This window comes from Cololabis saira, chromosome 5 (assembly GCF_033807715.1).
Source record: "Cololabis saira isolate AMF1-May2022 chromosome 5, fColSai1.1, whole genome shotgun sequence".
NCBI lineage: Eukaryota > Metazoa > Chordata > Actinopteri > Beloniformes > Belonidae > Cololabis > Cololabis saira.
The window spans coordinates 20,296,176-20,368,264 of record NC_084591.1 but is presented as its reverse complement, the minus strand read 5'-3'; the positions used below and the strand labels follow the sequence as shown (position 1 = coordinate 20,368,264).

General features: G+C 40.3%; 1 protein-coding gene across 2 annotated transcripts; it reads left to right on the top strand.

The window, feature by feature from the left end:
• The first annotated feature begins 38,964 nt into the window (after positions 1-38,964).
• Positions 38,965-69,694, top strand: wt1a (WT1 transcription factor a). Of its 2 annotated transcripts, none has more exons than XM_061722512.1 (8): positions 38,965-39,788; positions 42,782-42,904; positions 44,836-44,938; positions 63,992-64,091; positions 66,204-66,348; positions 67,279-67,368; positions 67,773-67,856; positions 68,088-69,694. In XM_061722512.1, exons 1-8 carry the CDS (start codon positions 39,320-39,322, stop codon positions 68,207-68,209), a joined length of 1,236 nt encoding a protein of 411 aa, XP_061578496.1. In that variant the 5' UTR covers positions 38,965-39,319; the 3' UTR covers positions 68,210-69,694. The 2 variants fall into 2 exon arrangements, with proteins under 2 accessions (XP_061578496.1, XP_061578495.1); XM_061722511.1 differs by having other exon boundaries at positions 67,773-67,865.
• The last annotated feature ends 2,395 nt before the right edge of the window (positions 69,695-72,089 follow it).

Here is a 72,089-nt window from a genome sequence, read left to right as displayed (position 1 = left end):
CTGGGGGGTTCTTGTTGTTTTTTTCCTGCCAGGGAGGGTGGGCGAACCGTCACCCTAACACAACAGATCTGCTCCTTGACTCACATCTGCATGATGCAGCATAGTGTTTTATTCTGCTGCTGGAGTCTCTAGTGAATAGTGACTAGTGTGACTGATCAACAGATGACGCTAATGACTAAGCAAAGCAACTACAAAAACAGTGAATTGTAAGTAAATAAATGGCTTGGAAGATTTAACCAAATTCAATTCATTTTAATAATGCTTTGTTCATTCCAGAAAATATGTGTTGCACTGGTGTGCAAATCAGTCAGTCAGCATTGTAGCTGTGGGCCTGAGGGACCTCCTGTGGAGGTCTATATTGCAGCAAACCTGAAGAAGCCTCTGACAGAAGAGGTTCACTGTGTAATGGAGAGGAGGTGTTGTGCTGTCTGATTTGTTTTGGAGCTTATGTAGCATTTCTCTTTTCACAATCATCTCTAAAGGCTCTACAGCTGCCCCAGCATAGCGCCAGCCTTCGTTCTAAAATAAATGAAGTTTATCATCTGTTCAGTCTTTAAAACAGTGACCCTTGTGCTCCTACCTCAACAAACGACTGCAGATAAAGTTGCTCTCGCTTCCAAAGACGTATAGAAGATCTGCAGCTTTTTACTGCAAACGCTGAAGGACCTAATCTCCCAGAAGAAGTACAGCCTAATCTTCCCGCAGCGTTGCCTCATCGCTCCAGTATATTATCTAGATGAACAACCAGGTATCCATAGATCTCCACCATCTTTAGTCCTGAGATCCACACTCGCCTCCTTTATCTTGTTCCGTGATTGCCACAAAACGTAAACACAAAAAACATTACTGTAGGCAACCACTGACCTGCCCACCTGAATGAAGACGTGTTATCCACTACACTGTTAGGATTTGCTGCAGTCACTACCCATCACCATGGATACAACCAAAGAGGATGGATTGTAGGTCTTTAACTTGCTGTTTGACCTTCCAGTGTATAAACATATTAACTCTTTCTATCAGCTGTGAGTTAAAGGAGCTGTATGTAAGAGCAATAATAAAACGAATCATAAAATGACCCCGATATGTCAACAGACATTTAAAAATCATGTTAATTTCAAATACTTATATCACTGACAACAGCACTCAAGCCAGGATATTCCAGTTTAAAAAGAGGAGTTGCAGCCCTCAACTGATGTTTATGTTGTCATTTTTTGTTTTGGCCTGAAGCTCCACCCTCCACCTATCTCCCAATCACAAAGTCAGTATTGTTTCGGCATCCGGGTTGCCAGCTCGGCTCTAATTATCGCAGCCATGGCAGCCTACGTTCCTGCTGCATTCTGCAGCCTACCTGGCAACCTCTGGTCGGGGGGAGGAGGGGGAGGGTACACGCCGCTCAACAATATTTTGAAAGTGACTGCAGTACCAGTTTTGGCCATTTCTTAGAGACAGCTCCTTTAAATACTTTTGTGACTAACTCAGAGTAATGCGAGTTTCTTCTTTGAACCAGGTGCAGCAGAGCTCCGTCCTCGGCTGCTGGTCTCAGCTCAGAGCTGACCTGGGGACCTTCCTCCTCTCAGGAGAGGGACGAAGAGCAGGCGTCATTCAGAGTACAGATCTCCAAAATTCAACAATTCCTCAACACTGACAGGCTCCGTCTACCCAAAAGACCAAAAATCGACAACTGAACTACAAGATACTGGTATCCTTTTCACACGTGTGGTTCCACTAGTGCCTGTTTAAATATGGTGATAGGTTACAGGTTTATCGTATGCCTGCATGATGTCTGAGCTACATGGCCAACCTTCAGGTTACAGTTCAGTCTCTGTTAGTAAGAACATCTTAGTTCTTGCCCTTAAACGTTCCCCTTTCATTAAACGGTTATATAAGTACTTATATGTTTTATCTTAGTGTTTTTCTACTGTTGTTTTGTTGTGACATTTTTTATTGTTGTCTTACATTTATAATATTTCAAATTAGGACATACTTTTTTTTCTCTTTGAGGTTGTTTAAAAATTCAATTTATTACTATTATATTCAACCTTTGGCTGAGTCACACATGTAATAAATGTAGCAAATGTTTTATTTAAGAAAAAAATAAAACCAAAGCAATAAACTACAACTGTCTGATCAGTTGCAAGCATCCAGCCCTTGAACTACACAGTCCGTACAGTTCAATATTCCTTTTAAAACGTGCACTCTGTTTCATGTCTGAGCCGACAGCCATATTAGCATAGAGCAGGAGCTCTGTGACCAAGTTAAAGGCCCAGGAACAATTCAAATGCTAATTGAAGCACTAATTAACGTTAACTGGATGCTCGGCCGCTCGGCCCTGCGTGTTAATTGTGGAGGCACCTGTGGTCGGCGTCGTGTTGTTCCTGCTGCACCTGCTGCTGCTGTTGAGGGCAGATGCAAGTTGAAACCCAACCGGTTCCCCTGTGTCAACATCTATTAATGTTCATTAAGAGAGATAACAATTAAGAACACAATCAGCACTAAATACCGTAACCCTAATTAACATAAATCAAGAAGTGAACGTGGAGTCCAATTAACACGTTGTAACAAGCATCTCGTTAACTTTATGCTCCCTGTGTGGAACATAAAGAGCATGAAACACAGACCGCAGGGGCCTGGATTCTTGTTAGTCTGATGGATATTTACAGTATGGATCAGTCTGGAGATTCACTTTATGTTTGTTGTCCCTCATTAGAGTTCTTTAGGATGAGACACCTGATCTCATGTAACGCTGATCAGATTTGTCTTGCAAACTGTGCCAAAAAAATGCATTTATACCGTATGTATGTGTGTGTGTGCGTGCGCGCGTGTGTGTGTGTGTGTGTGCGTATATATGTATATATGTATATATATATGTATGTATATGTATGTATGTATATATATATATATATATATATATATATATATATATATATATGTATATGTATATGTATGAAAAGTGAGACAGAGAGTAAAAATACTGGTCTGTTCCTTCCTGCTGGTGAGTTATTATATATGGCATCATTAGATTATGAATATTTAAGTGTCCGTCTGTAAACAACATGTTCTAGTGGTACCTATTTGCTGGTACCTATTTGAGACTATTTGCTGAAAAATACCAGAAACATGGTAATCTGTAAGAATGTGATTATCTTAAAATCCCACGCCAGTATAGTTATTATTTCCCTAAAAACTAATATGTGTTCCTCAAAATGATTTATTTCTAACATTTCAACACAAAATATTTCTCGTGCCCTCAAGGTGGCTTTCAGTGAGGTTTCACAGTTTTATCCCGATCCAGGGAATTGGGATCAGTGAATATGCTAATCCTTGGCCAGCGGACGGCTGTCTGCAGGCCCGTCCCTCCTCATCAGGCTGCAGCAGGTTCTGGTGTTGGAGAGAATCCACTGTACTTGTCGCTTTCTAATAAAGCAGTGCGTTTACTTTGTAACTTTCCAGCACGGGTCACAAAACTGTTTTAATATATGACGTTTCAAGTATTTGTCTGATAATTAAATGTACCGCACAGAGCTTTTAAAGTCAAAGAGCAGTTCACAGATGGCTGCTTATCAGTAAAATAAAAATAAGTTTCTTAAGAAACCAGATGACACAATGTTTTCAGAACTCACTGGACTGCATGTTTTTGTTGTTGGACCGGGGTATGAAAATAAACTTTACTCGCCAAACATTTCTGGTAGCGGATCCACAGCTGTCCCTATTAACTCGAGGAAGAAAAGACACCTTTACTCCTTTAAGCTTGCACAAATATTCCTCTTGCACTCTAATTTTAAGGGCGCTTACTTTAATGGTAGCACAGGGCCTGCACTTGATCCATCTTACTACACTTACTGATAATGAATACGCCAGGATGTTAATGCCCTCATAAAGAAATCTGGAGCGTTTGACGGCCGAGCCCACCACAGCTGACCCTTATCCTTCCTGGGAAGGGAGCGGAGGGGAGGAGCAGCGGGGGAGTGGAGAATATAAAGGACTTAATTTCAATACACTCACGTACGCAAACACATACACATTCTGTATTTCTCTCGGTTTCAGTTTCTCCTCTGGTTTTACTACAGGCACACACACAGACTCCTCAGTTATGAAGTGTTAGCACTTTGAAACAGTCAATTACCTTCTGGCTGGGGAGGATACCTGCTGTTAATTACTGCTCATGGTTTTATATGGGAGAGTAAATAAAGGGACCGCTGACATTCACATTCCATCAATGCGTCCCCCAGCACCTACTGTAGTGTGTGTGTGTGTGTGTGTGTGTGTGTGTGTGTGTGTGTGTGTGTGTGTGTGTGTGTGTGTGTGTGTGTGTGTGTGTGTGTGTGTGTGTGTGTGTGTGTGTGTGTGTGTGTGTGTGTGTGTGTGTGTGTGTGTGTGTGTGTGTGCGTGCGTGCGTGTGTTTTATATGATGTAAAAATAACCCCAAAGATGTAGGAAAAACATTTTGTAGAGGATCTGTTTCCAACAAGTTCTCCAGCTTGGAGTGCCTTTGGGGGGGTTCTTGCTTGTTTAACCACCAATTCCAGTAGAAGGAGCATTTTTACAGATGCACTGTTGCTGCATCCAGGACTTATTATGTTCCATGTTAATTGTAATTAGTAAAAATAGAGACAAAACAAAGCATCGCTTTTTGTACCTGGTGGTGCAGCCAGGCCCCTCTGAGGCAACGCAGAACTACGGAGGGAGGTCTGGCAACACAGGACTAAAACCTGCTGCTGTCCTCTGGTACTGCTGCGCTGATCTGAATGATGAAGTAGAGGTGGGGAAGTGAAGAAAACAGTCTTTTTGTTCCCTTCATTTTTTTTATCTTCAAATTGTAGTTAGATGGTTAGCTTTGGCTATCATGTTCACTCGCTGGGATTTGGCCAACACAGTTTCCTGGTGGAGTGGGAATCTGCTTAATCAACTTTAGGGATAGATGAGGTGTTTGTGAAGGTAGCAGTTGTAAAGGTTTACTGAGGGCGGTTACGTCTCGGGACCTTCTCCCTTTACTTTTCCAGAGCAGATGGGAAAGCTGAAGTGATGGAACAGTCAGTGGCTGATAAGAGTTGATTGTAATCCATATATACTTTTTTCAACTGGCTCTCCCAATTCATGATCATGTTAAAAATAGTTGAATAGAAAGCATCTATGTTAAACTGTGCCATTTAAATAGACCCTTTACTTCCTGCCCATATACTCAGACTCTCCCTCGAGGTGGTTATACACCTGCTTTCTGCTTGTTAGTGTCTGGCACTTCCAGTTGACCTATTACACCAAAGCAACAGATAAATCACAGGTTTAGCTGTTTGGGTAGAACTGGAACATTAATTAATAGTGAAATGGACAGAATTAGAGCTCTGCGCAGTTTGCAGTTTCTTCTTCCCTGCATCAGCGTCTTCTGGGTGAAAATGTTGGGCATGCATGAGGCATACAGACCAGTTTTGGTCCAGCTCAATGTAAACATGCAGGATTAGTTGAACCTGGAACCGCATTATCCAGGTTTGTGTCCAAGCACTGACACGTTCATATGTACTATAAAAATACAGTTTGCAGTTTTGGAGTAATGCAGAATGTTTTTTTTCTTTTTTAATGTCCTCTAATGCACCGACTGATTCATATGAACAAAACAGCCAATATTTTGACAATACCAACATTCCCCAATGTCCCTGAGGACTACATGAGTTAAATATCTTAAATGAGTCCAAATCAGCAAAAACACTTTGATGGATAGATTGTCTCCATCTTTTGTGTGACTGTGCTGCTTCCCCGTGTTCGTGCTGCACCACATGGACAGAGGGAATCATTTTAAAAGAATCTGAACTGACAAAACTCTCCAAGCACACATGAAGAAATGAAGAGAGCTTAGGCTCCCACCCATGTGAAGCTCCTTCCTCGTATGCAGAGGCCCGTGCAGTGGAGACAAATAGAAGTAGTCACAAGTTTGAATTCAACTCTGATTTACTGCCCAATTTTATTGAAATTCTGTACATGAGAAGGGAGGAAAGCAATATATTTGCCAATCCTCCAGTTAAATGGGTCTCACCACCTCTAAACATTGTTGAATATCCTGAGGTTATGGGGGCCATGTTTTGTCATATTATACCTCTTTGCTTCAAAAGCCATCACAGTAAATCTAGCTGGGAAGTCGTATTAAATGGTGCAGTAGATGTTTGCTGAAACGGAGGCTGAGTGCAATCCTGGCACTCTAAGTGTACTCTGCTGTATTAAAGTGAAGAAGTGCAGCTGCTCCTTGAGCCCTTGTAAAAATACTTAAATGAGCAGATGATTATGGAGAAAATGGGTTTTGCTCCTCTCAGCTGACATTGCACTTTTGTATTTTCTCTTACAGAAAATGTTTTGGACCTCAGTAGTTGTATTGAGAGAAGAAAAAAAACAACCTTTATTTCCTCTGGCCACCCAAAGCTCCAGCTCTGGTTGTGTGGGATTTAACTTCTCTCCACAGCCATTCCTGCACAGTCAACACATTTTAGCTCACTTATTTTGGTATTCTTTAATATTAAGATTTTTTTTTTCTCCTAAAAAATACATGCATGAGTTTTCTCAATAAGATCAACCAGTTTATTGCACTCAATAAGAAAATAGTTCTACAATGTAAGAATAACAGTTTCGTTCATTTGCACTTTAATTCATTATCCTTGTTTGGGTCGCTGGTGTTGAAGTTTGACCTCGCTGTCATCAGACGCGCGGCCGGATTCAACCCCGGACACGTTGACAGTCCATCACAGGATAAGAGAATGTTATTTCGTAAAAAAATTGTACAAAAACATTTGTGGATTATTTATCATGTGTGTCATTTACAAAATTAAGAGACGTTTCTGTTCACAACTGTAAAAACAACATATAATGCATAACAATGATTCAGCCTTTCTGCGTTTGTACTTTCTTCCTCTGCATGGATTTTCACCGGGTTTCCCCTTTAACAGTCCAAAAACATGCATGCTAGGTTAGTTTTGATCCTAAATGAACTAAACTGCAGGGGTGAGCATGTGTGGTTGTCTCTTGTTTAGTCTCTGTGTCTGAAAGGACTGCTGAACAGGGCTGAAGCGGTGATGGAAAATTGATAAATGATTAAAAATTCTACTTTGAAATCATGAATGAGACATCCTCCAGCTAATGAAGACAGAGACTACAGGACTTATGAGCCCATAGCAGGATCTGTGAAAGTACCAGGAACCATTAGTACACATGGTATATGTCATGTGCACATCTGTGAAGGCAGCTGAAATACTGACCACACATTCGGGTTTTAGAATAAGAAACGCCGCCAACTAGATGACAAATTTTGCACAGAAGCTCTTAATTATTCCAACAAGACAAATAACATTCTGCTTGTGTTATAGCCTCATAGCTCTACAGTGTGAGTCCAGACTTGTCAGCCCTTGGAAATGTGGACATTTTTTATGATGCGAAAAATACGTCAGAGACCTCAAACTGTCGAGCAGCTGAAAAGCTACATCAAGGAAGAATGAGGGGGGGAAAAAACAAAAAAAAAACAATCACCTTCACAACTACAGCAATGTCTCTCTTCCCAGATGTTAGCGGAGCTCTGATAAAAGCAGAACCAATGAAACTCCCAACTTGGGCCACATATTGCAAAAATAAAACTCAAAATGTACAGACTCTATATGTGTGACTCGACCAAATAAGCATTTGCCTCTGTTTTTTCATTTGTGGTGATGTTTTGGTATTATTTTCATTAATGTTATGAGATTTCTGTGATTTTCAAGCACTTCCATCCTGCATTCTTGTAAAGTTTTTGTTAATAAACTTTAGGGGCCCTATTTTTATGCATAATGCCCTGAAACAATCCAATTAGTGCTGTGAAGACATTCAAAAAATTGAGCGATTAATTAATTAAGATCTATAACTAATTAATCTTATTAATCGTTTTTTTAATCTCACCTAAAAATTGCTGAGAAAAGCCCTCAACTTGTTTTCCTTTAAATTCATTACATTATTGTGGCAGATCAAAAGATTGATATATAAAAACAAAAAAGTGGCTTCATAAAGTCATTTATTTATGTTTTTAACAGACTTGATGCAGTCCTAGCCATTTACATCCACTTGGCAAGAACATTCGCCAGCCTCTCGGCCAGAGATGTGCGCATGCGCCGTGCTCTCCTCCAGTCTAGTTTGGGGAAGAGCGTTGCTGTGGCAACATCATTGCTGCTAACGTTAGCTGCGGCTGCGCTCCCGACCGGGTGCTTTGCGTTTATGCAGCTAAACTTGAGCTGCTTCGGGTGTGAGCAAAGTCCTTTCCACAAAGACACATATAAATCTACCTTCATCAATGCTGCCATCGGGGGATTTTAGAAATGTAAATTCCCCATTCACTGGACCGACAACTTTCCCATGCTCCTCCATTTTCTCCCCCCCCGCCTGTCCAGCGTAGCTAACCCCGCCCACACAGGGACAGCCAATCAGTGTCCACTTCAAGGTGGGACTGCCTACCTCACAAACACAGATTCCATAATAACGGCAACTCGCAAACAGAAAACCGGAGTCAAGTTCTCTCGTCTGATTTATGTCTGACCTAGCAATAAAGCTTTTCTGATTCTGAAAAAGTAAAGTTAGAGATTAAAAAATAGATTAAGCGATTAAAAAACATAACACACTAAATATACCTGTAATTATTTAATCGCAATTAACGTGTTAATTTGACACCCCAAAATCTAATACAAAATAAAATAATAGCCTACTCCTCTGTAGAAATGTGTTTGCTTTTTCCTTTTTCTGTTTTTACATCAATTTGAAATGAAGTTGCATGGAATAGCTGCCAAAAGCTGCAGTTTCATGTGCGTTTGTATGTATTAAGCAAGGGAAATATCCTTCAGTCATTAAACACACTGGTAGAAAGGAAAGGAAAGCGCACATTTAAACTTTAACTTCAGTGTGTTACTCTTTCACATTGTGTGTCTTATTCTTTGGTTTGAAATATAGTTTCTCCTCTATGGTTTCTGTCTCAGCACAGTTTTACTGCCCTGAAATCTCACGACGATGATAAATAACAGACTTCACCTTTCCTTCGCAGGGTTTAGCATGACTGACTGCGCTGCTAGTCTCTCTGAGAGTGTGTCCTCAGCTGTGAATCACTTGTGTTGAACTCACGAGCACACACACACACGCATGCATGCACGCGCGCTCCTTCAAGCTTTCACCCGCGTCGAGTGAGAAGAGGAGATAATCTCTGAAACGCTGCCCTGCTGTCAAAGGTCAGCAGAGTTGAGAGGTCGCCCTGCGCATCATTTATAGACTCTTAAATAAGCCTTGGCCTTGTGTCGCAGCCAACTCTCCCTTTCAAACAGTTATCAGACTCCACGAGTTAAGAGTTATCTTTCACATGCATGAGTCTGCGTGTTGAGAAATGAGACCAACAGGGAAGGAGAAAGAGAACATTGTGTGAAGAAGAAGAAGAGATGAAGTATAGGTGGAAGACTGACAGAATACCGCGAATGAAGGAGTTGAAACAGGAGGTGCAGACTGTTGTCTTTTAAATCAGTATATGTTTACTCCCAAAAGTCTGGGCCTTGTTCTTGTGTTTGCGCTAAATTTCATAATGTTGATCTAACATTTAAAACATCCATCACAAGTGTTTGATCGAAACAATGACATTCCTTTGAATAATAAAGGGATTGCAGGTAGTGGACGTGTACCCGTGTGTCCACTCTATGAAATAACTTCAAATAACATGGGTTATTAACCAGCAAATAAAGATTTATAGACAGGAATCTGCTGCTCCAACGCTTGCACTCCTCAAACGTAAAAAAAACCTCAACAATGTCTGGATAGACCCACCGACCAAGACAATGACTAATCATTTACATCAGGTCGGTATGCAAATGAACTACTTCCTACCGCAGCTCGTGTCTTCCAAGGTCAGATCCAATTCTGGTATAAATACTGATGAAAACGGGCCGCTCGGTGGCGCAGTGGGTTAAGCAGCGGGCCATATACTGAGGCTACAGTCCTCCTGCAGCGGTCGTGGGTTCGAATCCAGCCCGCGCACCTTTGCTGCATGTCTTCCCCGTTCTCTCTCTCTACCCCTTTCCAGTCTGCATCTTCAATAAAGGGCCACTAGAGCCCAAAAAAACCTTAAAAAAATAAAAAAAATAAATACTGATGAAAACTGCACACTCTACCTATTTGCAACATTTTGCGTCTTTCGGCATGTCTAAGTTCATTTAACCACGTCCCATTTTTATCCGGGGTCATGGGAATGGGTGGGAGGTGAGGTTTTACCCAGCTGTCATCTGCTAAGAGGCAGGGCTCACCTCGGACAGGTTGTCAAAGGCCACGTAGAGACAAATAACCGTGCTCACTCTCACTCGCACCTGAGGTCACGGCAGACTCACCAATCAACTTAACAGAGCGTGTTTTTGGAATGGCTGGGGGAGAAAAGTCAGAGTATCCAGCTGAGAGCTGGAGCCCAACCGCCAGAGATTCAACTGACGTAGCCTTCGCCTGCTTCGCTTTTCTGACCTTCATTGATTATGATCCTTTGAAATATAGTAGCGTGGTTTGGTGTTGTGACAGCAAACAGATCATTTTTAAGCTGCTTGGTTGGATCGGACGAGATGATGGCTTTTGCAAACTAGTCGAAGATCTCGACGGCTCAGGGACGCGCCGCCAAACCATTTCCAACTCCATATCCAAGTCAGAGCCAATGAAAGAGTGAGGCATGGTGAGGTCACTGCGGGACAGGGAAGCTTGTGTGGCACTTGGGAGATGCTGCACAACATTCATGGAGGAAACAACGGAGCAGACGCACACCAGCGAAATGGCAAAAAGCAATACTGGTGCAGATGGCTTGCCCCGAGTGGCATTCTTAAATAATTCCTGTTTCTGGCGTGGCTTGGCGTCATCATCCATGTCAGCTCTGGCATGCGTCTCGTTGACAAACCGTGGTTTGGCATCTGGTTGTGTTACTGCATGAATCTGGATGTTGACCGTTGACTCGTATGAAGTTGCATATCATCAACCCAAGTCCCTTGTAGCCCCTGAGGGATTTTTAATTAATTTAATGTTTTTTCTTCCCCTCAACTACTCAGGCAGTGTTTCAGAAATTATCATTGCTTTTCTCAGAAAGACACCTGCCCCTGACATAGACCTAGTACTTTAAGACTGTACTGCAGCCCCGTCAACAATATGTGACACGTTTAAAGCGACTCCGGCCTCTGTGTAGACACAGGCATAAATACTGAACCAAACAGAGGTAAAGATCAGATAAAGTGATAGATAAAGAGGCCGGTCATGTATGTGATACTCGGCGGACTCTGGCTGTAACTGAATTATCCTCCACGGAGGACCACCATGGTGGCAGACATACGTTTCTGATTTCCTGGGAAGGCTTTAACTTCTTATGGGTACATGGTCCTCCCACGGACCGACACTGTCACTGATGCCCATATATCTACAAGAGCGTGTGTGTGTGTGTGTGTGTGTCTGCACAGGCACTCCGCTCCAGAAGATGAAGCCACTCTGTTATTGATGGAGTAAAGGCCTAAATCCCGGGTCTGGTTCACACATACGCACATGCTAGAAGGCACACACACTCACGCTGGGCTAGGTGTTGGCCTGCGAGTGCCTCCCTCGTGGTCGGACCGGTGGAGAGCTCTTTTTCATTCCAGCAGATTCCATAAACCTGCCACAGCCGCGATCTCTGAATCTCTGTCTCTGTAGCTGTTCCTCTGTCCTGTTCCCTGTCTCCCGTCTCTAAATCCAGGTTTCAGTGTATTTATGAGTACATTTTAGTTTTCAGATGATTTAGAGATACAAAGGCCCACATATATCAGGCAAACCTCTGAGTTTGATATACACACATCCACCGTCCTCTAAATCACGGCTCAGAGAAAACCTGCCAAGCTGCATTCTGCTACAAATGTATTTTGTTCCCCGATTCAATATGTCAGAGATCGGAGGGCCCCAGTAACCCAACTGTGTTCATCTTCTTTTGATATGGGGCCATCGTTTTTGGGCAAACATAACGGCTGCAGTGTTTGACCATGTTTTCCAAGATTTTGTTTAAAATAGTCTGGACTGGTGAGGCTATAAACCAAAAGTCTCCAGTAACATGTGATTTGTAGAATGACGTTCTGAGCACATCCACATCGTAGAGACACTCACCGGCCACTTTATTAGGTACACCTGTCCAACTGCTTGTTAACGCAAATTTACAATCAGCCAATCACATGGCAGCAACTCGATGCATGTAGGCATGTAGACATGGTGAAGACGATCTGCTGCAGTTCAAACCAGCATCAAAATTGGGAAGAAAGGTGATTTAAGTGACTTTGAATGTGGCATGGTTGTTGGTCTGAGTATTTCAGAAACTGCTGATCTGCTGGGATTTTCACGCACAACCATCTCTAGGGTTTACAGGGAACTGTCCGAAAGAGAAAATAACCAGTGAGCAGCAGTTCTGTGGGTGTAAATGCCTTGTTGATGCCAGAAGAAAACGGCCAGGCTGGTTGGAGCTGATAGAAAGGCAACAGTAACTCAATTAACCACTCATTACCACCGAGGTCTGCAGAAGAGCATCTCTGAACACGTCCAACATTGAGGTGGATGGGCTACAGCAGCAGAAGACCTCACCGTGTCACTCCTGTCAGCTAAGAACAGGAAACTGAGGCTACAATTCACACAGAATCACCAAAACTGGACAACAGAAGATGGAAAAACATTGCCTGGTCTGATGAGTCTCAATTTCTGCTGAGACATTCGGATGGTCGGGTCAGAGTTTGATGTCAACAACATGAAAGCAAGGATCCATCCTGCCTTGTATGAACGATTCAGGCTGGTGGTGGTGGTGTAATGGTGGGGGGGATATTTTCCTGGCCTACCTGTGTATTGTTGCTGACCATGTCCATCCCTTTATGACCAGAGTTTACCATCTTCTGATGCTACTTCCAGCAGGATAACGCACCATGTCATAAAGAATCATCTCAGACTGGTTTCTTGAACATGACAGTGAGTTCACTACTCAAACAGCCTCCACAGTCACCAGATCTCAGTCCAACAGAGCAGATTTGGGATGTGGTGGAACAGGAGATTTGCATCAGGATGTGTGCTGTGTCAACTGTGTGATGCTTTAATATCAATATGGACCAAACTCTCTGAGGAATGCTTCCAGGACCTTGTTGAGTCTATGCCACGAAGGATTAAGGCAGTAATAAAGAGGCTGTGAGTGTAGATCATTGGAGGGAAACCATTTTTTTTAGAAAAGTATACAAGACCATGTAAAAGTAAATGTTCAACAGACGCTGCTACATTAGTAATTATTATTAATGTCTGGGCTGCCGAGTGGAGTGGTCGTCACCATATCTCTGTGTCCAAATCTTTGCTGGAGCCTTTCTGTGTTGAGTTTCTCTGCCTATTGCCATGAATTTACGAGAGTTACTTCAGCTTCCTTTTTCAACCCGTAAATCTGCACATGTGGTTAATTAGTGACGACAAATTATGACTGTAGTGTATTTGTGAGCATGCAAGGTTGTTCGTCTCATTTGTGTCTGCATGGCCCGTGATGGACTGGGGGCATGTCCACGGTGTCCTCCGCCTCATGCCACATGATGGCTGAGACAGACTCCGACCTCAAGCCTGAGCAGGATGAAGCACAGATCAAAAACACAGGAATGGGGGATGAGGGATGGATATTAAAATTACTTTGGCTCTCTAGTGATTAGGGATGGGCGGTATGGACTAAAAAAATGTATCACGATAATTTCTGGCATTTATCCCGATAACGATAAAAATGACGATAAAAAAAATACCAATTCAACTCCACCTTTTCAACTATAAATCTATCTCGCTCTCAGATCCGCCATGTTTGTTACACAAAAACATCATCAACTTCCTCCTGCTCTCTCCTTCCTTCTTCCCTTCCTCTTTTCTCCCTTCCTTCCTTCCTTCCTTCCTTCCTTCCTTCCTTCCTTCCTTCCTTCCTTCCTTCCTTCCTTCCTTCCTTCCTTCCTTCCTTCCTTCCTTCCTTCCTTCCTTCCTTCTTTTTTCCCTTCCTTCCTTCTTTCCTCCTGCTCTCTCCTTCCTTCTTCCCTTCCTCTTTTCTTTCTTCCTTCCTTCCTTCCTTCCAAAAATCAGCTTTACACAAAAACATCATCAAGGGGAATTTATCGTTTTTACCGAAAGATGACAAATTCTTATTGTGAGGAATTTTTTTGACGGTATATTGTGAACGATAAAATATCACCCATTCCTACTAGTGATGCACTTTACTACTTAACCACGAACCATTCAGACTGCACGCAAGCAGTTCTCACCGATCGCAGTGACTCCATGAAAGCTAGCTTCTGTGAGTGCCTGCATAGATTGTTTATGAAGACAAACCTCTTGCAACATAACCCATAGGTTTTCTAAAGAGTGCTTTTGAAGCCTCTTTTTCCCCATATTGCACAGTTGCAAATGGGTGGGACAAACAGGCCGGGCTGCCACACACCCACCCTATATCAACCACCGTTTGCCATTTTAACTTGGCTGACTTATGCTAACGTACTGTATGATGCTAATGATCATTACTTTACATTATTTCTGAGCAAATCTATCCAAAGATTATCATTTCAAGTCACACAGTGCCATCTGAAACAGACCAGAAAGAAGGACTAGCAGGCCTCTGCCATGTCACATGGCCTCCAGCTAGTGGGGGTTACCCCCATTGTAGATTTGAAGTGATCCGCTGTGACTCGCGGCTCCTTCAGGCGACACATGCAGGGGTGATTGTGCAATTGCAGCCTCCTGTTTCAACTGTCATTTCTGTGGTGAAATCAGAACTGGCCGCTGCGTTCTGGCGACAGTCAGCACAAGCTGCCTGCTGCTTAGCTTAGCTTCATCCTGGGACCCTTCCAGGCAGTACTCGAGTTGAGGGGGGATGAGGGGGGATGGCATCCCCCCTGAAATAAAAACGGTAAAAATCATCCCCCCTGTAAAACTGCCATCTCCCCCTTTCCATCCCTTATGTCATTTCATCAATGAATGTGGTTTTACTGCTATTTCAACATTTAGAGTCATCACCAGAAAAATAACTTATTTGACAATTTTCACTTGTTTCAAGTAAATTTTCACTTGAAATAAGTAGAAAAATCTGCCAGTGGGACAAGATTTATCTTTGCATTACAAGCAAAAAAATCTTGTTCCACTGGCAGATTTTTCTACTTATTTCAACTGAAAATCTACTTGAAACAGGTGAAAATTGTTGTTTTTTCCATTCTTGTTTTAAGTGTAATAAGATTTTTTTTTACTCTTTTACTTTAATCAGCACAAATTATCTGTCCCCATATGATAAAATCCACCATCCCCCCTGATTTTCTTTTCGAGTGCTGCTTCCAGGCCTCGACAGTGGCCGACCCAGAGCCAGTCACATGGTCTACTAGTAGGATTAACAGCAAAACCAAACCATATTTTCTTTAAAGTAGGTTTTAACATGGAAGTCAATAGAAACTGATTCAGTTTGCAGTGAGCCACCAGTGGTCAGTCAAGCTGGCAGTTGGTGCACACACATATACCACAGCACCAGCCTCCTTCTAACCACAAGGCAGACAGAGTCCCACATTTTCTCCTCATTGTTGCTCGATTCTCTCACGGCAAGTTTCTTAATCTTTGAAATCCATCACAGTCGAATCACACTTTTTCATAGATTTCAAAGAAAACTGACTGATTCTATGTAGTAATATAATCTTCATTTTATTCATAGAATGTATCTTTATCAGTCGGTGGACCGATAATCCACTGTTCAGGATGTTGTCAGTGCATCTCTTAGCTTGTTACAAGCTGCTTAAGTGACTCAACCCTAGGGTTGCCACCCGTCCCGTAAAATACGGAATTGTCCTTTATTTGAGAAAAAAATGTTGCGTCCCGTATTGAACTAATACGGGACACGATTTGTACCATATTTTCATTAACTTTTACACCATATTCTAGTTGAATTATTGAAATAAATTAACTTTTACACCATATTCTAGTTGAATTATTGAAATAAATTAACTTTTACACCATATTCTAGTTGAATTATTGAAATAAATTAACCTTTACACCATATTCTAGTTGAATTATTGAAATAAATTAACTTTTACACCATATTCTAGTTGAATTATTGAAATAAGTTAACTTTTACACCATATTCTAGTTGAATTATTGAAATAAATGAACTTTTACACCATATTCTAGTTGAATTATTGAAATAAATTAACTTTTACACCATATTCTAGTTGAATTATTGAAATAAGTTAACTTTTACACCATATTCTAGTTGAATTATTGAAATAAATGAACTTTTACACCATATTCTAGTTGAATTATTGAAATAAATGAACTTTTACACCATATTCTAGTTGAATTATTGAAATAAGTTAACTTTTACACCATATTCTAGTTGAATTATTGAAATAAATTAACTTTTACACCATATTCTAGTTGAATTATTGAAATAAATTAACTTTTACACCATATTCTAGTTGAATTATTGAAATAAATTAACTTTTACACCATATTCTTCACCTGTAGGCTATATTATACATCTGGGCTGATGTGGACATACATAGCATAGGAGGATATTTCAGTTGCTATTATGGTTGGCTGTCTGTACAGTCATGCAAGTTCAAAGCTATTAAAGCACTTTAAACTTTAAATCAAAGCATTTTGTTTTTTCATATAAAATAAACACATTTTAATTCAGTTTAGAAGTTTTGGGGCTTTTTTTTGGCTCCTGCGCTGCTGAAATCAGGGCGTCCCTTATTTCTATTTCTGAAAGGTGGCAACCCTACTCAACCCCTCTTGGATTGTTCTCTGTTAGATACTGTGAATTCAACAGAAATAACCTCACACCGGTTTCATTTCAGTGGTGTTTGTAGAAAAAAAAGCAGAAATCAGGAACGCAGAAAGTGATATGATCATGATTAAACATGGACAAGTAGTTTCCCTGACTGGCCCATTAGGCACTCTGATACATCTCAGCTCTGTTTGTTTTGATAATAAAGCGGCGACACAGATGAATGTTTCTCCGTATTATGATTCCATTAGCAGAGGCAGTGTCATTTTCCCACTCTTTGTCCATGGCCTTTGTAGTTTTCCACGGACCGGTCTTCTTGGAGATTGACTGCCTGCTATCCAGAGACAACCTTCCCAACTGGACACGTCTGGATGACCCCTGGTATGCTGAAGGGGCAGGACCCAGGAGATAAAGAGTGAATAAAAGGACAAAACAAACACAACCAAAATGGAAATTTTTACGACCTCATTGGAGAGTAATATTTTCTCTGTGCTAACTTGCCACAGTTTAAATCCAATCAAGGTCAAAGATATAAATACTAAAATGAACAGGGAAGTAGGCCCTAGGAGAGATTGTTTGAATTCCCTGTGCATGTGACAGCAATGATCTAACGACTGTGACCTTGAGTGTTGTCGAGTGTGGAAATGTCTTGCTTCTCTGAGTACTGATGTTACTGCTGCAGTTTTTGAGATCTGGAGTAAATATGTAGTGAGCAGAGGGTTGTTCAACAGTGCAGAAAGGGACTTATTACTTAGTGTCAAAACACTTAAAGGCTACATTAACCAACAGTGCAGGTTACACTTGTAAATCCAGTCAGTGGGCCAAAGTTGGGACAAAACCAGCAGGTCCATAATCAGGACCAGTGGATCCCATATCAAGCTCCAAAGATCCAACGTTGACCCTTCAGTTCCTGGTTCGACCACAAGTCATGCAAGAATGTCCTGCCCCATGGTCTATATCCTAACTGCTATATGAGAATGACTATGAAGTACAAATTCAAACTCAAAGAAAGCCCAATTATTTAAGTCCCTAATATGAACCAGTGAGTTTCAAATCAAGTCCCATGGCAGGGCTCAGAGGTCCCATGTGCAGCATTCAGCCAAAAAAAAGTCAAGAATGCCAAAATGAAACCAAACATCTGTGAAGAAATGTCCCATCAGGGTTTTCATGAAGCCCCATTTCAGAGAAAAGGCCATTGTATTTTTTTGGAAACTAGACGTGCAACAAAAGATAGTGATTTAAAAATGTCTTTACAGTACAAGCCACATTCACCAGTTTTAACTTTAGACTCTGACAGCTCTTTAATTAACTCATGCAGACTCTGGGAACTGGTGGCCCAACCTTTGACCTGCTTGAACGGTGAACCACCTGTCCTGATGCCTGATCCACGGTGTCTCACCTCTCAGTTTTCTTTCAACTACCTGCACAAGCAAAGACGTGTAGTTGCTGAATTCATCTTGGAGACATTAGTTCTGGCTTCCTGCTTTTGATAATTTTATATTTTTTTTTTCAAATTTCATTTTTGTTCACTCTTTGGTAAGGTTTAGTACCCAAAGCCTATTAGTTAAAGTAGGGAAAAGGTTATGTTTTTGAGTAACATACAGAGCCTTGGAGTGCTCCCTGCACACGTCAGCGTGCTACAAGAGGGCAGTGACATCGCACTCTTTCGGCTGACATATATTTAGGTTACACGTCTTCAAGGCTGAGAAATCTTGACAGAGATTTGTGGTTTCTAATAAACTGGCAAAATGTTCCTTGGCTGCTTTGACTGGCTGGAATATCAAGTCCCAAAGTCATCTCCTTAAATTCCCAGGTCAAACCACCATCAACACCGGCTTTTGTCATAGTATATTCTCTATAAGCGCTTGTAAGGAACAAATGGGATGATGTCAGGCCTTAGGAAGTGAAAACGAGAAGTCCGAGCGAAGCAATGAGACATTTATGTTACAGTCAAGGCTTTTAATTTTATAGCAACTTGTAGAACACCACATGAGAATGGCATGTCAAGGAAAAAAAAACCCTGTTTCTTTAGGAAATATGCCAGTGTGATGGGTTACCTTTGCTTGGATGTCAAAACTATAAATTTGGACAGCGAGAACATTGGAATGAGACAAAGTCATTTACTGTTACAGATATGATGCAGCTTTTTCCTGAGATGCAAAACTCGTTTTTCATTTCATTGTTGCTTTAAATAGTTTGACCCCAGACTCACACTGTGGGTTGTTATGGTTGCATATTACTCACCACAACACTGCACATTTAGCAAGGGGAGCCTCGCAGCGAGTTCTCCATGCTCCTGGCAGGTCGTAGACTCGCACGGCCAAATTTGTGAGTGAATGTGACTTGTTGTTATTTGTCATTGTCTGAGTTGATGGTTTTTGTTTTTTTATGTCAAAGAAACTTTTTTTTGTCATGTCATGTAAACTGCAGAGAAATTCGTCCCACATGGGACAATAAAGACCTCTTGATCTTGATCTTGACAGTAGCTGAATGAAAGAAAAAAATGTTCTCATGCACTAACCCTCACAGACTTCTGGATGCCTTTAAGATGTCACGCTCGCTCTCATTCATCAGCAAATTGGTTGTTTTCAGATTCACAAGTCCTCCTTCACATTATATAATACAAATAAGCTGTAATCCAAACAACTGTGTTTGGTAAATCAATTTGGGAATTGGCCTTTGTGTGCAAGAAATCTGTGGTGCTCTTGCGAAGCCAAGGTTTGTTTTCTTGTTTTTATTTTTGGAGATTAACGTTCAAAATCTGTTGAGCGGTAATTTTAGAAATGCTCCAGCGTCTGGTTTACTGACACAAAGGGGTCAGTGCTTTGATTTACCCACTTCCTGTAGTGCCTATCTGTTATTGGTACCCCTGTTCTTTCCTGCCTTTAATGTTTTTTTTTATAACTGCTGAATATTTTTCATCACAGATAACAGTTGTTGATACATTATGAAAATGACCAGTTATGAACTTTACATTTATTCAGCGGCCACTTAAAAAGAAGTTATCAGGGACAGTTTTTAGTAGGCAACAGTTTTTGATAACTAATTGATAAAATGATGGATAAAGTGCTTTAACCCTCAAATAACTATTTGGAGGGAGTTAATAATGCGAGTCGATGGCAATCTGTTGGTTCCTGATTGATTGTGTTCGGTCCAGCCTGTAATGACCTGTCACATGGTTGGAAAAAATGAGGTCAAATGTCGTTAGATCCTGATCAGCCGAGCTCCTGCCCACTGCCACTGTGATCATCTCTCCCTGTGTGTGATAAAGACGGCCCTTGTTTGTTTATCCGTGTAGTTCTTCATGTCGGAAGTGAGGGCGGGCCGCTGTCCAAGAGAAACATCTGCAACCAGAAATAGAGGACTGAGATCTGCCGGGGAGTTCTGATGGAAAGAAAACAGAAGATAGAGTTGTGAGTAAGAATATGTCCTGCAGGGCTCCGTGAATAACTGCCCCATGTATTTACGAGTGAAAAAGGTACCGCGGCTTCCTGTTTTCAAATATTTGTCGCAGCGTGAGGTGCTTTCAGACTACTAAAATAATCCATTATTACACTTGATGAGTGAACCCACACCCCACCGTCATCATTCCCTGTCAGCCCATTTGTTATTAAAGTGTTGGAATGTGTCTGGTGCTTCATCATGATGAGCGGCGCTGAGCGGTCACTCTGCAGCAGGAGGCCTCATGGCTGGGGTACGTCCTCAGCCCCCCTCAACCCAAACACGCTGCAACAAAAACACAGGACAAGACACAGTGTGAAACAAGACTCTATAATAATGGGAATTGAGAATTTACAGAAAAGGATACTTGTACCCGGCCTTCCTGCAGCCTGCCTGAGTTTTTAGCCTCCATAAGGTTTGGAAACCACTACTTTGATCTTTAACCAGCTGGGATTTAAATGTGGGTAATATGATTCATTGTGTAAAAACAGTAACTAGTATCTGAAGTATCAACTAAATGTTGTGGAATAGAAATATTGTTATTTCCCTCCAAAATGTAGTGGAGTGGATGACCAAAGTACCGTAGGTGGAGATCCAAATGCGCCAAAGAGACTACGTTGATGGAGACGAGCAGGAGTAAAATGGAGAGCAAGAACAAGGACGTTTGAACCATTACCTGACACTGCATGTGACATCATCATATCAGTTGTTTCCAGGCTACAAACACAAGACCACAATGCACTTCTTCAGACCTTCATCCCTTCCTGTTACAGCACGCTCAGTTCCAGCATGGTGGCTGTCTTTCTCGTTGTAGAACAGACTAAAGCGTTAAAGGTTAGTTGCTATGATTTGTTTGGAGGGAACGTGCAGGTCTAGGTCAACGCTCACGCTCCGTTCACGCTTGAGATCAGAGATGACAAAGTACTCACCTGTACTGCTGCATCCCTGCTTGCCTTTTTGTCCAAATAAAAAACTTGACGGGCAGCTCGTCAGTTTGAGGATCAGTTTTTAAATTCTCGTCTCACCAGTGAGGCCCGGCAGTTGATCTCTGAGTTTTTGCAGCTGAACTCTTGTCACTCTCTCAGTCAGTCTCGGAGGGCTTCTGGGCAGGGATTGGTGGCGGCGCCTCGTTCTCATCTGAGAAGGGTGATGGTTCTTTCGTGGTTGCAGCACAAACCTTGGGACTGGAACTTCCAAACACATCATCGTTTTGTCATGGAGATGCTGAAGCTGATGCACGCTTTTATTCATGTCACATTGACTATTGTACCTCCCTGCTTTATAATCTTCCCCCAAAAACGGTTTCACACCTTCATCTACTTTTGAACTTGACTGCTTGTGTGTGGACGAGGGCCAGAGAGGGGGCTCACATCACATCGGTGTTAAAATGATTGCATTGCCTCCCCTTGTCTTTAGAGATACTTGAAATGGTTTTTAAAGGCCTTCTTATCTTACTGATTTGCTTTCACTCATATCTTAATATTTCATATTTGATTTTCTTTCCTTTTCTTATAGTAGTTTGTGTACATGCTGGTATTTTCATGTTTAGTTAGTTGTTAGTTTTTACCTCCCGCTTTTCCTCAGTGGGCGTCTGCTGTCTCTGATTGCTGTGGTGTTGGCCTGTGGTCCACTCTCCCCCGGGTTGCGGTGGGGTTCATGGATCCCCCCATACCAGTGGTGTTTGACACCCTGCCCACCTGGCCACCCCCAGGCGTGGCCTGCTGCCAGGCAGCCTGAGCCCCCGGGTGCAGCAGCCGCCTCCTGATGCTCCCTGTGATAGTTTGATGGTGTTCCCCCTCTGGTTCTTTTGGGCCCAGCAATGTCATCCATGTTATTATCTCTTTTTTATCTTTAATCATGGTTTGTCATTGATAGGGATGAGGGGTGTGAAGCTCTTTGTGCTGCATTTTACTGTACCATAAGTGCTCTATGAACAGTTAGATTGTATTTGCAGTTTCAGATGACTCTTTTAAAGAACCGGATCGTAGATTGTCACCTCCTCTCCTGTCAGTCATCATGTCTCAATTTACAGAGACAGATTCATTAGGATCTACTCACTCAGCTAATTATCATGCCGTACCACCGTACAGGTGCTGGTGTTAACATATGGACTAAAACCACAATAAACAAAAATGGGTTCAAGCCTTAAAATGTCATGGTTGATCTTAAGCAAGTTAAAGCAGTAGAACGTTTGCTCTTGTTAAAGGAGCATGAGGCTCCTTTTAAGAAATGAGACTCTCTAGCGCCACCCTTCACCACGACGGCCGTCGGGGGTACTGCAGCCAACAGTGAAGCCGGCACGGGAGAACGGGGAGAACGTGCATGCAGCGTCATGTGACGTCACGTCCGCAGGACAGCGCCGGAAATTCGGCCCCCGAATTGCAGCTCATTTTGCAGCACACAGCCTGTTCAAGGCAACGGAGAGATACACTAGAGGGCTCATTCTTTTTGGTTTGGAACGCTTCATCAGACATTATTACTAGAAAACTTAAAACGTTTAATTTTTTTTCATAAATCCTGCCTCAATCCTGCCTCAAGCTCCTTCAACATATCAGCTTCAGTCTGTCAGTGGTTGACATTTCCCCCAGTTTGTGTTTCTGTTTCGCCCCGCCTGTCTTCCATCTGCCCTGATTGTTCACACCTGTGTCTCGTTACCCCCTTGTGTATATCTGATCTTGTCTTTCCCTTGCTCCTTGTGGTTCCGTCCTGTTTCTTTCCTCCATGTGTCCTGCCAAGCTTTTGCTCTAGTTTTTTTTTTTATCCCTGGTTCTTTGTGACTTTTGATCCTGCCAAGCAGCGCTTTTAGTTTTTGGTTCTGGCCTTTTTTGTAAAATAAAACCCATTTTTGTTGAACTCCTGCCTCTCGCTCTCCTGCATCTGGGTCCTCACCACACCAGCCCTGACACAGTCTCATTTGAAGGAATATTTGATTACTTGTAGTAAAAGTTGTCTAGCTCCTGTGATCTCTACTTAAGTCACTTTGAACTCCCAGCCCGGTTGTCTCTCGTGACGGCTGTGTATCAGGTTTAGGTCACACGTAAAAAACAATAACACTAGCTCACAGAGCTCATCATAGCCGGGACAACTGAGAGACTCAATGAATGAAGGAAAAGAAAACGATTCTGACCAAGCAAGAGATCAACAGGGTAAACCTTGAACATGTTGTGAACGCTGCTTAATATCCACACCAGTGGTGTGGCCCTCTGGGCTCAATATCGGAAAGGCTTCTTTAAAGGAGCCGTCTGTAAGAAATGGCCAAAACTGGTACTGCAGTCACTTTCAAAATATTGTTGAGCGGCGTGTACCCTCCCCCTCCTCCCCCCGACCAGAGGTTGCCAGGTAGGCTGCAGAATGCAGCAGGAACGTAGGCTGCCATGGCTGCCATAATTAGAGCCGAGCTGGCAACCCGGATGCAGAAACAATACTGACTTGGTGATTGGGAGATAGGTGGAGGGTGGAGCTTCAGGCCAAAACAAAAAATGACAACATAAACATCAGTTGAGGGCTGCAACTCCTCTTTTTAAACTGGAATATCCTGGCTTGAGTGCTGTTGTCAGTGACATAAGTATTTGAAATTAACATGATTTTTAAATGTCTGTTGACATATCGGGGTCATTTTATGATTCGTTTTATTATTGCTCTTACATACAGCTCCTTTAAGTCGATTTAAGTAGTTGGGTTTATAAATTATACAGTTTTTACAGTGTCTTTTTAGTAATTTGTTTTTATTTTGTAAAGCATTCTCTTTTGGCCAACCAGTGAACCCACACAGACACACACACACACACACACACACACACACACACACACACACAGAGCGGCGCGGACACCTGCTTCTCTCTGACTCTGTTTGCTACTTTATTGAGCTGGTTGACTGAATCTGGATTTTATTAACAAGTGTCAAGGACAACGTTACATCTCAGTTGGCCCACTTGTTGCTTTGTTTTCCTTTTTATTTTTTATCCAGTCTTCAATATGTGTTTCCGTTTTCAGCAAATAGACTTCAGATGTCATATAGTTTTAGATCCGGTCAAAGAAACAGTCCTGTTGTAAGTCTGTTATTTAATCTGTAACAAGAGTTTTTGTAGTATTGTTGAATTGAATTGAGTTAAAACCAGAATCTGGCTGCATGGAGAACTGCCTCCCTTCAGTGTGGTCATTAACTGACGGACAAAAGTACATGTAATTAGTACATTCAGTTCAACAAGATACCAATCCAACTTAAACATTTGGACTGATTTATTTAGATAAATGGAGCCACTTAAGTCACTAGTCTACGCCACTCACAAGAGAAAAAATCTTTCACGTAGAACAAAGCCGGAAGCAGTAATGAAAGAACAACTTATCCTTTAAAAGCAGCGTGTGAACGTTGTCCCATGTGCTGCAGAGATTCGCAAAGGCATTTTAAAATGGAAATTGGATATTTTAAAATCAGTGTTTGCTTGGTTTAGTTGTGAAGCTGAATAAACACGAGCCCTGTCCAGTCTGACCACCGGTCTGTACATGTGACACTGGTTGGCATGGCAACGGGTGCTCACAAACACCTAGTATTGTTTCATTTTCAAAACGCACATGAGCATTTGTTTTGAGGGAAAACAAGATACATTTTGTTTTTGTTTTTTTTTTTCTCCAGAAACTTTATTTAATAAAATCAGGTGCTTCTGTTGCAATTGAGTACTTACCAAAATGATCATCTATATTAAGCAAATGATAATATACTATCCGTGTCTGCTTTCAGAGCCCTAAATAACTTAGTGATTCAATCATCTCTTTATGATCATAATGTTCTGCGAACATTGTTGTAATCCAGTTCTTCTCTCAGTGTGTTGTAACCCAGGAAATCAAACAGGCACAGATGCTAATATTTGTATTATTTACAGAATATCTTGACTAAATCGATCAAGATTTACATAGTCATAGTCAACATAGTCATCAGATGTACTGGCATATTATGACTAATATAGTATTGCTTTTTATCATTATTTTCATTATTTTATAGACAGTTTTCCTTTTTCTCTCGTAAAATGTCAATAATGCTTTTTTTTATTATTTTAGTCTCAGCCGCACCTCCGTCACCACGCAGTGCTCAGATCCCACGCTGACCTTCACTCAGTTGCTTTCATGCTCACACTTTGTGTCATTTCAGCTCTGACTTGGCTCGTTTATCTCTTATTGTGTTGCATTTCATGTGGATAGGGATGCTAGTGTGAGCTGTTATCGCCCGTTATATTACCTGGAAACGACAGTCCAGTCAAGTTTTTCCCAGGGGCAAACGGAGGTTGATATCCGTCTGCTTATTTCCCCTTCACTTAGCCAGTGTTTCACCGGTGGACTCTGCTTATCAGGCAATGGTCGATGCTGCTGTTTATGAAAATCTGTTTTTCTATTATATTGCCTGCACGATCTCCGACCTGTAAACTCCAGACATACCTGCATAATTCTTTTTTCATTACCAGTGTGAGTAGAAAACATGAAAAAAATATATCAGGCCATAGTTAACAAAACATTTGGCGAGACGCTGATGAATCACAAAGTCTTTGCAGGCTGTTTGAGCGTCAGACTATTTCTGGCAAGTTAAATCAAAGACATCCCGAGGGGGTCAAATGTTTAGATGTATTTTCAGATTTACATGAACCCACGTCTGCAGCTCCAGATAGTCGGGTGGACTTGGCTCGATGTTATGAAAAGACCATTGATTTGTTTCTCTGCGATTCCACGTACTGATTTGGAAGTTTTACCCCCCCCTCCTAAGACAGAGATAGTGTCTTTGAAGAATTAGCCAGAACATAACTTACCTCACACTTCCAGTCAGTGTTCAGCGATTGTTCACATGTTGAGGTGTCTACTGTTTTCACCCCATTAACCCAATAATTCCAGATGTTTTCTTGATAAATGCATTTCTGGGGGAAGGGGAGCATTATTTAGTAACTGTTTTTTTTTTTAAATCCAACACATGATAAACAAAATTAAAGGTGTTTTTGTGTTATCTCTGTATTATGTAAATGGGACCTATTATGGCATCTAATACTTATTTTAAACAGGCCTTGAATGTCTTAAAAACAAGCTTTTGATTGTTTTTGCTAAATAAATTAGAAATTCAGCCTCTGAGCCATGTCTTTATCTTCCCATTCTCTAACCTCATTATCTATGCGGGATTCTGAGTGGGCGGGAGGTTATGATAATGAGGCACTGTGCTGATTGGCTGCTGAATGATGCGATACACTGCTATGAAAAAATGGTGGAACCTCCGGCCGGCGGAGTTAGTTGTGGGCGTGGTTTCACGCATCGCTCCTGTCGTGACGTCACGACAGGAGCAGAATCTGAACGGCTCGTAGATCCACATCAGACTGGACGGCTCATCCGGGCGGCTGTACAGACACTGCAGAATTTGGTTGCTTTCTTCCTTCTCTGAGTTGGCAGGCTGAGGGGAGACCACTTTATATGTTAAAGCAAGAAAAAACCTGTTTTTCATAATAGGTCCCCTTTAATGTCAGTATTTAAAAAGGGGGAGGGGGGTCAGCTGCAATTTTAAATGTCATCACTCCTTCACATACCATGTAACTGTCTTTGTATTTGGTTATTAATCGTTCAAGTTACAAATATTGAATGTGCATTTGCAAAGACATAAAAATGCATCTAAGCTCATATGTCTCTTATTAACTGTACATCTTTTTAGACATTTTTAAGGTGAAGAAAAAGCAGATGAAATCTCAGCTGATGCAATTCAGTGATGGAAAGCCACCGCTTTGTGAACCACAATCCAGTTGCATCATGGGAGATTTAGCCTCCGCTTTAGCATAGCACTGAAATTGTATTCCTGACTTTAACAACGAGAATCATTTAAACCAGCTCTCCTCAGGCTTAATTTCAAACATGATTTCTGTATTTGTTTGTTTATTTATTTATGCTAATGTTGCCTGCGTAATAATAAATCCATTCAAACACATAAACTGTTTCTGAACATTAACATGTTAAAAGAATCAATTTCCTTATCTTGTGTGCAAACTTGCCATCTTAAGCAAAATCTTTCGTCCTGATCAGTTGGCATCATTTTTTGTTTTTGTTGATTGTTTGTTGAAACTCAACAAACTGCAGGTTGTTGTTGTTACATTTATGAGTTTCACACAGGCTAGTTGCAGTTCAAACTTCCATAAAGCGGATTTACTACCAGAAGCCAGTAGAGGATATTGGTATTTGTACGTAGTAGTAAATCATGATTAAGTGTGATCTCAAGTTCTTTAATTCATCTCTTTAGTTTTTATTAAACATTAAACATTTTAATTAAATTTAAAGTTACATTTTTCAATTTTTCATAAAATGAACTGAAGAAGGTACAAAGTAGTTTGATGGATTGTTTGCAGTTGTTTAAAAAGTTGTTGAAAATATGTGCAGGTAGCGCTGCACTCTCCACCTGTTCCTCTCTTGGATGCAGTCTGGTATCGACATTGATGCTCTTTTTTAAAATTTTATTTCATAGTCAGGGATGGGAATCGAGAACCGGTTCATGTTCAGAACCAGTTCCCATTGTTTCAGTTCCGTGGAATCGTTTGCAAATTTTGCAAATGATTCCCTTTCCGATTCCAGTGAGCGCGAATGACGTCATCACGCATGTTGCGTAACATACGTGCGTAAGCCAGCAGTCAATAGTAGACATGGCACCCAAGCGAGGCAAACGCTCAAAAGTCTGGTTACATTTCAGTAAAAAAGATGACAACAGGGCAAATTGCAATACTTTCCAAGTGGATATTTCCTCAAAGCGAGGAAATACTGACAACATGCAAAAACAATCAAAGATAGTCGTGTTTTTGATCTGCTCCAGAAGACCATCAGTAATTCTCAACCCAGCAGCAGCAGCAGCAGCAGCAGCAGCGTTAGCATGTCCTTGACTAAAAATACTAGAGGTAACTAATTAACTAACCAAAACTGCCTGTCATATTAGCGCCGTTTGTCTCATTGTTGTCCTTTTTTTCCAAATGAGAATCGGTAAAGAACCGAATCGTTAAGCAGAATCGAAAATGGAATTGGAATCGTAAAAATTGTATCAATTCCCGTCTTTACTCATAATATGGCCTGTGTTTACTCAAAGAGACATACAGTATGTAGACTGGTTCAGGTGGTCCCTCCACTCCAGTGAAAAAGAAAATGCCTGAAGATTTCAGAACAGTCCATTTCAACATTGACAGCTTTCTTTTCTTTTTCTTACTTTTCTTCAGATCTCTTGACAGGACAGGGACTCATCCGCCATGTTGGCCTGGATGTGACCAGAGTGTTGTCTCTCCCCTCAACCTCTAATCTGTTAGATATCAACCCCTGAGAGCGTTTTAGCAGAGGCATGTACACTCACTTTAACATGGAAATAGTCCAACTGTGGGATTCAGTTTCGTAATACCAGAAGCTCTTCTTTCTTCATAATCTTCCCTCCCTTCTGATTCCTCTGAATGGTCACTTCATTTTACTTTCCTGTTTTTCTTTTGGGATTTAGACCTAACACAAGACACATATTTCACCCCTCTCTTCTATATATGTGATTTTGTGATTCATTTACCAAAGCTTTGCCTTCTGTGCAATATGACTGAGGCCAAAGGCAGGTAACAGTTTCTGGATTAAAATGAGCTGAGGCTGATTTTCCAACAATTCAGCTTTTGTTTCTTTAAATCCTACAGTTTTACTGGTATGAATACGAGAGTTTGGTAGAAACAAAACAAAACAGAAGATACAGAATATTGACACCAGTTGGCAAGCTGTTGGTGAGCTGTGTACCGCATAGCTCATCCTTCCTCCTTCATATCAGTAAATGGCTCAGACGGGAGGATCCGCGATGGAAACGCACGCACAAGCACGCACGTGCACGCACACACACACACACACACACACACACACACACACACACACACACACACACACACACACACACACACAGACACTCATAGTTAAAGCTTGTGTGTAGGAGAGCAGGAAGGATCCATTTCAGCCCGTGATAACATTACTGACACAACCTGCTGAAACAAAAGACGGCTTCACACACTTACATCTCAGCCTGACACCTGACAAACATGAACACACACACACACACACACACACACACACACACACACACACACACACACACACACACACACACACACACACACACACACACACACACAGAAGGCGCCTTCTGCTCCCACAAAAGCCCAAATTGTTGCACATGTGGCAACTTCAAGACAGTTTTCCCAACAACTGCCTTGCATTTATTGATCTTTGTTAAACATATCTATAAATAAAGCGGTGGATCAGCCAGTTGAGTAGATTATCTCTCAACCAGAGAGGTGGCGGTCTGGTCCACAGGCCTTCCATGTGTGACAACAACCCCACCTCAGCCCCAGATGTGTTGATATGCGTGTGCCGCACACTGAATAATGGTGATTATACCGCGGTCTGTGTGAATACTTGATTCTGATTGGCTGGCAGGTGTAGGTTATAAGTGATAACCTACACCTAGGTGTAGGTTATCACTTATAACCTACACCTAGAAAACAAGTTCGGTCAAATTGCCTGATAACTTTAATATCATTGCGCTGGATCAACTGCCAGGTGGTAACCACGGCAACGGAGATTCAGAGAAGAAGAGCCGGCTACCGCATGAGTTATTATGTATTTTCTTTTAATTTATTTGGTGAATTTAACAATTTTGATGACTGGGATGCAGAAGAGGAGAGAAAAGAAAATACCCGAGCAGAGCTGAGCGGACTAGAATATCTCCCGTTACCAAGGAAACTGAGTTATGTCTTGTTAAAAAACTTTGTAACTTACCAGGTTACAACGTCTGCAGACGAGAGAGGTTAAATAGTCCGCTCAACCGCTCAGCTGTGGCTTGTTATAAAACGAATGATTTCAATTGAAAACACATTAAAGCATGAACAACTTTAATATTTATGTTTTTTGGTATGTGACCGTGGTATAAGTGGGATAATGCCCTTCGAGGTGGACGTTATCAGAAATATATGGATGACGTGGGGGCGTGAAATATGTGTGTGTGTGTGTGTGTGTGTGTGTGTGTGTGTGTGTGTGTGTGTGTGTGTGTGTGTGTGTGTGTGTGTGTGTGTAAAACTAGGTGAATAAAAACACAATGAAAAGCACTCTGCAGAATCTTGACAAATTTAAAAAAAAGAAGAAAAAAAAGCACTATTAGTTTGGACCTTTTATGTTTGTGTTTATTTTATGTTTATGTTTGTTTGTACAAATATTTTGAAATGTTATGGTACATTTATGACAGAATAAAACGAATGTATATTTAGGGTGTTTTGAAAGGATCAAATTTAACCTACTTGCTTAGTCTGTACAGTATCTGTAGATATAGACTGTCGTAAATTTCTTTGAAACGAAGAAAGGAAAAGCTGAGCGGGATATTTGGGATAAGAGGCTCACCAGTCCACTGCGTATGGAAAAACAAAATATTTCCCAGGTCACTGAAATCTCTGTGTTTCCAGAGAAAGCACTGGAGGTAAAGCTTGTCGAATTTTCATTTGAAGATAATTTGTCGTTCGTTGAGCAAGAATGTGTTTCATTGGCCATGGGGGCCATCAATCTCTGCGGCAGATTGGTCAACGCAGAAGCCTGAGCGCTCCTCCGGGATAAGAGGCAGCCACGCTAATATGAAGAGTGAGAGGGTCTCTCTCTTTGCGCAAAGAAAGAAATGAAGTACAAACATGAGAGTGGAGGTGAAGAGGAGCGGCAGACTGAATCCAGCAAGCCGCCGTCCCGTCCCTCCTGGTGCTGCTGGCTTGTTTCTCAGCCTGAGTCCCATCAGAGATCAGAAGGCTTATCATGATGGATCCGAGCACATTTATCAGCAAAACACCAAGAAAAAGAGAGAAATCTGCGTCAGTGTTCAACAGGCAAGCTCATCAAAGCTGATTGTGAGGATAATGTTTGATGCAGCAAAGGTGCAAACGGGTACTGTGTGTGAGCAGGGAGGACCAGACTCTGGATTATCAAATACACAGCACAGAAAAGCTTTGTTTTTAGATTATTGTTATTTTTCCTTTTTTTTTTTCAAAATGAGTACTTACTGTTTTTGTTATAGAAAGTTGTTCAATGATTTATCCCTTTTGAGGCACGATGTTATGTAACCATATTAATAAAAAAAAAGGGATACGTAGCAGGACATTCCTTAATAGCCAACATGCAGACGGAAGTAAATACTGTAAAAGTATCAAATAATACCTCTTAAATCGTCATCATGAAGTTTCCATCTATGAACAAAAGAGGAGGTTCTGATAAGTTGGCAAAAAGGGAGGTCTTTATATAAGTGGCAACATCTGTTTCTTCACTTAATTATATTGATTCATTCACTTCTTCCTCTTCCTTCCCTCGTGGTTGGGTTTAAAGATCACAGCTAATATCATGTTAAAAAGAAACTTTGCTCTCCTTCAGTTCTAATATTTTACCTATCAGGACATAATAAGGAATAATCATTATAATACAATATAATATAAAGACAGAATGTGCTTTGCTCTATGTGTCCTTGTATCTTCTTAACTTTTATAGGGCTCTAGACCTTCTTAGTTTATACCAAACTGTGCAAGTGATCTTGGTTTTTCTTAAATAAACATTGGCAAACTGTGATATGTCATATTTTCTTGGTCATGTGCAGTATCACATTTTAATAGCTGGCAAAATCCAAATCATTTATTCATTACTAGCTTTAGGCAGCAAAGTTTCCTGGTTTGGTTGAGGAATCAGAACTTCATGTGTTACTGTAGGGCCAGAAAAGATTATGATCAATGTTTAAAGCACAACTTTATCATTTAAATTCAGCATCAGAGATTCTTGCGTCGAAATAAAAAGTGTAACTTAACCTACATGCTGTTGAAAACTGATACCAGGACTAGGGAAAATACCAAAGTGTGACTGTGTTCATGTGCGTGTTTGCAATGTTTGTGGGTGACATTACATGTGTGGAGTTGAGCTGTGAAGAGAGATCTGAGCCAGAAGTCAAAGTCGACCAGTGGGTGCATGCTCCCTTACCTGTGGTCATGAACTGTGGTGGGGACCTAAGGACCAACATCGTGGATACAAGTAAGTGGAATTAGTTTCCTCCACACAGTGGTTTGCTTCGTTAGTGTTCCCATTCCCGTCATCTCATAACGTTATGACATCATCAATGTCGCACAATCATCCCGGACACAGACTGGTTACATTAACATCCATATTTGTATCTAGATCAACATCATGCTCTGTGAGGATGTTTAAAAGCTAATGAGTTTCAAAGATGGATTGATAGTGGAATACTAATTTCAGTGGCTGACATTTCCCCCAGTTTGTTTCTGTTTTGCCCCGCCTGTGTCCCATCTGCCCTGATTGTCTGCCCCTGTGTCTTGTTATCCCCTGTGTATATCTGGTCTTGTCATTCCCTTGCTCCTTGTGGTTCCGTACTGTGTTTCCCTCCATGTGTCCTGCCTGTTTTTGCTCTAGTTTTTTATCCCTGTTCCTGTGTTAGTTTTTGATCCTGCCAAGCAGCACTTTTGGTTTTTGGTTCTTGCCTTTTGTGGAATAAACCCTGTTTTTTGTTGCGAACTCCTGCCTCACTCTCCTGCATCTGGGTCCTCACCACACCAGCTGACAGTACTGACAGTAGGCCTGACAACTAAACCCAGGAGTTTAATACTTAAACTGGAGTTTTAGACCCGTAAAGTGCCAGGACATTATATTTGGTACATGTTTTAAATTCAAGGCACCAAAACATTTTAATTAGATGAAAGAAGAAAAAAAAACATCAGTTCCTATTTTTACACAAGATGCTCCTCTGTTTTTGGGGTTGCCATGGTGATGAGGACATCAGGATTGATGTTGTCAGAGTATATTTGGCAATCATTTTACAGGCCATGTTTTCAGAAGGGGCTTCAGCTAAATGTCAAATGCTGTTAAAGAGTGACACTAAAGGCGTACGCTCTGCAATAAAGGGGACAGAAACTCTGAGATGAGACAACTGTCACTTTTCTTGGAACCACAGAAGAGTAAAACGAGATCAATCGTGGAGAAGCAGCATCTGGAGCCGCAAACCCCCAGAAAACTGCAGGAATGCTAAACCCCCAGATCCTTTCAATCAAGGTTAAAAGGCATTTGTTTAAAGCTGCCTTTGACTGAATTAAACCATTCTGAATTTAAATGTAAACAATGTTCATTTCAGACCTACACTGTAACTCTAGCAAGTCTAAATTTTCTTTATTATGCTCCTGCACTGTATCCCATAATCCTCTCTCTCTCTCTCTCTCTCTCTCTCTCTCTTTACTATTCCTTTTTTTATTAAGTAAAGCGACTTGACTTGCCTCGTTGTTGAAATGTGTTATACAAATAAACCTGCCTTGCTTAAAAATATGTCATTCAGAGTAGCTTTCTTATTCAGAGGTGCTGTTACATCACAGATCCATATCAAATTGGAATACTGAAATCCAGTTTACTTCTCTTTATCTCCTCTTAACTTCTCATCATACTGCATTTACTACTAACTGTTATAGGTGTGACCATCGTCGGACCAGCGTCAAACTCCACCCTTTAAAACTGACTGTTATTAACAAAGCTGTAAAAACATGGTTGAAAATTGCACTTTTGTTACGAACCCCTGTGATATTGTAATCAAAACATGTCCCAGAGATATGCATTAGGCCATAAGATGGTACTTTTATAAACCCACGACAAAGGGTTGGGACTAAGAATCTATAGTACAGTTACTATGTGTCTGGGGTTCTTTTGAACATAAAATATTGGGGTGAGCAATTGGTTTCAGGTTATGGTAACGTTTAAAGTAGGTAAGGATATGGTAGGAATTTAATTTAAGTCGATGTTATGCATTCTCCGTCTACTTTGTGTGAGTCTGCACGTGTGAATGAGTGTTTGCACCCACTTGCACATGAACTCTTATTTCCCCGGCTCTTGTTGACGGCTGAACAAAGCGGTCTAAGGCAGCGCTCCTCTTCATGACAAGCACTTTTAACACCGCTCTCCTCCCACCTCCCTCCCACTCTCCTCCTGCTAACCTCCCTCTCCTTCTCCCAGTGTTCCTCGCCGAGTTGAATCGTGGGTCAGCAGCTCTTCGCACAGAGAGCCAGACTGGATTTCCAGATGGTGAAGTCACCATCTTTCTCTGCTCATCATTTAAATCAGATAAAGTCTCCGTCTGTCACACAAACACACACACACACATGCCTGCACACAAGTGAAATACACACTGAGTGAGCCAATGCGCCACCGTACGCAGCATGCGCTGCTGCTCTACAACCGTCTTCCTCCTGAGTGTTAAACAAATTGAGACATGTCAGTGCAGTAATTGGTTCAAGAGGAAGAGCATGATGGGAAGAAAAGTGCTGAGTGGACACTTCCGTCACGAAGGGGAAAGCCCACTTTAATTGTGATACTTCAAAGCTTCAGGCCGTCTGTGAGTGCTTGCTACTGCGGCAGTTTGCCAGCATCTTTGGTCTGTTGAACATCCATGTGTCGTCAAACGGTGGAGCAACTAGACCAAGGCAAAAAAAAAAAAAACGTGTCCCAAAAATCACATCACATTAAAGCTGGAGGGCTCGGTTGAGAAACAAGAGGTCTGGATAATGTTGAAGACTGAATTCAACCAGCTGTTTGCCACAGAAACATCTGCACCAGGAATTTTTCAGAGCGCGTTTTTGTCTTGGTGCTTAAGCGCGACGAGGTTACAATAAAATCAGTTAAGTTCCAAAGTAGAAATGAGTAAAAGTTGGTGTCTGGTACCGTGTCTTTGTGTGTCATGCGTGTCTTTGTATGTTCCCTTGTTGCTATGACAACAGGCCCACTGGCAACCAGCATCGGCAGCATCAGTTGGAGTGAGATAACCTTAAGGGAGGCCTGAAGTCTTATATCAGAAGCAGTGGAGTAACTCAAGGACAACACACACACGCACACACGCACGCACGCACGCACGCACGCACGCACGCACGCACGCACGCACACACACACACACACACACACACACACACACACACACACACACGTATGACTGGGAGATATGAACTGAGAGACGGCTCGAGTACAAATGGACAGACTTACCTGCTTTACGTCAGATGACAACATAGAATTCAGCAGCTGATTGATTTGAATGGCCAGCTTGTGGATTAGCCTCTTCGTCACATAAAAGTGCTTCTAGAGAGCAGTTCATCCTGCTCTTCCTGCTAGTAACATTTGAAACGTGAACAGTTCTAAGTGCAAGATTTACATCACACGTGTGGGGCAGACAGTGTGCAGTCCTTTTCAGAATCAGATTCAGATTACTTTATTTGCCATTTGTGTTAAACACATATGAATTTGTTACGGTGGTAACAGTGTGCGCATTCAGTATATTTCCACATATAAATAAATAAATAACAGGCACATGACACCCCACCTTTTAGTGTAGTTGCGTGCAGAGCATGAGAGTGGCGGTTGGATGTTGTTGGTGTATTCTGATGGTCGTGGAGCTGCAGTTTATCCAGTGACCACTAGATGAAGACTCACTCATCCTCATGTGCTTTATTTAATCCTGAATTTCTATAAAAGAAAGTAAAATAAACATAATTTTCTGCCATCTACTCTCTTGTAAGTATGGAAGGAGATGCTCTTTTGATTGATGGCACATATTTCTGTAACCCACTGCTGAGAAATAGGTGCTAAAAGGTTACACATGCAGTCAGTCCTCTAAGCAACATGGAAAACAAGTTAACTCTCTTCAATTTTTGGGAGAATAGTCAATCATTGTGCTACACATGGTTAAAGTGTTTGTCTCAGGTGGAAAGTTCTGTACCATGTATTCCAACGTACTCAACTGCTTTATTAGTACTCATCATTTATCACAAGTAATTGAAACTGCACTTTTTGAAGCTTTTATAGTTTATCAATTTATTTAGTTACGGTCAATAAAGTGCAAATACCTGAACCCTGAAAACAACGTATGTTTTATTGAAGACTGAGGAGGTTAATTTCAGACAGATTGTGATCGTATTCTTACCTTTACATTATAAAGACATGATTTGCAGCCATTATATCTTAGTTGACATAATTTCCACTTTTTAATGACAAATGCTTTATAAATACAAAACTATTTTAAACTGACACATTTTTCCAGACAAGTATTCAATAATTCAATAATATGTTTTTGCTTTTATTTTATTTTTTCAATCTCTGACAGTGGGACATGAAAGAGCAGGAAGACAGACAAGACAGGGATGGGTGCAGCTTGGTGACAGTGTGGTGTGTTGTAGTATGTGTGACTGAGTGTGTAATGAATTGTGTTGGAACAAAAGGACAGACATTTTAACGTAGGACAAACAGATATATACATATATAGAATTCTCTGTTCAATTCAGTGTGTGTGGGATGCATGCATGTGAGTATATTAGAATATCCGTGTTTAGTGGAGGCATGGATACATATCCATTACATGAAAACAACATGTATGTATAGACATATGTACATATACCTTTAAATGCTCATTCATATGTAAATATACCAATATGAAGTTGTATTCTTGCAGTCAAATGTACAGTCAATTATATCCTCTATTTATATATTACGTATTGTGTGGTTTGTATATAACGATTAACACACTAGTTTAGATAGCTATATTTATACATAAATGTAAAATCCATACAAACACACACACACACACACACACACACACACACACACACACACACACACACACACACACACATATATATATATATATATATATATATATATATATATATATATATATATATATATATATATATATATATATATTTTAACATACACTTCCCCATACTTGCTTTGCTTTTTATTTCAAATGAAACCAAGAATATAGTGAAATGTTAAATACTGTGTTTTATTTTTTAAATTTTTTTAAATAGACAGGAAGCTTAATTAGCGCTGAGCTACAGAGTCACATAATAATAATAATAATAATAATAATAATAATAATAATAATAATAATAATAATAATAATAATAATAATAATAATAATAATAATAATAATAATGACATATAATGAGTAAAGAGGTTTTTTTAAGAGAGCACGGTGAACTGCTGGAGAATAAGCGTTTGCTGTTGAACATAAAGAGGCTTCATTATGGTCGTCTGTTCTCCTCCTGGATCAACCCGGGATTGTCTCTGCTGGCTCTTAAACTGCTATTCCTAATGGCTCCACTTTGTAACGGGATATAATAGTTCATGGAACCACATTTTTATTTAATTTATATGTAGCATAAATCAGAATAAATAGGCGGAGGTAAATATCGGTTTGTAAAGTGTGATGGTCTGGCACGTTGGGGCTGCATGTCAAGAAGGCTGAAATCATTGATTAAAAATCATTTAGTTTTCTTGTCGGTAATTTCTTTACGTCAGTTATTTTGCATAAAGTTGCAGGTCAAATTCCACGTGTATAGTTTATTTTCCTCAGAGTTTTGACTCTGCTGTGGTCAACGTGAAGGTGATATTTGCATTAAGTGAGCCGTTATTCTCTCAAGCACGCAACTGCGACCCAGATTATTACACAAACTGACTTCTTTTATTTTTATTTTTTATTTTTTCACTTAACAAAGACATTTTTTCCATTTTGCATAATTTAATTGGCTCACAATATGTCAAGCCACAAATACGTCTTGCCGATAATGTGCGAACATTCATCATTGCAGAAGACAGCAACGAGCGAATTCAAGAGGAAATTGTTTTAAATGTTTTATTGTTATTATTAACAAACGTCTTCTAAAACATTTAGGCGGCTATATTTAATCAAAATGAATGAATTATGAAATTTAAATCGATTATGTCCGTTTCATGTTATTTCACCTCTCTAAAACTGAATACCGCGTGACGCGTGACTGGTCCTATTGTTTTAGTTTTACTGTTATTCGTATGTCAGTGCAAAAAACGGCATTTCAGTGAATTAATTAAAAACACAGAAACAGTAATGTGTTAAATAAAACAAACAGCCAGAACGTCGCAGGCCTCAGACCAAGAGCTGGAGATTGATGGCCTGGCGGGCCGCTCAAGCGCGTCCCATCTATTCATCTGCTAACAGTTTCATTAGACGGTTGTCCCCCGTCCCTCCCCCGTCTTTAAAATAAAATACAATAAAATAATACGCACGCATGCATACACATCTGAAATTTGAGATTTTCCTAGCGGACACAATAGTGCTGTATTTATTTTCGTTATTTTTATTTCTATTTTGTGCATAAAAGAGATTCCTGGCGAGGCCGCGCCCGCTGCTCCCAGGTGCCCCCTTCATCTAAACGCGGACATGTCTTCAAATATTTCGTTTACATTAAGGTTCCTGGATAAAATATGAAGGGTATATGTTGGGTATATTGTTATGACTGGCGAAAAAATGAAAATAAAATATAATTTTCTTTATTTTGGATGGTTCATACAGACGGAAACAGTTCCTATTAATAACAATATCAGAATAATAAGTGTTTTTTATTTACATTTTTGTCACTATAGGTCATATATGTTCAGCATGTGTAACTGTTGAGCATACAGTAAATGAATGAAGTCAGAGGGTTCTGTCCCTCATCACCTCCTGACTCCACCTCCTCCACCCTCCTGACACAGACATGCACAGGCTGAGAGTGGAGGGAAAAGAGGGCTACTCCTCCTCACTCCTCCACTTTCTCCATTCACAGAGAAAGCTCTGAGCAGAGACGCATCTCCTGCTTGAATGGACCCCATCTGAGCCGAAAACCCGTTCAGTGCTGCCGTGGATAGAAACCGAAGACCACTGCTGAACCGTCCTGCGTGATCCTGCGTGATCCTGCGTGATCCTGCGTGATCCTGCGTGATCCTGCGTGATCCTGCGTACCCCGTCTCCTCGCCGCTGCTGTCAGACCTACAGTGACTCTGCACCATGAACTTTTGCTGGACCTGAGAAGTTTGCAGTGCAGGAGTGAAATGTTGCTGATGGGCACTAGCTGATCCAGAGAAGACCTGTGTGAAGCAGACGGCGACCCGAGAGGAGGACTCTTTAGTCTGAAGGATTTAGAAGGTGTCGGCTGCTGTTGTCACCTCAAGGTACAGGAAGAGATCAAATCAAAAAAGAAAATTGCTTCCCTTTTTTCTAGTTTTCACCCCTGGACCACGATGGGTTCAGATGTGCGTGACCTCAACTCCCTGCTGCCCCCGGTACCGGCGGGCCCCAGCCCCGGCTGCCCGGCCCTGCCTGTCAGCACGGCCCCTCAGTGGGCTCCTGTCCTGGACTTCCACTCCGCCGCCCCCCCTTACTCCTCCCTGGCGGCCCCCCACACCTCCCTGGGGCCGCACTCCTTCATCAAGCAGGAGCCCAGCTGGGGGGCCACCGGCGACCCCCACCACCACGAGGCCGATCCCCACTGTGGCCTCAGCGCCTTCACTGTGCACTTCTCAGGACAGTTCACGGGCACCGGGGCCTGCAGGTACGGGGCGTTCGGGGCCCCCCCTCCGCCGGCGGCCCCCAGCCAGCCACCACCTGTGGCCGGCCCGCACCACCACCAGCCCCCCAGCAGGATGTTCAGCAACCCGCCGTACCTGACTAACTGTATGGACACGCAGACGGCAGCCCGCAACCAGACAGGTAGGCCGCACTTGCGCGCGCGCGTGTGTGTGTGTGTGTCTGCGACAAACAAATGATTCTATAATCTTTATTACACTTTGAAACAATGTAGACTTTTCTCCCAGTGACCTTCACCTTCATGAGAACAAAATTCCTCGTTGAAGCAGGATTGCTCCTTTATTTTTGACCTTTTACCCTGTTTCAATAAATGCAGCCATGCAAAGATGTGTTCTTCTGTTTCAAATACAACCTCTTTTTCTCCTCGTCTAATAAAAATGTGGAACATCATGACTCCCACTGAACAGATCACATTCAGATTGCTCTAATATGAGCTGTATTAACTGGCCAGCGTGCTAACGTCGGTGTCTGCACGTTTTAGTTCACTGATACGTGGAAAACAAGGATGAGTGTGAAAAGCACAGGTAGGTCAGTGAGAAACCTTGTTAAAAATACACGAAGCCCATTCACCGTACTCACGGACAACTCTCTTTAGTCTGGGAGGAAGCGGCGTTGATCAAAGCATCAGTTACAGAGGAGCTACTTGAAGCCATTAATGTTTAAGCCTGTCCAGCATAAGTTGCTAGTGATGTTTGCGCAAATGGCTCCAGAAAAAAAGTGAAGCCAGGTTAAATTATCTGTTTTAATGATGAATTAAATTCACAGATGCTTTGTGACTTCAAACTCTATTTCCGTTCATTGTTTGGATCTGAGATGCTTGTTAATCTCTAATTAAATGAGTGATTTTACCTTGCAGCATTAATAAAGTAGTGTTGAGCTGAATTACATTCAAACTTGATTTATTGTGCCCATACCCCCAAGCCTAAATTAAAAAACAAAAAGTTTCTAATTCAGGACTTTATCTGAGACGGTTTGTGGTAAAACATACTTTTGTTTGTCTATTAGCAATTTTAATACTTGTAATAATCGAGCTGCTTGCAATAAAGCTGAAAAAATATAAAGAAATTTCAATTATGACTCAGGTAAAGAATAACCAATATCTAAGTGTGCCAATGCAAATATGTGTGTGTGTGTGTGTGGGGGGGGGGGGGGGGGGGGGGGTTCTGTCCATTTATCACTATAAGACGGAAACTATGAAGCTGACTTCCATCTACGTTATTTCTAATTCATCACTTTGACTATTAGACTGTCCTATTTCTCACTTTTCAAAAACCTACTTTTACAATAACTGCAGATGAAAAAAAACCCTGCAAAAATCATAGATTCAGGAGGAAAAAAAGCTAACTGAACCACTGTTTAGAGCAATATAAAAGTTTGGGTTTTACAGTTTGATACAACAACTATTGATTGGAGTTTTTATTTTATTTTTTTATCCTAATTATTTTTCCTTTCTTGTGAACTACCTTTCTAGCTCTCCGACATCACTGTAGCAGCGATACATAATACGGTATAATAATAAACGTGACAGTGAGCTGAAGTGTGTCAGAGGTCATCTATGGGATTAATGCTCCCTGCCGTTGTATCAAACATCCAAAACTCCCGCACATTTCCTCAGCGGCTGTCGCTTAATCCCGGCTCTTTTCATGCTAGGATAATTAATCTGTTAGTGATTACCCAAGCAGATTAATTAGTAATAACATGCTTATCAAGCAGATAATTTAGGAAAAACACTACTATCAAAGAACTAAAGCGACCTCTAACCTGTTTTATCTGCTCCCCGCTGTGGCCGGACGAGCACAGACAAACAAACCAACGGCAGGACTCGGGCCGCTCAGCAGAGCTGATAGCACGGCGGGGTCACGCAGGGACCAGCACATCCATGTCCTCTCTTTTATTTATAAAAATGTTTGGAGGGATATTCAAAGACACGAACGGCTTCATTTACGAAGCAGAAACTTTTAAATGCAGCAGACAGGATGTAATGATTACAGCACGTATCGATAACTGCAAATCGTTCAGCGTAAAAGAAGTACTGCTCATAATAAATACAAATCATGGCCATTAAAATATAATATTCTTGTGTATGAAGCTGGCAGCTATAAGGGGAAGGCCGGTGTTAGTTGCATAGGAAAAAAAAGTAAGAGGGAAGGTTAACCTCTGAAGTTGTAATTTTCTAGTCATTTATAGGGGTATTCCTGGGGGTATTTCCAGACTTTAGGTTTTCCACTTGAGTACAAATTGACCTCATCGCCTGTCACCTCAGCGCTGGACTTCAAGGAGACAACAGAAGTATCAGAATACATGCTTACACAGACACACACACACACACACACACACACACACACACACACACACACACACACACACACACATGCACACGCAGAAATGTCAGGGCTGAGTGGAAGATAAATGGAGATGTTTAATGAGTTTTCTCTCTTCTCCCTCCCCTGCTCGCCCACTGACTCACAGAGTAGAGTCAGTGAAAGTGCTGCATTTTAATTGATGAAGCACGTGAGAGATAGTGTGTTTGTGTGTGTCTGAGTGTGCGTCTGTGCGTGTGAGTGATTTATGAGCGCTTGTTGTGCCCTCCAGGTCACTTGAAGTCAGGAGTCTTGCATCAGGCAGAGGTCTCCTTAACGGCACAGAGAGTGTGTGTCCGAGTGCTCTGTGGAAACTTACACTTCTATGTTCTCGCTGCTTAATACAACCAAACTTAAGAAATAAGCAATATCATAAAAGGAGAATGGAGCACATAATGACTGCTGGTATGAGACAATGTCAAACTAAGAGTTATATTTGTGAATCTGCATAAACAACTTAAACTCGGACATTTTCAGGATGCAAGACGCTCCAAACCTGACAGTATTTACTGTAATGAGGACCAAAGTAAAAGCAGCAATGACTTTCTATCAAAAAAACCTGACTTAAATGTAAAAATGAACATTTTACACACAGTTTAAATTAAACTTTATTTCACTGCTGCCATTTTTAAATGAATGAAATAATCACACTGTCTTGTCTCGCTGATTGAGGGAATTGCTGCTGATGATTTGGTGGAGTTTTATTAAAATTACAACTTCCCACACACTGGTGTGTGTATTGTGTCTCTGTTGCAGGTTACAGCACAGTGGCGTTCGATGGAGCCGGTAATTACGGCCACACTCCTACACACCACAGCTCGCAGTTCTCCAACCACTCCTTCAAACACGAAGATGCTTTGGCCCAGCAGAACACAATGGGTACGTGCCACAACCACAACGTCACTGTTGCATTGTTTCAGACGGGTCTTAACCAACAATATTCCTATTTGGGGCGGATTTTCTCCCATCTGGTCCGACTCCACACACGCTTAATAATCATTACTCCTTTTTGATTTCATTTTTACACACAGAGCTGAGAAAGTGATACAGAAAAAACGTCTCAAAAACCTCTAATTTGTATTGACCTCTAATAAAAATATTATTTATTTGGCACCATTTGACAAAAAGAAGATGATCTGAAGTATTTCACACGAAGAAACATTTGAATAATTCCCACTGAGTTTTGGTGGCACTGAACTGCTGTTGCAGAAATGGGGCATGACTTTCCTTTTCTTTTTTCAATTCTTACTAGTTTACTTAATATTCTATTTCTTGGTATTTGAGAAGTTTAAATGTGCATCTGTTTTGTTCCATGTCTGTCTGCTTGATTGCTCTTGATGTGAAGCTGACTTAAATGTGGCGAATTCCTTTATAAATGTCTGAAACCCTGCTCTCATGTTGTGAAGCGTTACACGCAGGGCCAGTGAAGTACTGGAGGCAGAAACGCCAGTATTTTACTCTTATTCTACACAAACCTACTCCTCCTATTTCAAACTGTATTTCATAACAGAAAGATAACTGTAGGGCTTTGTGAACCCTTACAGTGCTAACAAACATATTTACAGGATTCAATCTTTTCCAAATCCCCCAAAAATAAAAAATAAAATGAAGTAACATTTAAAAACAAAAAACAAAAGCAGAAAATCCAGTCTAGAGTATGGAGTATATATTAATATTATTGTTAGAAATGGTTAACTGATCACATTTTCCTCCAGTATCAGAACTGCAGTTTAGAGGGAGCGTCTCCTGTCTCTCTGCAGCGCCTTTTCCTCCTGATATAAACTCAGAGCTCCGTCACATTTACACACCTCCATTCAAATGATGCTGTCTCAGTGTCAGCCAGGTGTTGGTGGGTGTTTGTCCAAAAACACAATTCTATGCTAATTGATTATATTACATTTTTATCTATGATAATGTAAGGGATATGACTTTAACTGTAAATTATAAGTGTGAAATACAGTAAAATGCTGTTGTAAATGTAAAGCTTAATTTTTTCAGCTGCCTATGAACAAATTGCTTCAATTATCTTCTAACTTTATCCCCAGTCAGCACGTCATGATTGCGTTCCCCCGCTGATGTCACTTCTCTGTTCTTTCTTAATGTATTTCAATAAGAAGACATCTCAGTTTGCGTGCTCATGACCCTGCAGAGGCGGCTTCTTGCCCTCGTGGGTCAAACTGACCCACACAACGGGATGCGAGCGTACCCGTCAGCCATCTTCTGCTCCAATCTGGAAAAGCTATTTTCGTCCCGCCGCAGGTCCCCGTTTCACGACAACAGGCCAGAGTTTCTTCCAATTAGAACAAACGTCGATGTTTTGCTCAGTCGCAGCCACTGCGTGAGCGTGCAGCTGCGTGCATGGCAGCTCCGTGGCTCTCACCCAGGGAGTGCCTTGTCCCTTATTCTGACATCTCTGCCGTGACCTTGCCTGTCGGAGGTATAAATCAGCCACATCCTGACTCACAAACTCCCTATTCCCCTCCTCTCCTTTCTTCTTTCATCCACCCACTAATCTCTTTAATCCTTCATCTGCGCATGTTATTAGTAAATATTTAAATGTGGGTTTTAATGGGGCCTGAGCTGTAAATTTTGGGGGGGGTTGTAACAGTGAAGCGAAGCGTCGAGAGGAAGACCAACATGAAGACTCCCTGATTGTGGTGCAGATCCCACTTTCAAGGAAATTAGTTACTGAATTGAAAGTAGGTTAAATACATAGCTGCAGCTTGAAGACTCAGCTTTTATGATTACATTTGCATGTGTCATGCAGTATGTTGTGTGTGTGTGTGTGTGTGTGTCTGCATGCATTGCAGGTGAACAGCAGTATCCGGTACCTCCTCCTGTTTATGGATGTCACACACCTTCAGACAGCTGTGCAGGCAGCCAAGCCCTGCTGCTGAGGAACCCCTACAACAGGTAACACACCAGCCTTCACACGCAGCACATGCAGCTCATACGCCCCTCTCCAAAATCTATTTATACATTCAGCAAAAAGCAACAAAATAAAAACATTGTTGACCGTGGAAGTGAAAGGTAGCAGGATGCAGTTCTGAACAGGATGTTCAGCTTCAGCAGAGGTCCGTCTGCCATTGTGGCTTTCCTCTACGCGTTCCTGCCGCTTCCTTTGGTTACTTTTTCCTTGTTTTGGTTGGCTTGATTACAGATCGGTAGATTCCTTGTATCTGACCTCGAAGATATAAAAAAAAAAAAAAGAAGAAAAAAAGAAGATGTTTTTTTTTAACCTGTGTTGCTTTTCTGTGCACGGCACCGTAGTTAAGTCATGGCGCCACTGACACAGTAACAGGATGTTCTCCACAACAACTGGTGGGTCAGTATCACCGGTTGGTGCTTTAAACACACCAAACGTAACAGCTACTGGGGAGTTGAGCGTTGGAGAAAGTCAGTGGGATCCTGATCAAAGCGAGTGAAGAAAACCCGTGAACTTCTACGCTACAGAGCTCTCAAACAACTGCCAGTCATAAAATACTCGACCGTTACTCAATTCAAAGAGAATTGAACAACCCGCCGCCGCTGCCTTTAAAGCTCGGCCGATGCAGATGTTTGGACTTGGACTGCGGTGTGGGACAAAACCAGGAGCATGTCAAGGATTTTTCCAAGTAGAGGCCATCAAGGGGCCAGATTTCTTGGTCCAATATCCTCATCCACCATCCCTTTATCGGTATATAGAGTTAACTAGTCACACCTTATTCAAAACCCATATGTAGTTAGTAAAAAAAAACAAGATCAGACAGAACAATTCCTCACTGATTTTACATTTATTTGTACTCCATATAGGCAACACTCTCTCAAGACACACACACCATCTCACTCAGCAGCTCGTTGGAGCGAAGCTGCTGAAGATTTCATGTTCATACAATTTATTCTTATTTATTCTATTTTTTTTTTTTAAAGCTGTGTCTTGAAAAAGCAGTGGTTGTCCTGGGAGTACAGTTGTCCCATGACTGGGTTAATACGGCATTTGTGGCCAGTTATGTGAGGTCGTCTGTTTTTTCCCCTCATTTTCTTCACCGCTGGAGTTTTTTGTTATGAAACTTGCTGATGTTTTACGTCGGGAGAGACTAATCAGGAGAATGTGACACTTTTTAAAATCCTGCAGTGAAATTTCTGCAACAACTAATTAATATTTCCATTTCAAGCTCTCATGACAACTCCGGTACAGGATGTTCTGGCTCTGAAACCACGACTGCATCGGCACCACTTTGTAATCTCACCAAACTGTTGGAATTATAACAACATTGAGGCATTTTTACCCATTAGTTTTGATAACTTGTAACCTTGAATATTATTTATAATGTGAATCAATTAAATATGATCCAATGATAAGAAATAGGAATACTGTGTGCTTTAGAAAAGTCTGGGGAATTAAAGCAGAAGTCAGGCCGACAGCAGACTGGTCCTCACACGGTTAAATCGTGGGAGGACAGCAGCCGCTGAGTTGCTGCATTCAAAAAACTGATGGTAAATATTTCGACCCAGCTCAGTGCAGATTAATAAAAGAAGTCACAGCTATAAGCAGCTCTATTCTTGTAAAACGATGTGCTCATAAATGGTGGCTGAATAGCATAACGTTTGTTGTTTGGTTTTCCAGACCTTTTCTTGTTGCTCTGTTGTGTCCAGGGGTGTCTAACTCTGGCTTTCTTTCTTTCTTTCTTTCTTTCTTTCTTTCTTTCTTTCTTTCTTTCTTTCTTTCTTTCTTTCTTTCTTTCTTTCTTTCTTTCTTTCTTTCTTTCTTTCTTTTTTTTAAGCAAAACCAAGCATTCAAATACTGAGCTAAAATATCCCATACCCCCCTTCTTAAACGATCATGGAGATATTGAGGTCATTACCCAACACTGTTTAGAGGATTTCATCATTTGAAATATATAAAATTGTCTTCTTCTGTGATGTCATATTTCTTCCCATTTTGTCTTATTAGAACTGCATTGCAATATATATAACAGCTACATATTTTGAAGAGCTTTTTTTGTCTGGCAACACTGAAAGAGCTGCTGAGGCGATGCCATAGCAGGCTGTGAGTCACATTCATGTCCGTCTCATACCTGACGTGGTTCTCGCTGCTGGTCAACTCTCCTGCTTTTTTTTTCATCTCTTAACAAACAAACATCAATAACTGTTCAATTCGTCCACAAACATTTTGATCCCTTAGAGCAATCATATTAATTCACAAGTGGTTCTTATTGTGTTTGGAGAGAACATCAGAGTTGAAACATTTTAGAGTTAATAAATGTGCAGCCGACTGGGACGTGGACGCCCACCAGGGATCTCCTACACACCGAAGTGTCTTTGGGGGATCATACTGAACCTCGTTTTCATTGCTATGTGAGAATCTGTACGGCATATTCACCGTAGAGTCAGTGTTGGACTGAATGAATGTGTGTGAACGGTAAATGGGATTTGTGCCATTACATGCTTTGAGTACGCTTGAGGCAAGTAGAAGCAGCTGATTTACCGTTTATGTCTACAAATTACAGTCACGCACAGTGCACGGAGGAAGAACATCAATTATTTGAAGTTCTAAGAAACAACTGAAACAAGGAAAAAATGAATATATGTCATGTAATCTTGTAGTGGTATAGAATAATATCTGCACAACCCCAAAACTGTTGATGAACTGCTTCTTCCTTTGAGGAACAGACCTTGAGGGTTTAATGTTTCTTGGGTCTGGTCTGACACAGCTGACAGGAATGTGCGTAATTGTCACTGCCAACTTTAAAAAAAGATGTTTTATTTTATTTTAGTCCAAATGGTGTATTTTATTTTAGAAACAAACCAAACTCAGTGGGTTAAATTAAGGTCCTAAGAAACGCATGGCTTTGTGCTGAATGCCAATCCAGTCAGCAGGAAATAAGATGTGTGGACACCAAAATAAGGCACATAGATACTGCATTTAAATAAATAGGTGTCCACATTTGACATCTTTCATGTAAAATGAAATATTTTTCTGGCTCACAGGCTCACTCGGGCTGAGCAGCGACTTCTCTGAGATCTACGTTGCTCTGGATTTTCCAGCTTCTTGCAAAGAAAGAAAAAGAAAAAAGAAAATAAAAAAAAAAGTCAAAAGGTTTGCTCCTGGTTTTTAAAAAAATGAATCTAATAACACTGACTTTGAAAGCATGAAAGCTGCTGAGAGCAATGCAGGGAAAGTAATCTAATTACTTTCTTTATTTATGTCTTTCCTATTAATGATATTTCTTCTAAAATAATGACAAATAATAAAAGAAAAATAAGACAGATTTTTGCAGCCCTAGCAGGAGGAACCTGGTGCAAACCTTAAGCATCATCACACAACTTGTGTTTTGAGATGACCTTTATCTAGATTTTGCGTATTTTGAGTATCCATTTTCCTGTCCACCCACAACGCTTCATCATAGCCAGCTCAAATCCAGCCACACCCAACCTTTAAATCCTCTCATGTCCTTATGAAAAAAATAAGACAAAATCACTTTATTTGCAGAGATAATTAACTTCCCGCTCATTTATCTCAATGATATATTTTGAAATCTCTTATACAGGTTGTACTAATCCTTACTGAAGTTAATGTGTGATTTATTTTAAGGAAGGTTACCTTGTATCTACTTGGTCTTCAAGCTGTTTGCTTGTTATGTTTCTAAATGTGACATTCTTCCCATGCCATGGATCTAGTGTTTTCCATCAATGGAAGAACAGAAGGAATTCTCTGTGAATACCACAGCAGGGATGGACCCTTGGGCTTGTGTGCGTGTGTGTGAGGGAGAAAGGGAGATGGGGGTGGACTGTCCTGACTCTCACTCCGAGGGTCATCCTTGTCATAAACATAACTGATATCTACACACACGCAGCACACATGCACGCACACACACACACGCGGTGGTGGGAAGGCTCAGAAGAGTTGGGTCAGTTGTCTAATCTTGCAGCCTGGTACCATCAGGCCTGTATTTACTCTGCACGCCGTCAGCTCGGCCTGCTGGAACAACATGAAATGAAAACATGCCGAAGTCTTATTAATCCACACTGAGGGAGAAAGAGAGAAGGCACTCTGGCTTTTATCAAAGTGAAAAAACAAGATACAACGTCTAAAATCTCCCCAAAAGTTACATGTCATCTATTAAGCACACAACTGTAACCAAAGCTGTTGAATTTATGACTAACTGGGGTAAAAGCATTCCCTTTGACACACTGTCAAACGTATATTGTTTTGACATGAATTTACCGAGCTGGTTCCTCTGAATAGAATAGAGTTTATAGCATTTATACACGTTAAAAACAGGTACTTAGGAATTCTTGTGCATGTCCCAGAGTCAGATTAGAAATAACTCAAATAAACATGTAAATAAACAAACATGCAAACATTACATTTGAGTCAGGGTGCAACGTGCATAGGGTAAACATTATGGATCAATATAAACTACACATTATAAAGAGAACAACAATGGCATTAATGAATGGAGGGCTGGTATTGGATGAAGTAAGTCTCCGTGTGGTTAATCGGGTCTCGTGATGTTTGATGGCGTCATTAAAAGAAAGTACAGACTGTCAAACAGTGTTGGAATCATACATAGAACATTGTATCACCTACAGATTCAAAGTGCTGTTTTGAAGTCAGGACTTTATTATTTGGTAGTTTCCATTTTTGGGTTTTGCAGTACAGTCATGTAGAAATATTCCAGAAATGCTGCACCCTCTTTTACCACGTTCAGAAGTGTGCAGTTTCCCTCAGATGTAAGAGGTTGGAACCAGGCATGTCATCATGTTCCAGTTGACCCAATGACCGACTGTTGGAAGAATCCTGGACACTCGTAAGCCACGAGTCTTTACAAACATTGGGATTAGTCCTCGCTGCTGCTTGTCATTATTAGCGATAGTGATTAACAACAACGCTGTAGTTTGCACAGACACAGCACAGACAAACAGTTTAGCAACATGTCCGCTAAATAAATAAATAGTACGAGGTTTATGTGTGAATGTGAATGAAAGAAGACGGCCCTGTTGTAAGCAGTGGAATTAGCTGAGCGTTTACTTTGTTGATGCAGACAGCCATGTTGGGCTCTCAAGGTGAAGTAGGTGAGGCCTCTTTGATTTTCCAAGTTGGAATTCTGACCTTGGTGACATTCCAGTTGACCCTTCTGACTAGGAACGTGGATATTCCCGCTTCTGACTACAGAATGCCATAGTTATTATATTATTATAGTCTTGCTCTGGAGAAGTTGGTTCTTTCTCAGTGGGGTCACGTGTTGTCGTCGTGACTCTGATATATGTAGACGGGGCTGTTTTGGCTTCATTGGCGGATACGGTGACCTCACAAATATTAGTTGCTGGTATCATACACTGCAAACTCATCCTTTCACTGCTTGGTTGTATTTATTACGTTCTAATTTTTTTTTTACGTTTTGGAACTTTCTCTACTTGTTCCGGTTTAGGAAAAAAAAACACAACTTTAATCCAGTTTAGTAATTTATGACAGAATGTCATGGCTTCAGTGCGTGCTGAGACTGGCATTAGACTGTGTGCTGATTTTTGTCTTATGGATCCCGATAAAGGAACGGAATAAAGAACCGTCGCAGTAACAATCCACGTATATTTTTGTCGGCTAAAAGTAGAGAAAGAAATGCTTGTGCAGTTTGATAGAGTGATATTCTAGTGGGCTCCTCTGGATTTCCTGCTGATAATGTTTTTTGGAAGTTTCACTATTTTTTATTCATCTAAGGAAATGACAAAAACATGTGTTTTTGTTTGTGTGTTTACCAGAGAGAAGCATAAGAGTTTTGTCCGCTACGTGAAGCAGAGGGGTTGCTCCGTGAAGGGCCGCTGTAATACGTGTGCTCAGAGCCGAAAACAGGGACAGTGAACTTCCTTAAAATGCCTGTTAGCCAAATGAGAGATGGATTCCATCTGTTAGCAGCCGAGAGGGAAAGTAGATACGTATTTATTTGAAAAATGCCATCAATCTTTGCTTTTAAGCCTGTGTTCAGCCTCAATTCCAGCAATATTTCAGCAGAAATACCTTTTAGCTCTGCTGCTTCCATGCACGTGGTGCACTGTAAAATAATAGCTGTGTAATGAGCAGGGTGCCAGGTACCGCGCGATACCGCTCAGACTGTTGTCAGCCTGCAGGTGGTTTGATTGGGTGACTAAGAGCTGCATGTGTGTGTGGAGGGGTGAAGGCTGTAAATCCCTCGTGTATTTATGTGAGTGTGAGTAAGAGTGTTCACATATTTGTGTCAGCCCATTTACTCACATGGCAGGTATGAATGAAGGATGTTGGAGTCTTCTTTTATGTGAGAATATATCATCCTTGTCGTCAAAGGAACATCTTTCAATCTTAGCTCAGCTGGTGAATGTGTGCGTTGTGTTTTTCTTGCTGTTTTAGTGTGTTGCTGTTTTTGAGTGTTGGTGGACAGGAAAAGGCAATCTAGCTAAGTTTTCCTCGTAGCAGAGCCTTAGCTTCCTGCTGAATGACAGTGCACAGCACAGCTCATGAGCTTCTCTTCTACGTTTTGTCTTTCCTCCACAGTGGTGAAAATTTATATCAAATGACCTCTCAGTTGGAGTGTGTGGCATGGAACCCTGTCAGTTCACTGGCGTCCACCATAAAGAGGTAGGAACTTGTCCAACGCTCTTTTTAAACAGCGAGCGCTCAAGTGCCCGCTGAGCAGGATAGTGGGAAACATAACAAGCAGTTTGAACAGAAGAGAATGAACAGAAAGATCACTTGATAACAGCTGCAGCAGTTTAAATGCAAACCCAAATGTTGATCACGTCCTTATTGAGATCACGTGCTGTTAAATACATGTTAGAAGTAGAAAACCGTTTATTACCACTATATATATATATATATATATATATATATATATATATATATATATATATATATATATATATATATATATATGTGTATATGTATTCATTTTTCAGACAAATCCATTCTTCAGTGCCATCTTTGTATTGTTATGGCCAAGAAGGCTGCAGACTGGACCGCACTTGAAAGAGAGTCATTACAGGGACACAGACTAATACTGAGTGTTTTAGACATACAATAATAGAAAGAACTGCAATAATAAAAATCACTGCAATTTACAGTATGCAAAATAAAAAAAAGGAAGAAAAAATGTGTTTGTTCAACATTAAAACCTCCAAAAGTCTTTTTAAAAAAATAGGAAGAAAATATCCAAACATTCTTCTATTTAGGAGCCATAAAATTTTTTATTGACTTTTGTATGAGACTGAGCCCGCTCTCTAAATGGATCTAAATGGTTCTGGTAAACAGAAACACCTCTTCTTTTTCCCTCCTTTAGAAATCTTAGAGAAGGAAAAAGCATAGCAACTTGTGATTCCCTATGACCTTATACCCGATGACAGAAGGCCGTGAAAGAAGAGCTTTGCTTGAAGTTGCTTTGGAAAACAGGGACAACGGTAATTGTAGAGAAATCCCAATGGATGACCAACAGAAAGACCAGAATTTAACCGGGCTGGATTTAAAGCCTAAAGACAAAAGGTAATCCAGCCTTTTTTTTTTTTTTTTCAAAAAGGATGGGTTTTGGAATGGATGTCCAAATGTGTTCAGTACTTCCACGAGTCTTTTGTTTTTAGAAATAAGAACAAAATCACTGAAGTATGTTTAGAAAAACCTTAAAGCATTCAGTATGTACTGTATGTCACTGTGACCTGCATAGCTGCATGCTGGTCAGCGTCTGTGTCAGCTCACAAATACCTTTCTACTCGGAGCCAACTGGCATCCATCATAGTTAACAGATGAATGTGTGTGTGTGTGTGTGTGTGTGTGTGTGTGTGTGTGTGTGTGTGTGTGTGTGTGTGTGTGTGTGTGTGTGTGTGTGTGTGTGTGTGTGTGTGTGTGTGTGTGTGTGTGTGATAGATGGGGCTGCACACAGTGGAAGTACAAAGGATTGTTGGACTTTTGTAGGTGTTGCCGCGATTATAGGAAGTGTTGTGCTGGTTGCTACACAACTATAACTTTTCAAAGACTTGAACAGAGCGAAAGTGATGGCTGATGGTTGATGGTTTCAGTGTGTGGGGTTGAGATCCGTAGTTTAGGCTTTCTTTGCTCTTACTGCCTTTAGTGATGGCTGGCAGGGAAGGGAGGTGTGAGGGAGGAGGAAGAGAACAGAGAGAAACAAGAGGAGGCACTGAGCAGATAAGGAAAGAGGAGAAGGACATGGTGGAAGAGGAAGTGAAGGGGAGTCGAGTATGAGGAGCACACAGGTCCATTCCCAGGGTTGAAATGAAACCTTTGTGCACACATGATAAGCTATGAGGAATCGAAGATTATATATTTCAATGGTATGAAGTGCTTGGTAAGCGCATACATCAAGAGACTTTCTAAAAATGTGTAAAAATGTGTTTCTTTATTTTCGGGTATAGAGTGCAACAGAGCCACAATCTTACCAAAACATCTCCCTTTCATAATACTGTTGCTCATTTGTAAGAAGACCAATAAACAATGTTTACAATCTTGAAAGGCCGTGATTGAGTAGTGAGGGATCATGAACTGGGGAAAAAAAGACATCCTCGATGTAAATGGGACCCACATCAGGTTGTATATTTACTGTATGTTGTGAAATTTTCTAATTGAATCCAAACTGTTATCTTCTCCAAAAGCCTATAAACCAACAAACAACACAACAATATATGGAATGCTGTTTCATTCAAAATAAAATAGATAAATAAATAAATACTTAAATTATTAAATATTCAATTAAATAAATAAATGACAATGGCATAAATACAAAATAAATCTTACGTTAATAAATATTCAATTAAATAAATAAATGACATTGGCCGAAATACAAAGTAAATCTTACATTAATAAATATTCAATGAAATAAATAAATTACAATGGCATATATACAAAATAAATCTTACGTTAATAAATATTCAATGAAATAAATAAAAGACAATGGCATAAATACAAAATAGATCGTACGTTAATAAATATTCAATGAAATAAATAAATAAATATGACAATGAAATACATATAAATTAATTAATGAAATAATAATTTTTTTAATGATAACTTATTTATTTCAAAACCAGTTATTTCATATGGTATATTTTATTTATTTCATGACACTTTTGTTTCATAATGGTATTTTTTTTATTAGTGAGACTTTTATTTTGTAATGCCACATTTATCAAAATGTAGGTAGACCAATTATATGGAAAATAACAATACAAACCATGTTTTCAACTGTGCAATGAGTTTTACCGTCAGTCTTTCATGGCTGTTCCTTTAGATGTGATGAATCTTTATGTTAAAAACATAACATTTAATTAAAGCCAATGCTTCATGAACCAACTGTCCCTTGACAAGACACCTTCCGTTTCCTGCTGTTATACTAAGTTAACTGACTGCTGGCTGTGGCCGTGTATGAAATGGATTCCAATTAAAGTGGTCTCAAGCATGTAGTATAATGGATCATAAACGAATCATTTAATGAATTTAAAGGCATTTGAATGAACCTTTAAGATTGTTTATTTTAAGTTATTGAACAGTCAAGAACCCTGTTCAATACGCTCCCTGTATGGACATTCACAGGAGTCTGATTATGCTGAATCAACACTACACAAGCGTTATATGAGCCCTGTGTCACTCCCAACTCTACAAGTACTATTGTTCAGAAACCTTGTGTACAAGGTGTCAGACGTGAAGCCAAACCATGATCTTTTTCTGACCCTAATCATTGCATGAGAAAATCGTTAATTTGTGTGTGCATTACTAAACCATTCAAGGACTCACTGGGCATTTTAATGCATGAATTCAATTCAATTTAGCTTTATTTACAGTGATAATATTTATTCATTATTTTAATAAATAAATCTCAAAATAGAGAAACTTAAAGGTAGATGAGGTGTCTGCTTCCCAAACACAAACTGGCAGTCCTGGATGAAGAGTAGGTTTCTTATGTAAATGTTTAATCACAGCAACCTTAACTCACATAGCCTGTTGGCTGATTGATCAAATCCAATATGGAGGTGTTAATTAAAGGCAGAAGCTCCTTCAACAGTCTGGTTGGGCCTAAAATACAAGTTGATGGTTTGAATGAAGTGTCCATTGTTTGCTAAGAGAGCCCGACTGGACAGAAACAGTCTAAGCACAAATCAGGCTCTACTTCTGAGGCTGCTTAACTCAGTACTGGTACCAGTAATTTGAAGATTTTTTATATAGAAATTCAAGAAATCATCACTGCTGATTAAGGGAATACATGGCTCAACAGAGCTAGGACTTTTAATAAGCCTGGCTACAGTGTTGAACAGAAACCTGAGCTTGTTCTTATTCTATTAATGATGATTAAAAAGCAGTTGTTGATTTACAAAGGGTTTTCATATATACCGTCATACTGTCTTTCCAAATTCAGCAAGGTTCTTTTAAATTATTGAACTGTGAAAATTGCAGAAAATTGAGCAGACAATTTCACATAGGAAAGCGTGTGTTGTTTATTGTTATACCTCAGACTAACCACATACAAAATGGCACTGTCCTTCCACCCAACTGACATCGGGCTCAACGTCATCACACCATTTAAAGGGACCATGATCCCTGATCAGTCAAAGTTACATGAAATAACTACTGACAGTAAATTACATGCAACATATTATTTTGGCATTGCATGAACAACATGCTGCTTTTATAATGAACGGTGTGTAGAACCACACTTAATAACAAAGGTGAATTATGTCCGTAACATTCACTACAGAAACGTAATTTTTCTTCCAGCTTTCTTGAGGACTGCTTTACAACATGCAGTTGTGAAATAAATCATGGCGCAAACGTCCGACGAATTAATTTATTTTTCAAAGGGGGAAACACTTAGTGCAGTTACATGCACATCTAAATTAAGCTATTTGCAATAATCGAGCTAAGGATTTAACTGAAGTGTCCAAGAAATCCGATGTGCATTCAACTCCTCGACGCTAGGTGGCGCTGCACGTTCTTTTGCGTTGTCATTCTTCAGGTTAGTTGGAACAATTAGTCGACAAACCTCTTCAACCTCTTCCTTCTATAGGAGACCCTGCTTATCCACTCATGATCCACTCAGCAACTTTGTTGTTCCTCGTCCTCTTTTCTTCTGCCACGTGTTGTCCTCATGCCATGACTTGTTATTCCCGCTTCCACGATGTCGTCACTTCTGGAAGGGGGAGTCCCAGTCCAGTCAATAGCTCGGCTAACCGTGGTTTGTGTATACTGTACATGCCGGATTAGCTCGATTTAGAACCACGTTATCTGGCTCTAACAGCTCGATTTCAAGAACTCCAGTTTGGTTCGACGACAGCCCGATTAAGGCATATATATGGCGAAAGCAATCATTTGACTTTCTCTCAGAGCATGTAAATGTACTGACTGTCCACCATTGTATCTGCTGAAGCAGTAGTTCTATCAGCAAGATAATCAAGCTGTGCAGGAGAAGGATTCCAGTAGCTGCACCCTGTTGCACTAGCAGAGTCTTTACATTTAGATACAGCATCCTCTATTAGAAGACTTTTAAATACATTTCTTCTTAGATGCTTTTTAATTAAGTAATGCAAACTCAAATGTTCTCAAAAAATGGTCAAACAATACAGAGTCATGAGGAAGTGCAAGGGTACAAACCTAAGGCCACGTATAGCACTATTGATTTCATGTTGCATACGCATCACTTTTTCTGTTTTGTCATGTAGAGCAGTCCACTTAAATTTTCCTTGTTGATTGACATTCAATTGATGTAAGGGGAAAATAGCTATTTTGATTGGCTAATATATTAACTTTGGAAGACATTGTTTGCGTAAAGTTGGACCAATTTAAATTTTTTGATGATGTTGCCAGATGTGCTGCCTTCACGTGATGCTTTGCCTTGGTTTCAACCGCACCTATTCTTTCTCTAGAAAATGAACAGTATCCAAGCAATGAAATGAATTTGTCACATATAGTGGACACCAGCCATAACTGCTCACACATTTTTCAAAAATGAAATAAAATAATTTTTTTCTTGTTATATTAAAAGGCATAACTGGGAAAAGGGTACATATGGCATTTTTGCAACAATTAAGATGTGTTTGTAAAAAAAAAAAAAGAAGAAAAATAAAAGCAAAGTCCTCTGCTTGGATGTAATAATTATTTAAGGATTTCATGGTTCAGTCTCCGCTGTGATGGAATATCCGTTTTTTGAGTATGATAGAGACCTGGAATACACAACAGGATGCATCAAAATCATGAACTTAACAACAACAACAAAAAGCAAGATATCTTATATTTGTACTGTCTGCAATCATTTCCATAATCCATACTTTGCTCTCTTTTTCTGAATTGGGGTCATACCTTCTTTTTCAAAACAGATGCACACAACACTCCTATGGATGTTTTTCTTACATTTTTTATTGCAATTATAGTTACACTATCATTGCAACCAAATACTGAAGTTCTCTGCAGCTTGAACTACAGATGCAGCAGAAGTTAATTTGTGTTAGAAGATACAATACACCATCATCCATATTTGTGAAACATTTGTTAATGGCGTACCTTATTCTGCACAGCATGTAGAATCAATTACATTTTGGGGTGAAATTTTCAGTCAGAAGGGTCGGGCTGCAAAGGGATGTCTCCAGAGAGCTCTGTACCGGCTCGCCGTGATTTGGGTAGTTGACTAAATTTAAGTTATGCATACTTTTGTGGTCTTTCATGGCCATGCACACACAAACAAGAAATGGATACATTTTTTTTTTTTAGTCTCTAAACGCACAGTAATAGTTTATTTGATATCAAATGTATTGATGTAAACAATCTTTTGACTCAATATTTTAATTTAATAATTATTTTATTAAGATCTTGTTTTGTCTCCTGTAATGCTGGTAATGGCTCTGTCTTCCTTATATATTTAAGATGATTTTTTTTTTAACAGACACAAACACAACTCTCTAGATATCAGTTGATGAAATCAGTTGAGAAATTTAAACATGTCACATTACAGTCATTAGCAACTATAGATGGTCTTAGTATTAGTATTGGGGAAATACAACCTCAGACAAACAACATATGCATATTTTCATCATGGTATTATATAAGAAAATTAAGCTATTCAGTGGCTTATCAATCCAGGAGCAATATTTTATAGTAGCATAGTTGTTTCCTGAATGCTCACATTGTTGCTTTTCGGGTATTGCCCTACACACAAGCTTCATGTGCTGCAGCAATTGCTTCCTCTTGTTCTTATGTCTTTAAACATACACGCACACACGCACGCACGCACGCACGCACACACGCACGCACAAACACACACACACACACACACACACACACACACACACACACACACACACACACACACACACACATACACACACACACACACACACACACACACACACACATACACACACACACACACGCACACACACACATGCATGCACACACACAGACACACAAACCAACACATTGACTTCAAAGAGGAGGTACTATCTTTTGCACATGATTGTATCTATATTATCCATTATCTTCATATTTGCCTGTCTAACACTCTGTGAAATGGAGAAGATAATGGTTGACTGAAGTACAGCAAAACGTGCAGATCCTGTGGTTTCAAAACAGCCCAAATCATCATCCTTCCACCGTTGTGCTTGACAGTTAGTCTAAGGGATGTCTGTTGAGAGGCTGTGTTTGGTTTGCACCAAAAATGGCCCTCGGTATTTGAGCAAAATAATTTCACTTTGGTCTCTTGAACATAGGAAACTTTTCACTAAGTTTTTTTATTGTTATTTTTACCATTTATTTTTATTTTTCAAATGCATTTTTTTGTGAGCCTCAGTTTCCAGCAGAGAGGGTACTCCTGGCAACTCTTCCAAAACAACTGAACTTTGTTCAGTTTTCTGAAGTGTCATAGACTTTAACATCTACAGTAACATGCGCCATGAGGTCTGCAGGGCTCTTGTTTCCATTCCTTCGAACATTGCACAATCTAATCTTTGGGTAAATTCCCTGAGAGGAATGGTAATTGTTCTAGATGTTTTCAACCTAATTTTTCACCAGATTGTCTTACAATTCCAGATAGACGTTCTGCAACGGTCTCTTCTTGTTTTAAATCAATCAATAGATTGGATCAAAACAAAAGGTTCTAACTTTTTCGTTTGACTGTATCTTTATTATCGGTGGTAACTTATATGCAGTGCAAAAGGTAAAAATAGGATGCAGCATCATTTAAACTTTGTTTTAGTGTCAGTCCTACTGTCTCTGGGAAAAGAAACGCAAACAAAGAGCATGTTATGAGTGTTTGACTCTACGCTGTGCAGTCCCAGTACAGGATGCAAAGATCCTCCTCCCATCCTCCTCCTTTAGTTAGGCAGACTGAAATGCAACGTTTCATAGACAAGAACACTCTGTTTTCTGAGCGTTATCATAAGGAGATATAAGTGACGACACAGGCAGCGGAGTCACATAGAGCTGGTTTTGTTCTGCGTGTAACTACGTTTTTCTGTTGCAAGAAGTGATAAAAGTACACTTGACAAATGATAAGAAATACAAGTGTCACGGAAAAAATATAAAAACTAATAGAGTTACACTTTAAAATACTTTCCACATAGGTTTAAGTTTTATACTTTCCCTTTCAACTGTTATATATATGCATTCATACATTTTAGAGTTATTAATAATGAAAATCCTAATCTCTGCAGCCCTTTAAAAGGGGGTGGGGATTTTAATTCAAGAGGCAGTAAATATTTCACTTTTGCACACTCCCACATGAGGACATTTCACAAACATTATCAGTGTATTAAACCATCTGAATGGAGGTTATTCAGTAGGAATATAGGTTTTAGTTTGTCAAATTAAATTTGTAGATACAACTGTTGAAGGGATAATAGTTAATATATCTGCATAGATCGTTCTAAAAGGAATTAAAACATGTTGGTGTGTGTGATATGTTTCCAAACCATTATTAAATATGGGAAAATTCTCATTCTTGTTAAATTTGATGATGTGTTTCATTTCTGTTACTTGTCCATAACACTGAGTCTACTCATCTCATTTTTAAATTGTTTAAGCTAAAGACACTGAACTATTACTAAGCTCACAAACATGATTTCTGTCTGAGCAGTGTCACTTATATTAGATATATAGATATTTGTCTTCAATGTTGTCAAAGACAATAAATCCAAAAAGACCACATTAGCCTGCATGAAATCAAAGTTTCTATCATATTTCTTGCACTATATTAAAAAATAAAATAAAAATTGCTTAATTACTCTCAGCAGTTGTATTTATCAAAAAATGTGTGCCATCTCATCATGTTGTCATAGTTTACAAACTTTTACCCTGAACGTAACTCCAGTCGTTAATTTTATCCCTCATTGAACTCATACTAAACACAATATTCCTGATAATGAAAATGGGTGTAACAGCCATGTTTAAACAGGTTAACCTGGAAACAAATACTCAAATATTCTACCTTTGATGTAAAATGAGTGTAAATCAACAATCCATCCATGCTTGATGTATCCTCACTCTGAATATTCTTCTTCTGTGTATAAAATAAAGTGATAACATTTTTTCCCACACAATTTATTCCATCCCCAAAGATATTATAAGATACTTTCAATAAACACTAGAATATACAGGATTTAAAAAAAACAGATACTTATATATTTTTTTCTTTGAAGATCCCTTTGTTTTTAATTTTTTCAACTTGAATTTCTCACACATTCACTTTTGCTTTTAAGGTTCTCAACACATTTTCTTTTCTTCTTAGGTTTGGGACTGTAACGCCTTTGCCTCTTTGCAACTGTCCCCTTTTCTTGTCTGACAAGTTTTTCAGTTGTTATTTTATTTCATTATTCCTACAAACCTGTTCTTAGTTTTGCAACAATGCAAACATTTTCTGTTTGGGACACATCAGGATTGTGCCCATTTAGTGCTGGTTCCCTTTTCCTCCTTAGCCATGGTTTGGATAGTTGTCTTGTTGGAAACAAAAATGATGGTTGTCCCATAAAAAGACTTGATCTTGAAGGCAGCAAATGTTGCTCTAAAATCTTAATGTACATCCTACATGAATTAGGAAGAAGTAATGACCTTTTCCAAGGGCCCTGATACAATCACACAGTACCTTGTCTAAGCAAATGCATATTTCAACTCTGTGATAGTTCATTCCAGCTGCATTCCCAGAAATGTCTACGTAAGGATAAAGTAAACTCAATGTTTATTTTTTATACAATAAAGTCTTGAGTAGTATTTGTGAAGATCTGCCCTGTAGTGCCTAACAAAACATGTGCCAACATGTACATGGATAATGAATCAATGAATTAATTCATTGATTCAGTAATGTTTTTTAATTTAGACCCAATTTACTTAGCATAGATGCTGAATGCAGCTTCTCCATGTCTGGTTCTGACTCTTGAAACTGATCCAGACCAGATCCAGACGATCTGAGGGGTCTAGAAGGTTCATACTGGGTCAGAAGGTCCCTGATGTATTCTGGTCCTGGACCATTCAGAGCTTTCTAGACCAGCATCAGAACTTTAAAATCTGTCCTCTGATGGACAGGCAGCCGGTGTAAAGACCTCAGAGTTGGACTGATGTGGTCCACTTTTACCCCTTTTCCACCAAACCGGTTCCAGTAGCTGGTTCTGGGCCAGTGCTGATGTTGGTTCACTACTCGTTCAACTTGCGAACCAGCTGAGAACCGGTTTGTTTTTCCATAGCTTGGGTGCTAAGGGGAGCGACGTCATTATGCCACTGCAAGCGTGCAAGATATGTTGCTGGAAACGTCAGTTACGTGGTTGCGTTTGCGTTGGCGCGAATGTTGAAGCAACTACAACGTATTTGCTCTAATACAGACTTTGTGGAGCACATCTCTAAAGGACAGGTTGTCTCCTCCACAGACCACAGCTGCTTTGCTGCATCCATATTCATTTGTCACTTACGTAAGTGGTTCTTTCCTCTAGCCCAGCAAAGAGTTGGTGCTACCTTGGAACTGTTTTTTCTGGCCCGAAGCCGGTTCTTTGTCAGTGGAAACAGAAAGCCAGGTTCCAAACTCAGCACTGGCCCAAAACCAGCCCTGGAACCGGTTTGGTGGAAAAAGGGTATTTGTTGGTCTTAGTGAGGACTGGAGCAGCAGAGTCCTGAGTGAGCTGCAGTTGTTTAACTGACTTTTAAGTAAACCTGTAAAGATGCTGTTACAATAATCAAGCCTACTGAAGCAAACTATATAAAACTTAGAGCAGACATGTCAGTGGGATTAAGAATAAAAACATTCCCTGTTCTGCCGTCATGGTTCCCATAATAACTAGAGTCAAAGAGCCTTCAGTTATGTGCGGAGGCTCTTTGAATGCATATCATATCACTCAGCGGGATTAGATGTGGATCTTTCCCTGAGCTACAAATTTCCCTAACAAATTGTTCACTTAACATCAGTTTCTGATGAAAATGGTTGCTATTCAGTTTAATTTAAAACAGTCATATAAATTAACATTTAATTACGATTACATTCGTCAACAAAAAAAGTCTGACAGACTGTTAATAGGACAGCTGAATGACTGTATTTCATCAGTCGCTTGAGAATTTATTCGGTTAGCATGAAAGATTTCAACACTTGGTATGTCCATCTAATGATATTTCAGCTCATGCCAAATAAACTTTATTCATTTGAGCTTTATTCATATGTCATGACAGATGTCATCTCAAGGCACTTCAACGGTACACTTCAACTCCCAATAAATACTGAGCCAATACAGTGATAATATTTTCTGCTTTGCTAAGGAAACCAGAGGATTAAAACCTTTCTTTGACACAATCCCGTGTTTTATGTTTATTTATGGTATGTAATTATAGTAAATGAACATTACTTATAGGGAATAGTCCCTTGTTCTACTATTTAGGTTACAGGAAATAGGACAATGATTTATAAACAATAGGCTCTCTTAAATAGCGCTTAGAACTAAAAACCACAGCCACACATTCAAGACGTTTAGATCTGTCCTTCACTAAACTTGTGGACCAAGTTAAGTTTATCAAGAATGAGCCGCTTGTTGCAGTGGGTTAAGCAAGCGGCTCATATACTGAGGCTACAGTCCTCCTGCAGCGGTCGCAGGTTTGAATCCCGGCCTGCACACCTTTGCTGCATGTCATCCCCATTCTCTCTCTCTACCCCCTTCCTGTCTGCAACTTGAATAAAGGGCCACTAGAGCCCAAAAAAATCTTAAAAAAAAGTTTATCAAGTACTTTTGTTGCTCTCAGACCTGACCATTAAAAAAGCTCAAGAAACTTGTAAAGGTTTCCATTTTCAAACCAGGAAACAAACTTCAGACTTCAATGTAGTCTGTGGTCCCTGTTGTCATCGGGATTCATTCTCTGGGAGATCAGGGAATTCCTGCATCACTTCTTTAGGTACGGACGTGTTTCCCGCAATCGGCCAAAGAGCTTCAAGATTTCATGATACGACCTGTGCTATGAATTGTGATCAATAACCTCTGTGGCATCCGCAATTTAATTTTATAGCAGAGTCTACCGTTGCAGAAAGTCAGAGTAAAACCTCTACACGTGAATGTTGAACAAAAAAGCATCCACAAAATCAGAGGAATCACAGAACCAAGATTTACAGCGCTCTGGCAAAAAAGGGGGAAAAGTAGCCCAATACATCAACACAGGTCACATCAGCAGTGAACTCTGGTCTGTGCTTTGCATTATGGGCTGCATGTGACAAGGTGAACATGTATGAATAATGTGGCCTCCCTGACCTTATCGGTGTGCTCGCTGAGACGCGTTTATGCTCTACCTGTCTGCAGCACTGTCAGAGAGAGTCCGTGTGTTTTTTACACCTGTTTAGAAGAGAAAACTCTACAATTTAGATTTTTCTTCTCAGCTGATTTTTTTTTACTCGTTTAAGCCATTTCCGTTTGAGGCCGCACTTTCAAATAGTGATAAAAGGGTTCATTGTTATCAGTTTTCCTGTTGATTTCTCCGTAATGACCTCTTGTATCTCTGTTCTGTGTCCGCAGCCATGCAACAGGCTACGACAGCGACCCGAGCACCCCGATGGTGTACAGCTGCAGCACGCAGTACCGCATACACACACACGGAGTCTTCAGGGGGATTCAGGTGGGAACCGACTGCTGCGCTCTTGTACAACTGTCTGTAACATCAACAGGTCATCTGGTCACGCAGGTCTCGTACGAACTTACTGGAACCACTCTTTGCTGTCCGTGTTTAATGTCACTCAAGACCTGTGTTACCAAACTGAAAAGAGCATGACTCAGTGGACTCAAGAAGATGAGATACAATGAGCAGAAACGAATAAACACAAACAGCTTCACATAGACACATAAGCATGTTCTGTACACACAGGTTAGGGTTTTTTCCCTCACTGGGGCATTCTCATTGGGGAAACCCACGCTAGGTAACACTGAGCAGTAATATAGTTTCCATATGAGGATCCTCATGTTAATAAATCATTAGATTTTAATTACTGTCTGTCAGCGGCTCTGAAGAACAGGGAGCAGGATATTCTCCAGACCTGCTCTTACTCCTCAACAGAGATCTTTCTTTCTGGGCTCTGTTTCATTTGTCACTCGGTTCCTTTTTTTTTTTTCCTTAAACGTCTGGTCTAGGACAAAAGAATAAACAATATCTCAGTATTATAGCTTTTAAAGTATAATTTAAGAGCGGCTAACATCTTAGGTAATAGACTGAGTTAAGCAAGGCTTTGCTTCATATTTATTGCAGAGATTACGCTAATTCACAGTCACTGCCAATGACAATATAGTTGACAGCTGTGGAATTTCGCTCTACATTAATACTGCCTTTGCAGTATTTTAACAAGAAAATGTGTTGAAAATTCAGTCCTGTGATCAGGAATCACAGCTAACTTTCAGTTTAATTTTGTGACATCCTTCAGTTTCACCAACATGTTATGAATGTAACCAGCAAAACCGTATAGATATATATAGATATATATAGATATATATATATAGATATATATATACACACACACATGCTGTATCATTCAGAACAAACACACAATCGTTACAACAGTCTCTCATGAAGAGGGTTGAATTGGAGTTATGTGAGTCATCTGGTTATTTCAGACTACTTTGTTAACCTCTGAAGAAACCTTTACATGCAGTGTGTAATATTCCTTACAACGCCATAAAGAAAGGTTCACACATATCTATTCTTGATTAGTTGTACACCTGAGTCACATTAGATGTGTTTTGTACATTTAATATTTAATGTTTTATGTCTTTATTCCATTAGTTTGTATCACACGGCATGTTGTGGAGTGCAGATCTCCATCACACATGGAACTTTATACTTTGTATTTGTGCCGTTTTCATCGTGATTATCAGAAGGTCACTCTGCAGCTGTTGCTGCTAACAGTGCTAACTACAACAGGGCTGACCCCACACTGTCTGTGGAAATTAAGAGCAGATGGCTGGAAGGAGGAGGAGATGGAGGGAAGAGATGGAAAAAGAGAAAGTGACAGAGGGAAGTGTGGGAAGAGTGAAGTGGGGACATTGAAAAAAGGAGAGATAAGGGAGGATTTTGCTGCGCGTGTGTGTGTGTGTGTGTGTGTGTGTGTGTGTGTGTGTGTGTGTGTGTGTGTGTGTGTGTGTGTGTGTGTGTGTGTGTGTGTGTGTAAAAATGCCTTAGAATACAAAAGGCAAACGCCAACAGATAAAACACTGTGACATTTCCATTTATTCAGCAGATTCACAAATATCAGAAGCTGAATTGACTCTCCAACCAAGTCTTCTTTCACGTTGATCTCCTCCAGCGACGTGCAGTGTGTTTGGAGGGGTGGGGGTCGAGGTCCTCTGGAGCGAGGTCTGCCTAAAAAGCGTGACTAACAGTTCCCCATGGGCTGCAGTCAGTCTGGGGTCATTTTACTACTAATTCCCATCTCATGAATAAATGACTATTTTATTGAAATGATCCCCGGATACCAGACAGATCACATGCAATTATTAGCACGGAGCACAGAATTAATTGGCTGTTTGCTAAATTACAATTTACTGCTTCAGTTGTTGATGTCCTCAGAGAGCTTTTGTTAGTTCTGCTTTGAGTGCTTTAGCTTTAAATAAAACTCTCTGCGCGTGTGTGTGTGTGTGTGTGTGTGTGTGTGTGTGTGTGTGTGTGTGTGTGTGTGTGTGTGTGTGTGTGTGTGCGTGCGTGTGTGTGTGTGTGTGTGTGTGTGTGTGTGTGTGTGTGCAGGATGTGCGGCGGGTGCCCGGCATCGCCCCGGCCATAGTGCGGTCAGAGAGCAGTGAAAAACGTCCGTTCATGTGCGCCTACCCAGGATGCAACAAGCGCTACTTCAAGCTGTCCCATCTGCAAATGCACAGCCGCAAACACACAGGTGAGACCAGTCAAAACAGGAAAACGGGTTGTAATACTGTATTTATTATAGGATTACCTGCCAATGAAGTGTCTGCACACCTTTCCAAGAAGTGTTCCTGGTGTCAACTATGCGTTCCTTCTTCCTTTGACAGTATTCTGTTATTCCCATTGCCCTAATCCACTTCTCCTTTTCCAGAAATTAATTTCCATTTTAGAAAATAAGTCAAATCAGATGCAACCTTTCATTCCATTATTTTTATGTGACTTAAAAGCTAATATACCCCAGCAATGGCAAAAGACTAAAAAAACAAACACGAGAGTCAAAAGTAGTCATTTCAATATTAAAGATGAGGATTGACTAACAGAGTTAACCCATCCATTAAAAAACAAGCCAGAGACGTGCAAATGTGCAAAAAGCGTTTCCATTACACTTTTACAATAAAGCGGATTATCGACATGTCTGAAAAACCACCTTGTAAAAGCATAGAAAGGTTTTATTTCAAATTAGAGCCGTTTCCATTCCAGGTTTTCCTTTGCAATATTTGGGATTTGTGCAAATCTAGAGGTGATGGAAACGAGAAGACAGTGGCAGAGATTTTAGTCCATGATGTTTTCTTAACAACCTAGTGTTTCTTTTTCTTAATACCTAAACCTATCCAATTGACAACTGAAAGCTAAAATAAACAACCAGAAACAAAAATGAAGTCCATTCAGAAAGCTCTGGAACAGATACAAGACAGCAGCTACCTCTATTTCCATGGGAATGACCACAAAATGGGAAATGGTGTCCCAGGACACAGAATCAGTAGATCTGGACAGTTTCACTTATCTCTATGTGAATATCAATCATTTTACTGTGAGTGTCCTGCGTGTGTTTTCTGTGATCTATTTCACTTAGAGAGGTATTTTAACGTTATACTTGGAATAAACCTCTCTTTTCTTTGCCCAGGGGAGAAACCTTACCAGTGTGAGTTCACAGACTGCGGCCGTAGATTTTCCCGCTCTGATCAGCTTAAGAGACACCAGAGGAGGCACACAGGTTTGATGGATTTCACTCAGCCTTGGTCAATCTTTCCTTTTCTTCTCTTTTTCTTTTTCCCCCAGCCGTTTGCTCTCTCCCCCCTTGTCCGTCCCCTTTCCCGTTTGCATGACAGCTTTGGTTTGACATTGAAGTACGCAGGTTGCGATTTGTACACAGTAGTGCTCAGAAACAAGCTCCTTCAGAAGAAGATGCTAAATGCTGGCCAAACTTTGGAATGGCTTTTTCTGCAGGCCTCTGCTCTACTGTTTTTTTCTGTCTCCCTCTGTGTGTGTGTGTTTGTGTGTGTGTGTGTGTGTGTGTGTGTGTGTCCTGTTGAACATGTCTTTTTCTGTACGTCTTTGTGTGAACTCTGCCTGTTTGTGTGACGAACGTGCGCGTATGTTCACTGTACATGTGTTTAGGAGTTAAACCGTTCGAATGCGAGACGTGTCAGAGAAAGTTCTCTCGATCTGACCACCTTAAGACACACACACGGACTCATACAGGTAAAACAAGTGCGTAAACTTTTATTTTTCCATTTCTTCTTCATTCATTCGATATTTATACATGTTACAATTGCTGTATATACGTTTTGCTACAGTAAACTACATATATGTTCAATATAGCAGAACAAAGTCCGAATATTAATTTTATTTTCATTTTCAAATTGGCCTTGTGCTAACTCTTCCCTGTCTTTTGTTACTTTACTCTTTTCATTCTACACCCATCTCTTCTAGGCGAGAAGCCGTTTAACTGTCGGTGGCCGAACTGCCAGAAGAAGTTTGCCCGGAGCGACGAGCTGGTGCGACACCACAACATGCACCAGAGAAACCTCACTAAGCTGCAGCTTTCCATATGAGGTGTTTTTATTTGTATTTTTTGCCCCATGTAACAGTTTTAAATGTAACCATGATGGCTACATCTGTGTATTTTGCTGTTTTTTGCCCATCCAAGCTCTAAACACCATCATCTGTTCAGTCTGGTGCAGTTAAAGTTCTTAGATTTATATCACCATCAGTGCATATCTCAGTTGTTGGACTGAAAAGGTTTGTTTGTTGGGGTTTTTTTGTTGTTGTTGTTTTTAATGCACACTGTATACTAAATCTAACTGTTTCTGAACCTCTGAGATATGTAATGCCATCTGCCCTTGTACCAACTCGTCCAAATAGTCGTGTGTCAGACTCTCTTATGACACCTACATGTAGTAAACTGTTGGCTTTGTGTGCATTCTCGCTCTGTGCATCATCTTCCACATTGTTGAACTGTTACAGACTGAAAGTTTGTGCTCTTACATGAAATTATTCTCTCAGCACTGGACAGCAGCTGCAGAGCTTGCTGCTGCATTGTGAACACACCTTTACACACAGTTGTTGCTCATAATAGCCGCTTTATTCAAAAAGGTGTTCAAGTTTAGACACAGTACATTACCCCCCCCCCCCATGCGAAGGGTCCTGGTTTACTTTAACGTCCATCATTTCACATTACTGCATGCTGAAAAAAAATCCTGCAAAAGTGTAATTTAAGTGTTACAGAGCAAGCAAATCCTTGGTTTGCAGAGACAGACAATCCCAACAATTCTTGCCAGCAACTGGGTTGGTACGTAAGCTAAATGCAGATCTGCCTAAACTCAGGAAAAATTCCTTCATCTTAATATTAAACACACACTGTCTTGCAGGGGAAAACAAACACAAAATGGGCATTACTTAGTATGTTTGTTACTGTCAATATATCCCACAGAAAAGACCAAATTCAACAAACACAGCTGAGGGGAGCGAATGCACCACGTAGTTCCATCATTCATGAAAATTAGTCCTCGTTCCTCGTCCAGTGAAATGCTGCATCATCTCCATTTGTCCGTAGCAGGACTGTTCAGTTAAATTCCTTTGTGTTTACCTCACATACGTACTAAACTGTCACGTTTAAAAAATCCTTGTGATACTCTAAGTTGCTTTTGGCCCCTGATAAGCACCTTCGGGAATATTCCTGAGTTAAATCAACCCCAGGTCTGTTACTGGACAGTAGTGAGTGTAAACTTTCATTGTGTTGAACTGATAGAGTTTTAAATTTAGAAGGGCTTAACTCAAAGAGTAAGCAGCAATGTCAAAATGAACTCCAGTTCTCTGAAAGCAGGGGCCATGAACTTTTCCCTTTGTGTCTGTTAACTGTTTTATGTTCAACGCTCTGCAGTCAGTTTGTACAGAGTTAAGATGCTGGCACAGCCTGTACAAACAATCCTTTTTAATTCACTTTTCTACACACGTGAAGTTAAAATGACCTTGGTTTAACTCTTAAGTGGAATGATGCTTTTGTGTCTTATCAGAGACTTAAAATTGCAGTTAATTCTTACATTCTTTCAATTCACATCATTTGTTCCCTAACGAGAGTTTACACTCTTCACCATTTAGTAATAGACGTATTAATCTGGAATATTATTTTAAAAACTCATTTGTATGATTTACTTTTTTTGATGTCAGGCCTCAGTAGGAATAACAAAGAAGAGGAATTATCACTTCCTCACCCTTCATAAGTAACAATAGTCCCTGAGAGGCAAAAAAGCACAACATGAATTTCATTGTTACTAACAATAATAAAAGGAGACTCTCGACGCGTCCTAAATGCCATACTAAACAGTATATACTAAAAAGTATACTTAAGTTCGGCACACTTTTGAGTAAATATCAGTAGTATGCATTAATTTGGACGCACTATTAAGAGCGCACACGTCACTTCCTGCCGTTGGGAGGACGTGACGTGTCACAGCAGCAGTAGCAGCACCGCTCCGCTATTTCCCGTTTATTCTGGCTGAAGCAAGATTACATTATATAATATTATTATATACGAATATTATAATATTAATATTATATTATAATATTATTATACTTAATATTATACTTATGACATATACGTATCACTTAGCAACCAAACACTGCTGCATTGCATTGTGGGAAGTTTCTGCTCGGCTAGTGTCCATCAATCCACACTAAAAAAATGTCTCCGGAATGAGTATGGATAGAGCATACTATTGAGTACGTACTAATGTTTCGGACGCACTAAAAAATCTCGCATACTCATTTTGCATACTCATTAGGGTGGAATTATGCAATTTTGGACGCAGCCTCTCTTCTTATTGTCATAGTGCTACATTCTTAACTAGCCCCTGGAAACAAAGACAAGTAGGAACTAAAAACATTGTGTAGCGGGTTGTTGCTTGTGAGGTAAAAATAAATATTTGTCAAACAACCAATGCACAGCAGATCTCAACACTCACACTTACCCATCTAGAAGACACGTTTAAAGCTGTGCCGGATGTTTTTGGTCTTTTCGTGGGCTTCAGTGACATTACGCAAACCACAGAACATTGTCGTCTTCACGCATTCAACCAGTGCCAACATACCACTGGAAAAATCAGTTAGATCTGAGTTTAAATATGTCTCTGAAGACACAAAATGCAGTTTCCAGCAAATGTAAATATGTGAAATAAAATAGTATACACACCCAAGCAATTGTTTTCTTCTTCACGTGTTCCTCCTGGCAGGAGTCTTGAAAGGCTCCCTAATCATTGTAAATCTTTGCACATCAGTTTCCGTCTCCGCTGAATGTGACATTTAGCCTGACCGCCATTAGTGTCCTCCACCTGCACGATGTTGTGTGGGGTCAAGGGTCACCGTTGGTTACACACATGCTCCAGCAGCTTGACGCCTCTTCATCCGTTGTAAATAACTAATGTGGAACTACTTTGGGAAAATCTTATTTATTTTCATTTTCTTGACAGAAATTCGTGTCACTGGAATCATTTTTGGGACAAGAGAGGTGTCATTCAATCTCTGTACTTGTATGTGTGACCAACTTCTCTTCCTTTTTCTATTCATTTTACATTTTTCATCATAAATAAATAATATTATTTTGCATTTGGGGGGGGGAAAGTCCAATGAAGGACTTGTTTTTGTTTGCAATGTGTACAAAGCAAACACAAAAAGTCCTTTAAGGTATTTAAAAGCTGAACATTTTAATTCCTGAATAACGTGGAGACTTTTTTGTTCTTTTTTGTTGTTCTTGGATCTAACTTCTTTCGCTCATGTCTCTATGGTGTGTAAATATCGCAGGACTTTGGCAGCGTTTTCTGGCTTTAAAATACTTCTGCTGGGTCACGCTGGCTCTGTGGCTGGACGTTACCATCAAGGTGTAAATAATACTTCTTCACCATGGGAATGAAGCTTTTTCCATGCAGTGAAATGTGTAATTTAATTGATATGTACCAGACTGTGGTTTTGGTTAGATCCAGAACTTGTTTATATGTTCTTTTTTTCTGATATGTATTACTGTTTGAGTCACCAAAAAAAATGCTAATGTCAATGAAACGTTTCGTACTCAAAAATGTGAGATAATTGAAAATTATAGTTTCCGTTTGTTTAAATGTATTGTGATTGTTTTAATACACTGAGTTCGTCTTTGTTGTCTTTATTTATTTGTGTCTGGAGTTTTTTTTATCACATGTATCCAGTGCTGTTGTATTGAAGCCCTCAAGCAGTTCATGTGAACAGTTTTCTGCCCATAATAGTCGCTGTAAAACACTAAAAGTAATATCCATTTTGCATATTTTCACTATCACAAAGAGGCACTTCTAAAACTGTTCTACTGCCCTGAAGTATGTCATAAAATGATTTTTAATGTTAGATCCTCCTGTCAGTTTGGTTGCTCGTGTAGCTCACCAGCAAAGTGTTTTAACTAACACACATTCT

What these genes read in the sequence shown, in the direction of transcription:
- wt1a (XM_061722511.1), top strand. Translation starts at nt 39,320, where the DNA reads ATGGGTTCAGATGTGCGTGACCTCAACTCCCTGCTGCCCCCGGTACCG. An exon ending in GGCAGCCCGCAACCAGACAG is followed by an intron (nt 39,789 to 42,781) that starts GTAGGCCGCACT and finishes TCTCTGTTGCAG; the next exon opens with GTTACAGCACAGTGGCGTTC. An exon ending in GAGTCTTCAGGGGGATTCAG is followed by an intron (nt 64,092 to 66,203) that starts GTGGGAACCGAC and finishes GTGTGTGTGCAG; the next exon opens with GATGTGCGGCGGGTGCCCGG.